Here is a 64,962-nt window from a genome sequence, read left to right on the forward strand (position 1 = left end):
AAAAGTTAGTGGATTTGCTAGCTGCGCATTATTTTAAAAAATTAATCCAAGCTACATTGCTTTGTCACAACATAATTCCTTGACTCTTTTTAAATAAACTATTACTACAGTACTTTTCTCCTTCAATTTCTCAAAGACAAATGGAACATTCCGCTCCGCCCCTCCCTTTATTCGTCGCCATCTTGACGCCTCCTTGCGCAGGAGTCGATGGCACAGTTTGTTCCGCGGTGGAACAAACCACGGAAAAGGAGGCATGGGGGGAAGGTGGGGTGGGGCGATATATTCATAGCAGATGAAACTAATCGAACTATGTTGTAAAGGGGGGGTTAAGGTTAGGCTAAGTTTGGGGAGGGAGGTAGACATTACTATTTGATAATAGACAGGGGGTGGGGCTCGGATCAAACTGATGTGAAAGGCGAGTTATGGTATGGTGCCCGGTTCTCTGAACGGAACTCTTGCTTGTAACGAGGGGAAGGGTGTGTTCATGTGGGTGGTACTGTTGTGATTGGTGCGTGTGCATGTGCACCTGTGTGTATCTCCTATCTATTTAGGTGATTCCGCTGAATTAAGTAGAAAGGAAAAAATAGGAGGAGGACGGGTGGAGCGAAGGTGATACCGTTGTGAACGCTTTTTATGGAGGGAGGGATACGGCTGATTTAATTGCAGTGGGACTGGTCTATGTGGAAAAGGGAGGGCTGGATGGTACCATTTTGGGGAACTTATAGGGAGAATTAAAGAAGTACCTCAGATTCGAATGATATTCAGCCGCGGTTGAGCAGAGAAGAATAGAAGCGGTGCCTTTAACGGCCCACCGTAATCTGAAGGTCGGAAAAAGACAAGAAGCACCACTTCAAATTTAAAAAGGAATGAACCTGTGGTGATATCAATGAGAGGCTGGATCTAGTGGTATCTTGCAAGGAGGTGTCAAATCCAACCAGTCTATGTACCAAGTGGTGCCATTTTGAGCTGGTACAAGTCCTGTCTTCAAAGAATGTGGAGGGAGAGTGGCTGAGTACTGAAGGAGCAGAAGTCTGGGCCTTTCCTTGGAGAGCATTTTGACATGACTGTCTGAGGTGTTGCCCAAGTTGGAGGGGCCTAAGGAGAGGTATGAAAAAACTCTGCTTTTAGGAAGCCAATATTTCTTTAGCAGCCCCAAGGACCCTTTCTCTCCATGGCCTCAAACTGTACTGGAGGCACAGCGGCTGCAAGCGCTGGCTCAGCTATAGGTGCTGCGCTCAGTGCTTCCAAGACCAAGACAAAGAAGAAGCATTTCGTCTGCCAGAAAGTGAAACTGTTTCGAGCCTCTGAACCGCTCCTGAGTGTCCTTATGTGGGGAGTCAACCACACGGTGAGCAAGAACAACACAGTTCACCTCCCATCTCTTTGAACTTAAGACCTCTCAACTAGAGAGGCACATTCTGCCATTGAATATTTGTCTCTTCTTACAACCATTCTGTAGCAACTCTTGTGTTGATTATTAGGTACAGGGCAAATGTCTTTATTTAGGTATTTATAAGAATTCATATCTTGCATGAAAACAAATATTGGAAAATTGTAGAGAAAGGCATACCGGTAATTTTAAAATGGAAAGCAGGTAAAAAAAATAATTACAAAGAGGAAGCAATTCTGTGATTAATAAATTTCAAAGTCTTCCTCATAGAAGATAAGAGGTTCTTTACAATAATCTTTCTTCTCACACACACGAGTAGGAATTTGGTGGGACTGGAACATGTGGGTATATGTATTTTGTTGTTGTTAGTTGCGAAGTCGTGTCCGACCCATCGTGACCCTATGGACAATGTTCCTCCAGGCCTTCCTGTCCTCTACCATCTTCTGGAGTCCATTTAAGCTCATGCCTACTGCTTCAGTGACTCCATCCACCCACCTCATTCTCTGTCGTCCCCTTCTTCTATTGCCCTCAATCTTTCCCAGCATTAGGCTCTTCTCCAGTGAGTCCTTCCTTCTCATTAGGTGGCCAAAGTATTTGAGTTTCAGCTTCAGGATCTGGCCTTCTAAAGAGCAGTCAGGGTTGATCTCTAGGACTGACCGGTTTGATCGCCTTGCAGTCCAAGGGACTCGCAGGAGTCTTCTCCAGCACCATAGTTCAAAGGCCTCAATTCTTTGGCGCTCAGCCTTTCTTATGGTCCAACTTTCACTGCCATACATTGCAACTGGGAAGACCATAGCCTTGACTATACGCACTTTTGTTGACAGGGTGATGTCTCTACTTTTCAGTGTGCTGTCTAGATTTGCCACGGCTTTCCTCCCGAGGAGCAAGCGTCTTTTAATTTTTGGCTACAGTCCCCATCTGCAGTAATCTTGGAGCCCAGGAAAATAAAATCTGTCACTACCTCAATTTCTTCCCCATCTATTTGCCAGGAATTGAGAGGGCCGGATGCCATGATCTTGGTTTTCTTAATGTTTAGTTTCAACCCAAGTTTTGTACTCTCCTTCTTCACCCGCAACATGTGTATTTTACCTATTGACAACTTCTTTAAAAAGCTGTGCTTTTCCTGAACTTGATTTAAGGAGGAACATTTTCTGTTGAATCACCTTTTCCTTCAAAATCAACATTGCTGCACTATTTTAGAATGAACCAGGAGATTGTTTATTTAGATGTGGACTCTTGAGTTTAGGAACAGTGCTCTATATGAGGATTGTAGCTTCAAATTCTCAACAGCAGGTTCTGGTTTTTGTAACCTATGTGTCATCTGGGTTCAGTAAATCCCTCCTGGCATATTCTTTACCAAGGATGAGTAAACATGTACACATGTTGTACTTTGACAATAAAGGTTTATTATTATTATTATTATTATTATTATTATTATTATTATTATTATTATTATTATTATTATTATTATTATTATTATTATTATTATTATTATATTTTATTATTATTATTATTATCTGTATTTTAAATTATTGCTTGCTTCAATAAACAATCTTCATCAAGCAGGAATGCACCTTCTCTAAGTTAAGAAGGGATAACAGATGATAATTTTTTTTCATTATCCAGATAATTAAATATCTATAAATAATATGATAAATCATTTTGTTGGAATCTGTCTGAATATATTTGTGGATTGTTTCAGTTGTACAAAGCAGTAAAAGGCTCTTGCCATTCTAGAGTCCAGGGACAGAACTGTACACATCCTAGAAATGTTAGTGAGCATTGTCAACTAATAGTCCCAGAATATCGGAAAAGTGGCATTTTAGAGGAAGGTTACTGAAAAATAATTCACTAGCACTTCACAAGCTCAAGTTAGTAAGATGGTCCCAAAGAAATTAAGAATGTTTATTTCAAAAGTAGCATCTTGACAAGCCCTGTTGTGTATTATATGCACATATCTGGGAAATTATGGTGTTCATGGACTGCAAATCCCAATATTTTTTATAATCAATCATGCTTTCTGAGTTTACTGAGAATATTAATTCAGCAACATTTGGAAGACCTCACAGGCAGTTTACAATGGTAATTGTAGCCAGAATTTCTGTTGCTAAGGGATGCAGTCATAATGTAACATCACATGATTACATTGCTTAGCACTGGCAAGCCTGGAAATTCCCATTGCTGTCATTAACTGAATTCTACGGGTCACTAGGTGAGGACCCATCCTGATCCAAGCCATTGCCAACATTGTCCCTCCCATCTCCATGCTTTGGTAAGATTAGGGACTGCCTCCACTGTCTCCTCCTAAACTCCCCCCATTTGCCTGTCTTCTCCCCAATCTGTCTGCCTACCCACTAGCTACCCCAACCACCCAGTTCTTATCCCTATACATTGCTATAGTACCAGCCAGGGCCTTCTTCTGCATCTCCTTCTTTCAGGCCAGTGCAACCAAGACTTCTCTCGCACCTCAGCCAGAGTTTCTGTTCACATGCCTGGGCCTCATTCATGTCCCACATGGGGTCTTTCAGGAAAGAAACCTGGCATGTGAACGAAGACTTGGCTAGAAGGATTCTTTTTTGCCAAGGCTTTTTTTCATGCACCAAACATCTTTTGCAGAGGGCTTTGGGTGGGACATGAGAGAAACCTCAGCTACAGTGGTGCAAAAGAAGGCCCTGGCCTATGTAGCAGTTGCTTATGGTGTAGTGGTGGGGATAGTAGTAGCAGATAGAGCCAACTGGCAGCAAGTGGGTAAGTGAGCAATTGTAAATTCAGATGGGCCCAAGTGGGTCCAAATTTTGTTCACATGTCTATGGGAGTGCTGCAACAGGTAGAAGAAAGTCCCTTTGTTCAGCATCATTGTTGGTAAAGAATAGAAGTTAAACAAGATTTATTTGTAGGCACTTAACTGAGAGCAAATATGGTCTAGTGGTTAAGGCAACAGGCTAGAAACCAGGAGTCTATGAGTTCTAATCTTGGTTTAGGCATAAAAGCTGGCTTCTTTTTCAGCCCACAATGAGAGGATCGGGCAGCAAACCAGTCAATCAATTCTTATCAATGGATCAACACTGGCTTGATCTGAAAAAGAGGACCCTGCATTAGGGAAAACAAAGAAGACAAAAACTCTGTAGATGCTTAAATGTGGTTCATGCAATTGCAATAGGTTTAATTATTTAAAGTCACTGGTGAATATTTGCAGCGAATATGAATATTTGTGAATATTTGATGAATATTATTTATATGAACAAAGTGTTTTCTCCAAGTCACTTTATTTAGGTGTTTGTTTTTACATGCTACATTGTGACAAAAACTTTTATTGTTATTGCAATAGCAATAAATATTACTGAATAAAAATGCCTTGACAATTAGAGTTGAATATATTTATCATCTATCATCTTGTTTAGTACTGGTTGATTTCATCCAATGGAAAATTTGTTTTCCTCCTTATGCTAAAATAACCAATATTGGTGCCGGAATTATTTCCATTCTGTGAAGTAACATGGCAATATTACCATGAAGAGACCCTGCAGTGCTCCTTGAAATTGATAACATCTAATTTATTTCCTTAAGTTTATAGAGGTCCAGGCATTTCATCCCTAAAATAAGGTAGCAGACAGAATATCATTTAACATGTTCCTTCAGCATAATACCAAGTTAGTTAGCTATGCCTTTATTTTCTCCAACATGGTTGCCCCTGAAGGATTGGTCTAAAATCAATATAACCACCTAGGAGCATTATGAAGTTTAAAGTTCAAACAGTTACAGAATCTTAGGCGGAAGTCTTCTCATTTCGGATCATAATTTCTGGAAAGTCTAATAGAATTTTAAGCATTTCTGCCAACCTCCCCACCCCGCTTCCCTGTGCTAGAGAGACCTCTAACCTGACCCCCTTCTGAATATTATTTTCTTTCCTTGGGCTTCAAAAATATTTCACACCTTTAGTCATGTAATGGTTTTTACAAATTTCCCTGCAGTTTTTTGACAAGATTTTAAAAATGGTTTACTCTAGCCTTTTTCCTGTGGCTGAGAGAGTGTGACTGACCCAAAGTCCCCCTGTTGATTTCATGGCTAGGATTAACATTTGTGGTATTTAGTCTTTTGTCTTAACCATTATGTACACCAAACTGGCTCCCACATAATACCTTACTTGCCTCAAATAATATTTTCCACATAGACTATATGGTACTTCAGTACTCATGGGTTTGATTTATCATATGTTATGAGCATCTTAGTGTGAAAATTCTTTCAAATGTACATATTGTTTCTTAGCTAACTTTATCTTCAAATTCCCATTGAGAGGTGCTCTTGTTTCATCTACTTCCAATTTTGCAAGAAGGAAAGAAACCAGTGAAAAAGTGCTCATTGGCCAAATACAAATGTGTATGTAGTATAGCATATGAAGTTGAGAAAAAACAAACTAGTAAGAAAAGTAACATTTTAGCAGGTGCTAAACACGTCTTTGCATCAAAATACAATCAGATAATTAACTAAAAGTATGAGTGATTAAGACAGACCTGAAATTATTAATATAGATTTAAATAATTATCTCTCTAAAAATTGAAAAGGAGAAAGAGGAACAGTACACTGTCATATAAATTATACAAAATCATAACCTGGAGATAGCAACTGCTCATGATGATGGTGACACAGATGATGTAGCCTAGAGCACTCAGATACCTATGATTTCTTCTCTCAATAAATATCACCCCTTTAATAGAACATAACTGCTTTCTTGACTATATTCATTTAATGCTGAAACTGCCAGTAAATCTTAATGGGATTTATTGGCTCTACAATTGTACATTCCAACAATTCATATGACTTCCTTTCTTTTTTCCCTCACATCCTGTTTAGATGTTGCATTTCTTTTGCAGATTAATGAGTTGAGTAATGTCCCTGTCCCTGTTATGTTAATGCCAGATGACTTTAAAGCCTACAGCAAGATTAAAGTGGACAATCATCTTTTCAATAAGTGAGTAATAAACATTTTTTATTAAAATATTTCACCTCCCATTCCCCATTTAACTTCAGTATTTGAATAGATGGCTTATATGAATATATAGTGACATGAATCAAAATGTTGCAGAAAACAATGTGACATGAAAGGAAAACAACTAGCATGTATCCCCGAAAATAAGATCCAACCAAAAAAGCCCTAGCCTGATTTTTGGCGTGCACCTAATATAATCCCTACCCCCAAAATAAGCCCCAGTTAAGATCGTCATCAGCCCGGGGGGGCATGGCCAGCACAGGAGGCAGTGAGTGCGCAGGGGCTGACAGTGTCTGGCAGCAGCTGAAGCCCATACAGTGCAGATGAGTCCAAGCTCTGAGACCACTGGGCCGGCCCTCCAAACAGAGACACGCAGGGGGGAGGAGGCAGGTCATCCTGATGCACGGTGGCACCGGCAGCAGACAGAAGCATGGGGGTGCAGGCAATCCCAACGTGCTGTGCTGCTGCCTGTCCCATCGTGGCCGCATGCAAACAGAGCTGGTGGAATGGAGTGGGCAGGCGGACGTGGGAGGCTCGTCCTCACACACCAGCACCGGCCATCTACCCACTTTGTCCCACCATTTCTTGGCTTGCCTGTGACTTATCCAGATCACGTGCCTCCCCCTGTCCTCCTGCTGTTGATGCTGCCGCGCAAGGACGTGGCCTGCTGCTTGGACAGATAATCAACTCCTGTGCTGTGCAGGCTGTGCTGCTCCAGAGTGCACCAGCCAAAGGGGCCAGCAGGCTGCAGCCAGACACTGTCAGCTCCCCTAGCCTTTTGGGCACACGCTAGGGGAAGGGCACCCAGCGGGCTGATCACCCTGTTATCATGTTTCCCCAAAAATAAGCCCTAATTCCTCTTTTGGAGCAAAAAAAAATGAGGCAGGTCTTATTTTCGGGCAAACATCGTATTATAAAAGAGTAACTTGAACTCAGCACAATTCATTTGTCTGAGTGTGCTCTATGTTTAGCCATGATTGGATATGATTGGGGACCACAATTCATTTTCTTATAAAAACAGAATGTAGAGGGTAAAATCCCTTCTGTACCAAATGTGTAGGCTACTCACGTATTACTGTATTTTGATGGACCAGCATATTTAACAAGTTTCTCTCTTTCTTTATGCCTTCCTATTCTTTAGATCTGTTCTATGTATCATGTTTGATACAGTGTAGTAGAAATAAATAAAAAAAATAGGTTACAATGTTTTGCAGAGGGAGAAAGTCATCAATGTTTTCTCCGATGCATCTCTCTGTGTACTTTAGCAGCCATATTAACTATTCATTGTGGCTTTTAAAGCTAGCCGATAATTTGCAGGACTTTTTTTATCTACTGCTGTTTTTATGATGCCTTTTGGAATTTAAATTCTTTTTAGTTGTATATCTATGTCCTAATCCACTTTTTTATTTTAAAATTCTTGTTGGAAAATGAGATTTTACATCTGGACGAACCTTGGGATTTGAATATAGAATAGAAAGCAAACTGACTCCAGTGTTAGAAATGTTAGGTTGAGAGAGCTGAGTTTGGCAGATATTCAATCATGTCCTCGACAGCAGACTTGAATTCAGAGAAGGATTGAAATATACAAACTAGGGGTGAAAGTGGCATCATTGACTCCTCCCTAATAGGCTTTGAAGGAGACTTAATCTCAAGTACAACATGTTAACCTGTAGTGAGATTACAATTGCCAGGCAATCTAGATCAACTTTTAATAATTAGAAGTTTGTTCATTTTTTCCATTAATGCTATTAGTATAATTTGAATAATAATATGTATAGTTGGACATTTTTTTATGGATTAAGAATATTTTGTAGGTATAAAGAGAACTTCTTTTCTTCTTTATTTAGCCTATCATTATTTTAGCCATTGTGTATCCACTACAGGATGAAAGCTTCTTCCACCTGTTTCCGACCAATACACTCCTGAGCTTCCTTTTGTCAATTGGGCCCGCAATACTTGCTAATGTTGTCAATCCATCTTGTTTTAGGACTCTTTCGTGGATGCTTTTTATCAAGTGGGATCCATTCTATGATTACTTTTGTCTGTCTGCCATCAGTTCTTGCTGTGTGACCAGCCCATTTCCATTTCAGTTCTTTTAATTTCTTGATGATATCGTGTACTTTTATTTGTTCTCTAATCCATGTGCAGGTCTTTCTATTTCGTCTTGTAATTCTGAGCATGTATCTTTCCATGGCTTTTTGGATCACTTGTAGTTTTTGTAGCAATAGCGCTTAGACATATAAACTGCTTCACAGTGCTTTACAGTCCTTTCTAACCAGAGTCAGCATGTTGCCCCCAACAATCTGGGGCCTCATTTTACTGACCTCGGAAGGATGGAAGGCTGAGTCAATCTTGAGCTGGTGAGAATCGAACTGCCGAACTGCAGTCAGCCAGCAGTCAGTACAAGTAGCCTGCAGTATGGCATTCTAAACACTGCATAATCACGGCTCATTGTGAGGTTAGTGTCCATATTTCACCAGCATATGTTACAGTAGGTAACACACACTGATCGGAAACTTTTCTCTTCAGGCATAGGGGGATGTTGTTCTTGAAAATTATGCTCAGCTTGACGAATGCCTGCAATCATATTTAATAGAGTTCAATTTCCTTTATTGTATCACCTTCCATTGAGATCCATTGGCCAAGGTATATGTAGTGGTCTACTACATCTAGTTCTTCTCCAGATCTAAAAAAAATATTTCTTTGGTGAATTTATTAAAAAATAACCTGGCTCTTTTTCAGGTTTATTTTTAAACCAAATAGTTCTCCTGCTTTGTCCAGCTCTTGTATGTGTCTTTGTAGCTCTTCTGGGTCTTATGAGAAGTGAATAACGTCATCTGCAAATTTTAAGTGATTTAAATAGGTGTCATTGATTTTTATTCTATCTTTTGCCTAGTCCAGTTTGTGAAATAGTTCTTCAAGGAAGGCTGAGAAAAGGATAGATGTATTGCCTTGTCGTGCACCTCATTCTATGTTGTTTTCCACTTTAAGATCATTAGGGCAAATTGTCACCATTGTTTTTTCATATATTATTGTGGTAGGTTTATGGAAGCAGTGTCTATGCCTTGATTGAGCAATGCATTAATTATTGCTTGCTAAAATACTGAATCAAATACTGCCTTTTTGTAGTCAATGAAAGCAATGCATAGAGGCATGGTGTGCTCATTGTGCCTTTCAATGACTTGCTGAACAATCTGGATGTGATCCATTGTGCTGTATCTACTTCTGAAGCCTTCCTGCTCCTTTGGCTGTGCATCATTTAACGTTTTCAATATTCTTTTTGCTAATATCTTGGTGAAAACCTTGTAGATGACTGAAAGAAGGCTTATTGGGCGATAGTCCTTTAAATCATCTTGGGGCCCTTTCTTGTGTATAAAAATCACTTCAGCATTTTTCCATGCATCAGGTATTTTTTTCTTCTCTGAGGCACTGTGACCACCAGCTTTCAGCATTTCAACCGTAAGCATAGTCATTTCCTGAAGCTTTGCCATTTTTCATTATTTTATGGCATTTTATTTTACTTTTTATATATTTTATTTTATTTTATTTTATTATTTTATACTTATTTTATGCACTTTATGGCACTAACAGCTTATCACTCATTATTTTGTTTTTTCATGACATCTTTATCATTTTCATACTCTCTTTTTGACAGTCTATCTTCATTTTAGCTTGTATGGTCACTTCAAACTTTAAAACAATTGATGACAGTTCAGATGCAGAATATGGCTTTATTACTTGGCATGATGGAGTCAGTTTCATTTGTGTAACCAATGGACTCTTCCATGTCCATTTTCTGCTAGCTTTTTCTCGTAAAATGAGCTCAATATATAGTATAAAGTTTCTGTCCTTCAGCAAAATCTTCTAATCTGTCACCTCTATTATCTCATTTACTTCCATACGAGCCAGTCGCTTTTTCTCCAGGTATTGTTCTTCCTATTCTTGCATTAAAGTCACCCATTATTATTTTGTATCGGCATTTTTCTTTGCCTTGAAGATGGGTCACATCACCATAAAACTCTTTGACCTCGTCATCACTATAGCTTATTGTTGGTCCATAATCCTGGATGATTTGAAACTTGTATGGTTTGTTTAGTTGAATGATGCATTGGGTTACTCTGTCTGATATACTTTCAAATTTTACTATAAAGTCTTTTGGTTTTGGTTGATGAGAAAACCAACTCTGCCACATCATCCATCTTCAGTACCTCTTGTGTAGAGCAAATGTCCAATCCTATCAAGTTCAACTAAATTTTCGCCTTCTCGATGTGTTTCACATAATCCAATGATATCCCAATGCATATCGTTGAGTTCAGTCAGCAGTTCTACTTGAGCTTCCGTTTTCATTGTTTGAATGTTGACTGTTCCTATGTCTAAAATCTAAAGGCAGCTTGATTTAACCCAGTGATTCTTAGCACCCTCTGCCTTCAGGCAGGTCTTCCTGCTGCCATGGGTAGTTGCCCTAGGGTCTCTGGGGAATGAGGGCCATTTTTGAGGTTGTATTGGCATGTGGAAGGAATAGACCACACTGGTCCAATGTGAGTTGGCAGATGTAATTAGTCTGGGGTATCTATCATGGCCTGTTTTCCTTCAGAGACCCTTCTAGACGTATACATGTCCAATGACATAGCCCACAATTTCACTTACTCATACAAGCCCCTTTGCCTTCAAGACCTTGATCAATAGAGGGAGTTTTAGCCTATATTTCCCATTAAATTGCTTGGAATTAAGATTTCAATGTCAAAATCTGTGGAACTACTCAGAATGTGTTTGAGAAGTCTTCCAACCTTTTAATGTAGTTGAGAGGATATATAGTAGTTGAAAGTTAGAAGAAGCACTTTATTTTTTCTTTCAAAATTAGCTGCAATAGTCTTTCTTTCTTGAGCTCTGGACAACAGTTACAAAATCACCAAATTACTTTCTGTAGCTTGTGTCTTTTAAATAGCACTATAGTATTTTAATTTAAAAAAAAACGTTATTGTGGTATTCATTCAGTCCACTAGCCAATCTAGATTTTGGCTCTATCCTTTATGCATAATGCTTTTCATTTAGTTTTTAAGCAAATATATTTATTTGTTTCTTAAATAATCCCACCTTTCCTCTAGGTGTTCAACATGCTGTACATAGTACTTCTGCCAGTTTTCCTCACACACCTTTGTGAAGTAGGTTGTCTGAGAAAAAGAAATTGGTCCAAAATACCCAGTGCACTTCCATGGCTAAAACTAAAGATGATTTGATTCTGGATCTCCCCAGTCTTAGTCTAACATCTTAATTCTACACCATACTAACATGTTGAATGTTCTCCATCCAAGTTCAAAAATTAGATTCAGAGAGTCCAATTAAACACATTAGTTAAAAAAAATTAAATATTGAAAAAAGGCTTCAAATTTTTTATAAACCACTGTTGTAAAGTGCCTCAGTTATGTGAAAAGGGAGAAGTTTGTATCTCATAGTTTCACTCACTAAAATTAAATGGAGGAATTCAGATCCAAGAAGCATAATCACACGGCATAATTTGAAATTTGCTAATAATACTTGTGTTAATGTCAGTGAAACTGTATTAAAAAAACTTAACAAATACCAGAGCATCAGAGGCTACTAATATTTATGGTTATTTATTACCCGCTATATCATTGGCAGTGTGCCTTAAATGGGTTTTTAGGGAATTGACTGTAAAAGGATCTATTGCTTTTCAATCCAAGCTTGTGAGCTTTCCAAATGTATCCAAATGGCTGATCCATCATGATTACCATTAGATTTAGTCTAATCCTTGTACTAGTAGTACCCAGAAGAGATTGTCAAATGTTCATCTTATGAAGGGAAAAATTTAGGGCTGATCATGAAAAGGCAAATGTAATTTGAAAGAAAAACAATCTTAAATTTAAGGTATTATAAAACTATAATTTATTTGTCTTCCTAAAGAAAATGAAATGAAGAGACAAAAACTTATTTTCATGCTACATGAATTACTGAAGGCTTTGAACAATTTTGCCTATATACATTCACTTATAAAATTAGCCATTGGCCATAAATTTTAATTTCTTCCCTAGGTTTTTCAGTCAATATATGAGGTCAGAAATTCTACAACTGCTATTAACCAACTCATTTGCTGTAATTAAACCTGATTAATCATGCTCTAATGCATAGTGGAAGATGTATCATTTTGCTTTTTTTTTTTATTCTGTTAGATTTTTTTTAAAATTCTTAGCCCTGTAGATTGGTGCCTGTACTGGTAACATTTATACAGCATTAGCAGTGTCAGCATTAATAAATATAACTTCATTATAGGGTAAGCAGTCAGCAATCAATCACAGGTTTTGATTAGGCAGCCAATACTCCTATAACCAACCTGATTTTGATCAAATGTGTTTGAACTGCTGTGTTGCATTACAGTTCCAGAATTCCCAGACAACATGATCAGAATTGCAGCATATCTGGGAGAAGATTATGCTAGTGAAGTCTGAATTCATCATCACATAATGTAAATGCACATTTTTTAAAAATAGTTATATACAAAAAGTGTAGAACTAGACATACAGTGTTAAGATCTTAATCATGCCATGTCTCTGAAGATCTGTCTCTGCTGGTTGGCTTGAGGATCAGACTTCCACACTAGAGGTGGCTGCTAGATTGATGGCAAACTCCACTTACCCTCCCCCACTTCCTCTCTGTTCTCTACCCTCTGCTCTCCACTCTCTTTTTAGTTATCATATTGATGTATTATTCTCATTGTGTTCCTTTTCATTATTTATTTTATTATCCGATTATTTTACTTTTGTTCTGTTTATACTTCCATTTTTCTTCCTTTTTATTATTGTAAGCCACCTAAAATAGTCTCATGGTGAGATAGGCAGCAAATAATTTTAACAAATAATAATAATCTACTATGTATATTTAAAATTTACACTTACACCCTAACAACAGTATCAACAGTAGAGTTTCTAGATTCTATTATCTCCAAGGACTTGAAATGGACACCCAACATTAGAACCATCATTAAAAAGGCACAGTAAAGAATGTTCTTCCTGCGTCAAATCAGAAAGCTCAAAGTGCCCAGGGATCTGCTGGTATAGTTTTATAAAGGAATTATTGAGTCTGTCATTTGTACCTCAGAAACTGTCTGGTTTGGCACAGCAACCAAATAGACTTCAATGGATAGTAAGGACTACAGAAAAAATGATCCCAACCAGCCTGCCTTACATTGAGGATCTGTATACTGCACAAACGAGAAAGAGGGCTAAGAAAATATCTACAGATCTCTCACATTCTGGACATAATTTATTTCAGCTTCTCCCCTCAGGACACCACTAAAGAGCATTACATGCCAAAAACAACCATATTTTTTTCCGCATGCCATCACTCTGCTGAACATTTAATTCCCACAGCACTTTCTCATTTCTCATCTTTTTTCATGTTCTCAACTTTCCTAATATCTTCTCCAATTGGTTTCTTATGGTTTATCAATTGTTGTTTATAACCTATGATTAATGATTGTATTTATTATTATAACCTATTACTTGCTGTTTATATGTGAGCTTAATGTACCGGAGACAAATTCCTTGTGTGTCGGATCACACTAGGCTAATAAAGAATTCTACCCTACCCTACCCTATCCTATCCTATCACTGAATCACCAATTCTTTGTGGCTACTTTCAGAGAGAATCTCCCAAGCCGCTTCAAATTTAAGGAGTATTGTCCAATGGTATTCCGAAATCTCCGGGAAAGATTTGGGATTGATGATCAGGACTATCAGGTAGAGAACAAACTTTTTATTGAGATATGTCAATTATATGAATAATTGAGGTGTGAAAGTATTTTTGGTTTTGTGGTAGTTAGAAATTAATCTTGTGCTACAATAACTGGTATTAGTGAATCAGACTAAATTATTTATTATATTGATTGCATTTGTATTTTCTTCCAAACAGTTGTGTATTTGAAATATACCAGGCAGAAAAAAATGGGAGATAGAAAAAAAGATGGGTTTGGGGAAGGGATGATAAAGATAAAAGTATGAGCAAAGAAAGATACAAAAGAGGGTAGCAGAAACTTATACTAAAGATTAGATATCGTATATTCCCCAACCTTTCTGGCTTTGTGGACCAATGGTGAGGAGGGAGAAAGAATGGTTCTGTGTGAGCTGTGAGTGTGTGTATGTGTGTGCACAGCTCCATTTGTGCAAGTGGCAGGCAAGTGCACCTGCCGCTTGCACAAATAGAGCATGTGTGTGTGCTTGGCTGCTACTCGCACAAGTGGGGATATGCACACGCTCACCCACTACTTCCGCAGCCTGGTTCCGAATGGTTCAAGGCCACCAGTAGTGGGCTGCAGCCCAGCGGTTGGGGACCCCTGATGTAAAAAAAAGTTTTTATGCACAGAGCAAACACATTGTGGCACAGAGATTTAGCAGAACCTTTTTGAGTGGGCTGAGTTCAACGTAATTAAAGTCTGGAATATTTTGTTTCGGGTTTCAACCAAAACAAACTAAGGCCTACAGTGTGAATAGAGAGAGGCCTAGAACCTCCCTTTGTTCTCTTTAATTTCCTTCTCCACATCATCTATATACTAGCTAAACCGTCAATCTTCCTAGCACTTTTCTTCACCATATCTCCTCTTAGTTGTCATCTAGTATTAAATTTCTCATTGACATTTAATTATGTGAGATGATACATCAAAGAGGAATAATTTTTGAACCAAATAGGCTAACTTATAGAATGTATCCAAAATCTGGGATTTCCTAGGGAATGACATTTGGGAATGTTGTGGCTGCTTCTATGATCACATGATCTTTATTTCTGATGCTCTATAACAGTTTCCCAAACAGTTTCGCAATCTCTTGTTCCTTTTCCCACTCAGCAGCATTACTTACCGGCCTGCTGGAAATGGAAGGGAAGGGAAGATTTCCAATCGTCCCTGCAAGATTCCCATTAGGAAACTCAATGGGGAAGTCGGCAGAAAGTTGGAAGTCACTCCTACTCCCTCTGTTTTTTGCCCTCTCTTTGTTTTTCTGTGTCTAAACAGATACACAGAAATATGGGCTATGGGTGTCTAATTTCATATAAGTGTGGCATACCCAGTTGGTCTGCTCTTTCTTCCCCATCATTTCCTAGTATGGATTTTGTTCTCTTTATCTCCACACAGAATTCTGTGACCCGGAGTGCTCCAGTATACAATGATAGCCACGGGCGATGTGGAGTTCATTTCCTTACCACCTATGACCGGCGGTTTGTCATCAAGGCAGTGTCAAGTGAAGATGTTGCAGAGATGCACAACATTCTAAAGAAATATCACCAGGTGGGATATGTGTAGGAAGAAAGTATACTGTTTTGATGGACATTTAAGTAGATGCTCATATTTTGGGGGAGCCTTGTACAGAACTTTTCCTATTCTCCCAGCAAGAGAGAAAGAAGAAGCTGAAAAAAAAGATTATTTCTGCCAGTTTATGAGATTATTGTAAGCATAACCTATGAGTTATGCTGTATTATTTTATTTAGAAGAGACATCAAACAGCTGAGCCCAGAGGTTTTTTCCTCAATTTCTTTTTCACTTTCCAGTTATTGGAAACAGCTGCCATAATTAACTTATATTTTGTGATGAAGAAGCAACATTCCAAGAGGAGGAACTGGGATCTCAAAAGAAAACGCTCCATTAAAGCCTTTTACCACCCAAATGTATAGATTTTGTTTTGTATTATGGGGATATTTTTTCTTTATCTTTCACTTTATCCTGAAATTTATTTTATTTGCATTTGTTTTCTCTATTCAGGACATTCTGGCTGCATTATCGAGTTCTAAACCAATAGGCTCTCTTGAACAACTCTGTCTCATACTTAAGTTGAATGGAGGTAGATTGGTCTATTCAGGACAGTGGAAGCTTTAGGTCAATAATCAGAAGATCACCTAATTGCAAGAAATTTCTTTCTAATTGCAGAAAGTTTCTTCATGATAACTGAAGAGATATGACCTTAGAAAAATGTAGCTAGAATAATTATTTTCTTGTCATTATCAAATTTCATTCTGGTGAAAATAAGGCTCAGAAATGTTTTTTATTTCTAAGATTAACCTTTATAGCAAAACAATTATGCTTTACCAATGTCATATTTCTCTTTGTCCTTTTGGTTTCATTTATTAGAAATAATTTAGGATGTCAGGTTATATTATGAAATATTGATACTTTAAAAAGTACCTTTTAAATGCCCTTTTAAATTTTCCTTCGGTAGCAGCTCCAAAAACCTCTTCATTTAAACTACGCTGGCAAATTACGCTAATTGGTTATATATTCTCTCCTTTTTTTCTTTATTCCCTTCAGTTCATTGTGGAATGTCATGGGAATACACTTTTACCCCAGTTTCTAGGCATGTACAGGCTTACAGTAGATGGTGTGGAAACCTACATGGTAGTCACCAGGAATGTGTTTAGTCACCGGTTGACAGTGCATCGAAAATATGATCTCAAGGTGAGCATCTCTGAAGTTCAACATTGTCCTGGCCTCAAAAAAGTGCATCCTTGTAAGTTTAGAATCATAGGTAGACACTTGAGTCTTGAAGTTGTGAAGAAAGTAAGATATCGTTTGAAAAATACTATTTCTGTGTAATTCACATAATACAACTATATGTTTAGTGACCATTTGACATTACAATGCCACCCAAAAAACAGACATGACCATTTTTCACACTTAGGGCCATTGCAACATCACCATGTTCACATTTGAATGGTTGGCAACTAGTTCATATTAATGATAGTTGCAGTGTCACCTTTTGCGACCTTCTGACAAGCAAAGTCAATGGGAAAGCCAGATTCACTTAACGGTGTTACTAAATTAACAACTGCAGTGATTCACTTAACAACCTTGGCAAGAAAGGTCATAAAATGGGGCAAAACTCACTTAACCACTGTCTTGCTTAGCAATAGAAATTTTGGGCTCAATTGTGATCATAAGTCAAAGACTACAGTTGCAAGAAAAAGTATGTGAACCCTTTGGGATTACGTGGAGTTTTGCATGAATTGGCCATAAAATGCGCTGTAAACGTCATGTAAGTCACAATAGAAAAACACTGCTTAAAATAATACTACACAAACATTAGCTGTTGTCATGTTTTAATTGAAGATAAGATGGAAACATTCACAGTGCAGGGTGGAAAAAGTGTGTGAACCTTTGGACTTAACTGGTTGACCCTCCTTTGGCAGCAATAACCTCAACCAAACGTTTCCTGTAGTTGCAGATCAGACCTGCACAACGATCTGGAGTAATTTTGGACCACTCCTCTTCACAAAACTGTTTCAGTGTAGCAATATTCTTGGGATGTCTGGTGTGAATCGCTCTCTTAAGTTCATGCCACAGCATTTCAATCGGGTTGAGGTCAGGACTCTGGGCCACTCCAGAAGGCGTATTCTGTTCTGTTGAAGCCATTGTTTTGTTGAATTACTTGTATGCTTTGGGTCATTGTCCTGTTGCATCACCCATCCTCTGCGGAGCTTCAGTTGGCGGACAGATGGTCGTACGTTTTCCTGCAAAATGTCCTGATAAACTCTGAAATTCATTTTCCCATCAATGACAACAATCCGTCCAGGCCCTGAGGCAGCAAAGCAGCCCCAAACCATGTTGCTCCCTCCGCCATGTTTTATAGTGGGGATGAGGTTTTGATGTTGGTGTGCTGTGCCTTTTTTTCTCCACACATAGTGTTGTGTGTTTTTCCCAAACAACTCAATTTTGGTTTCATCTGTCCACAGTATATTTTGCCAGTAGTGCTGTGGAACATCCAGGTGCTCTTTTGCAAACTTCAAACGTGCTGCAATATTTTTTTTGGACAGCAATGGCTTCCTCCGTGGTGTCCTCCCATGTACTCCATTCTTGTTTAATGTTTTCCTTATTGTAGATGTGTCAACAAAAATGTTAGCACGTGCCAGAGATTTCTGTAGGTCTTTAGCTGACACTCTAGGATTCTTCTTTACCTCATTAAGCATTATGCGCTGTGCTCTTGCAGTCATTTTTACAGGACGACCACGCCTAGGGAGAGTAGCAACAGTGCTAAACTTTCTCCATTTGTAGACAGTCTGTCTTACCGTGGACACATGAACATCAAGGCTTTTGGAGATACTTTTGTAACCCTTTCCAGCTTCATGCAAGTCAACAATTCTTGATCGTAGGTCTTCTGAGAGCTCTTTTCTGCGAGGCATGGTTCACATCAGACAGTGCTTCTTGAGACCAGTAAACCCCAAACAGGTGTGTGTTTTTAAAGGGCAGGACAGCTGTCAGCAACACATCCAATATCATCACACTGGTTGGAGTCAAGGTTGGCTCACTCCTGGCTCCAATTAGCTCTTGGAGAAGTCATTAGGCTAGGGGTTCACATACTTTTTCCACTCTGCACTGTGAATGTTTCCATCTTATCTTCAATTAAAACATGACAACAGCTAATGTTTGTAGTATTATTTTAAGCAGACTGTGTTTTTCTATTGTTGTGACTTACATGACGTTTAGAGCGCATTTTATGGCCAATTCATGCAAAACTCCACGTAATCCCAAAGGGTTCACATACTTTTTCTTGCAACTGTATCTTTATATGATTTGGTTTCCTTGTATAATGTTGGTTTTCTCTGAGGGTCGAGTCCAGTAGACCATGGCTAGACTAAAGCCTTTAGGCCTGGTGCTGATTATGCATTCTGTAGGAGTTTTATGCTGGAAGAGGAAAGCTTCAGCACAGAGTTAAAAGGAAAAAGATTATTTCCAGACTTGCTGTACAGAATGAGATGTTGTGATGTTCACTAGTTGTATCAAGGTATTTTAGTTCCTGTGATTTGCTAGTATAGAAACCAAATTGGTATTCCCCATGTCCCTCCCGAGATTGGAATTGCTAAGAGACATTGGAGGGTAAAGTAAATATTTTGTTTTGAATAATTGTGACTTCTTCAGAAATTTTTAGACTAATCCTTTGGAACTGTTTTGGTTTTATGGAATCTCATGACTGTTTGCAAACTTCTCTTAGCATATATTGCACAAAGTAGCTGACAGAAGTGAAATATTATTGCATATATTCCTGCACTACACATCCAAAAAAATTTCATACAATAATGCATAGATGTGCTTGATTTCCTAGATCAAACACTGATAGTTTTAAGGCAATTAGTTTTTGATTCACTGAGATGAGAGAATCCAGGTTTTTTAATATGTTGTATGAACCTGACTATCCATAGAGCCATAACGTGTTCATTTATTGGACATCTCAGAAATTGCATCAATCTTCACATAAAAAGAAATTACAGTCCAACATACCAAAAAAACCACTACAAGAGACAAACTAGAAACAAAAATTAAAATAAGCAAGAAAATGGAAAGAGAACAACTATCTGACCTTGACGAATATAAATCATCGGGACCCAACAGATTACATCCCAGAGTTTTGAAGGAGCTGGCAGATGTTATCTCAGAACCATTGCACCATATCTTTCATAAATCCTGGAGAACTGGGGAAGCACTTGAGGATTAGAAAAAGGCTGATATGGTTCCCATCTTCAAGAAAGGAAGGAAAAAAACAGACCCAGGAAACAACAGACCCAGGAAACTACAGACCAATCAGTTTAACATCAATACCTGGGAAGATCCTAAAAAAGATAATCAAAAACAGATCTGTGAACAACTAGAAACAAAGTTATAACTAGTAGCCAGTTAAACACAGATCATGCCAAACCAATCTTATTTCATTCTTTGATGAAGTGACTAAACCAGTAGACCAGTAAAATGCTGTTGACATTAGATTTCAGTAAGACATTTGATAAAGTAGACCAGAATCTACTCCTTGGTAAGTGAGAAAAAGATGGAATAGACAACATCACCACCAGATGGATCTGTGGCTGGCTGGCAAATCGTACTCAACTAGTAGTCCTCAATGGCACTTCATCCACATGGAGAGAAGTAAGCAGTGGGGTACCACAAGGTTCCGTCTTAGGCCCAGTAGTCTTCAGTATCTTCATCAATGACTTAGATGAGGGAACTGAAGGGGAAATCATCAAATTTGCAGGTGATACCAAACTGGCAGGAGTAGCCAACACCCCAGAAGACAAACTCAGGATCCAAAAAGATCTTGACAGACTTGAACAATGGGCCCTATCCAACAAAAGTTTCAGTGTGGAGAAAAGAAAAGTTTTACATTTAGGCAGGAAAAATCAAAAGTACAGTTACAGATTAGGCGAGACCTGGTCCAAAAACAGTAACTGTGAGAGGGACCTTGGAGTCCTAGTGCAGGGCTTTTCAACCTTTTCACCCATTGTACTCCTTTTAGGATATGGCAACATCCGAGTACCACCAGTCACCTAGCAAAGTGTCAAAAACTTGATGACCAAAAAAAAATACAGTGTATTGCATCTAACAAGCTTGAGCTAAAATATGCTAACTATCTATAAATACACTTTAAATCCTATCGCACTTTAACTCCCATTAAACATAGCTAAATAATAATACATCTTATTAAATTCTCATATTCATATGCTAAATGAAACTTTTTAGTCCCATATTTATTCTGAATGTAATCAATCCATCTTCTCCATTCCGAAATGTATCTTTGTTGCGATTGATCTTTCAAATATGCTGAAATTTTTGCCATTTCTGCTAGGTTCGAAACTTTTAGAGTCCACTCTTCTGTAGTAGGCAGATCCTCCTTCTTCCAATATTGCGATACCAAAAGTCTTGCTACCGTTATTAAATTCAACATCAATTTAGTTTCTATAACAGTACAATCTGTAATAATACCCAACAGAAATAACCGGAGAAAACCTTATCTTTTTCTTAAATATCTTCTGCACATTCCACCAAATTTTAATCCAAAAAGCTTTAACTTTTTTGCAAGTCCATCATATATGATAGTACGTTGCATCGTCACAACCACACCTCCAACATTTAGGTTGATAATTTGAATACATACAGTCATGGCCGAAATTGTTGGCACCCCAGAAATTTTTCCAGAAAATCAAGTATTTCTCACAGAAAAGTATTGCAGGAACACATGTTTTGCTATACACAGGTTTATTCCCTTTGTGTGTATTGGAACACAACAAAAAAAGGGAGGAAAAAAAGCAAATTGGACATAATGTCAAACAAAACTCCAAAAATGGGCTGGACAAAATTATTGGCACCCTTAACTTAATATTTGGTTGCACACCCTTTGGAAAAAATAACTGAAATCAGTCGCTTCCTATAACCATCAATAAGCTGCTTACACCTCTCACCCGGAATTTTGGATCACTCTTCCTTTGCAAACTGCTCCAGGTCTCTCTTATTGGAAGGACGCCTTTTCCCAACAGCAATTTTAAGATCTCTCCACAGGTGTTCAATGGGATTCAGATCTGGACTCATTGCTGGTCACTTCAGAACTCTCCAGCGCTTTCTTGCCATCCATTTCTGGGTGCTTTTTGACGTATGTTTGGGGTCATTGTCCTGCTGGAAGACCCAAGATCTTGGACGCAAACCCAGCTTTCTGACACTGGGCTCTACAGTGCAACCCAAAATTCTTTGGTAATCCTCAGATTTCATGATGCCTTGCACACATTCAAGGCACCCAGTGCCAGAGGCAGCAAAACAACCCCAAAACATCATTGAACCTCCACCATATTTCACTGTAGGTACTATGTTCTTTTCTTTGTAGGCCTCATTTCGTTTTCGGTAAACAGTAGAATGATGTGCTTTACCCAAAAGCTCTATCTTGGTCTCATCTGTCCACAAGACGTTTTCCCAGAAGGATTTTGGCTTACTCAAGTACATTTTGGCAAACTGTAATCTTGCTTTTTTATTTCTCTGTGTCAGCAGTGGGGTCCTCCTGGGTCTCCTGCCATAGCGTTTCATTTCATTTAAATGTCGACGGATAGTTCGCGCTGACATTGATGCTCCCTGAGCCTGCAGGACAGCTTGCATTCCTTTGGAACTTGTTTGGGGCTGCTTATCCACCATCCGGACTATCCTGCGTTGCAACCTTTCATCAATTTTTTTCTTCCGTCCACGACCAGGGAGGTTAGCTACAGTGCCATGGGTTGCAAACTTCTTGATAATGTTGCACACTGTGGACAAAGGCAAATCTAGATCTCTGGAGATGGACTTGTAACCTTGAGATTGTTGATATTTGTCCACAGTTTTGGTTCTCAAAATCCTCAGACAGTTCTCTTCTCCTCTTTCTGTTGTCCATGCTTTGTGTGGCACACACAGACACACAATGCAAAGACTAAGTGAACTTCTCTCCTTTTTATCTGCTTTCAGGTGTGATTTTTATATTGCCCACACCTGTTACTTGCCCCAGGTGAGTTTAAAGGAGCATCACATGTTTGAAACAATCTTATTTATCCACAGTTTTGAAAGGGTGCCAATAATTTTGTCCAGCCCATTTTTGGAGTTTTGTTTTGACATTATGTCCAATTTGCTTTTTTTCCTCCCTTTTTTTGTTGTGTTCCAATACACACAAAGGGAATAAATCTGTGTATAGCAAAACATGTGTTCCTGCAATACTTTTCTGTGAGAAATACTTGATTTTCTGGAAAAATTTCTGGGGTGCCAACAATTTCGGCCATGACTGTACATGCTAATTTTTTGGGATCTAAATGCCATCTATAAAACATTTTATAAAAGTTCTCTCTTAAATTTTGTCCCTGTGTAAATTTAACATTTCTTACCCAGATTTTTTTCCAAGTATCCATCGTTATTGGCTCCTGAATATTCTGGGCCCATTTTATCATACAGTCTTTAACAAGTTCCGTTTCTGAGTCTATTTCTATCAATGCATTATATATCCTTCTTATATGCGCTTGACTTTGATCTCTAATTTGTTTTACCAAATTTTCATCAGTTGTTGTAATACCAATTTTCCGATCTTCTTTCCATCTAGCTTGTATCTGCCCATACTGAAACCAAGTTTATATTATCTTTTCTTCTTTTAAAATATTAAATGGCTTTAGTTGCCATACATTCCCTTCCAATCTAAGAATTTCTTTATATGAAATCACATCATGTTTAAATCCCAAACTTATATTTTCTATCGCATGTTTAGGTATTGCCCAAATTGGTATTTTATAATTTAACTTACATTGATATTTTTTCCAGACTCGCAATAGGGCATACCTTAATATATGTGTCTTAAAAACATTATCCACCTTCTTATCATACAATAAATATGCATGACAGCCATATAATAAATCACATCCCTCAATATTCAATATTCTTTCTTCTGTTAAATTGAACCAGTTACTAATTGTCGATAAAGCCACAGCATCATAATATAATTTAAAATTGGGCGTTTTAAGACCACCTCTTTCACGTATACAGTATCTTGCATTATCTTAAGTTTTACTCTCAGTCTTTTCCCTGCCCAAATAAATTTATTAATACCTTTCTACCATTCCTCCAAATTTGAATCTTTTTTAAGTATAGGTATCATTTGAAACAAAAATAAAATTTTTGGTAAAACATTCATTTTCACTGCTGCAATTCTACCCAATAAAGACAATTGTAGTTTTCTCCAACTAACTAACTCTTTTTGTGTTTTTAGCCATAGCAATTCATAATTATTTTTATATAATTTCACATTTGAAGCTGTAATATATACCCCCAAATTTTTAATCTTTTTAACTATTTCGAATCCCGTTAGTTTTTCTAGGAATTCTTTTTGTTCTATAGTCATATTTTTAGACAATATTTTGGTTTTTTGCCTATTTATCTTAAATCCCGAAACTTGTCCATATTGCAAAATTATCTCCATTAAATCTATAACCAATTGAGTCGGTTGAGTTAATGTAATAACCAAGTCGTCCGCAAACGCTCTTAATCTATAATCTTGATGTTTTATTTTAATTCCCTTTATTTTATTTGAATCACGTATCTTAGTAATATTTCCAATGTTAAAACAAACAGCAATGGTGACAACGGACATCCCTGTCTTGTACCTTTTTCAATTTTGCAAGCTTCTGTTAAACTACCATTGATTATTATTTGAGCTGTTTGTTTCTGATATATTGCCCTGATAGGTTGTAAAAACTTATCCCCAAACTCCATCTTCTCTAATACTTTTAATAAAAATTGCCAATTCAATTGATCAAATGCCTTTTCGGCGTCCAGAAAAATCAGTGCTGCGGGGACTTGATTATGACAAAAAATGACCCTGGGACACTGTGACCGTCATAAATATGAATCAGTTGCCAAGCATCTGAATGTAAATCACAAGACCCTGGAGATGCTGCAACATTCCAGCTGATCGGCGCTTCTTCTGGGCTCAGAAGCGCCAGGATCAGTGCTGAGCTCCAGTTGGAGACTGGCGCTGATCCTGGCGATAGCCCTGCAGCTCCAGCCATCTCTTGCTCAAGCTTGTGCAGTGCTGCCACCAGTTCAGCTCATTCCCCTCCCCTGCTACCACTTTTCTAGGGTGGTTGCGTACCACCTGCCAGGTGCCAATGTACCACAGGTGGTACCCATACCACTGGTTGAAAAGCCCTGTCCTAGTGGACGATCACTTGACTATGAGCCTGCAGTGTGCAGGCAGCAGCAAAAAAGCTAATACAATCCTGGGTTGTATGAACAGAGGCATAGAATCAAGATCACATGAAGTATTAGTGCTGCTTTATAAAACCCTAGTAAGATCACACCTAGAATACTGCAACCAATTTTGGTCACCATATTACAAAAAAGATGTTGAGAGTTTGGAAAAAAATTCAGAGAAGAGCAACTTAAGATGATCGAAGGCCTGGAGACTAAAACATAGGAAGAACGGCTGCAGGCTTTGGGTTTGGCTAGTCTAAAGAAAAGAAGAAATAGTGGGGACATGATAGCAGTATTCCAGTATTTGAGGGGCTGCTACAAAGAAGAGGGGGTCACATTATTCTTCAAAGCACCAGAGGGCAGGACAAGAAATAATGGTTGGAAACTGATCAAAGAGAGAAGCAACCTGGAATTAAGGAGAAACTTCCTGACAGTGAGGATAATTAACCAGTGGAATTGCTTGCCTTCAGAAATCATGAATGCTCCATCACTGCAGATTTTTAAGAAGAGACTAGTGAGTCCCTTGTCTGAGATGGTATAGGTTCTCCTGCTTGAGCAGGGGGCTGGACTAGAAAACGTCCAAGGTCCCTTCCAGATTCTATTCTATTCTATTCTATTCTATTCTATTCTATTCTATTCTATTCTATTCTATTCTATTCTGTAGCAGTTCTATTTTATTATTCTGGATAAGATTTAGCATGTTCTTTGAATCCTGCGACCTGTCTATAAGCATTCTGCCTTCAGACGTGGAGAGTACATGCCTTCTTGGGGGAGAGGATAATGTGATCCTTATGGGGCTTTGTGATCGATGATCATCACATTAAGAAAATGAGAAGAAGACTGTTGGTCTTCAATAAGTTGTTTCTAAATCATAGAATCATAGAGTTGGAAAGAATCTCAGAGGTCATAGATCCTCATTTTCTGTGCACCATCAGTTAAAGCTAACATAGTAAATCTGACTTAATATATTCAATTCTGGGGAGTGAAATATTTTCCCAGATACAATCTTTTTATGGTTTAAATGTTTAGAAAATGAAAGTAAATAAGACAAAAAAATGCACTAACTTTGCCCCCAATTGATAAATGCATAATCAGGATTTTTTTAAAAAAAAAAAAGTTTGGCTTTAAATAGATAATCACTTCTTATTTTTTACTTTCTCCTCCAGGGATCAACAGTAGCAAGAGAAGCCAGCGACAAAGAAAAGGTAATAGTCAAAGTTGGAGAAAGATTTAAAATAAAAATCTTTGTGTTTTGAATATAAACCTATAAAATTATTATCATTATTATTGTTGTTGTTGTTGTTGTTGTTGTTGTTGTTATTATTATTATTATTATTATTATTATTATTATTATTATTATTATTATTTGACTTCTATACCGCCCTATTCTCGTAGGACTCAGGGCGGTTTACAGGGCAATTAAAATTATACAATACAAAAGTTAAAATAAATTTAAAACAAGTAATTAATTAATTAAAATGTTACTTTTGTATCAGTACTTCTAGCAGGATTAGGTGAAAGGAACTTAGTTCTATGTAATACAAGTCCCCAACCCATATCCTCCCAGAGAGCATTATGGGAATTGTAGACCAACGAAGTTTTTGAAAGTGATAGTTTAGGAAGCGTTGGCCTGGATTATATAATAGAGGAAAATGCATATTGAGGGGCTGGGAAGATGCATTAAACTGCATTTGGTTAGCTACCTTGCAACATATTATGGGGTAGAAATAGGAAAGGGCATGCAATGTGTTCTTATCCTTCATATGATGACTTTGCATTTTTTTTTTCAATTAAGTTTTTATTGTTTGGTTTTAAAAAGAAACTGCATTTTTAAAAAGGCTGTATTTGATAATCATATATAAAAATATCAAAATTTAATAGAATCTGGCAGTAATACATAACAGCAGCTTGATATAATATTAAAATAAGTGTCAATTAGTTTTTAAAACAATACTTATCAAAATAAACATGTTTTTATTCTGTATGGCTTAAGCTCTTGTTTGGGAGTAGAATATTTGTTCTAATCCAGGGTGGGATATCCTTTTAGCGTTTGAGAGTTGATATCCTCTCTCCTTCCATTTCTCCCCTATACATAAGCATGTATGCCCAGGCATACATTTAAACATGCAAGCATTGATTATGGTTCCTCAACTATAAAGAAAAAACTGCCAGCGGGTCTGCTTCTGAGACTCCTCAAAATACATTTATTCAGAGATTCCTCTTGTTGGGATTGGGAGCAATACAGACATAGTAAGCATGAACCAAAGGCAGTTTAAACAGCATTTTTCCCTTTTCACCTTTTCATGTAGTCTTCAACTTATTATTGTTCATTTAATGTTGGTTTGAATTAGCATTGGCCATGGAAAGGATGCTGTCCTAACCATCTCAGTACATTATACCACTTCCTTACATGCAAGTGTCTCTGCTCAAGGGCTGAAAGTACTGCTTGGATTTTAGCAGGGAGAATTTTCAATTTTGGAGCTGAGAGACACTCACATGTGGCCTGCACTGGAACTCCTAGCATAGGAATTCTGGGAGTTGAAGTCCATGAGTCATAAAAGAGCCGAGGTTGCCTACCCCTGTCCTAGGTCTTTTCTCATGCCCATGAGGCAATCTTACCTGGGACTCTGTCCACTTAATGACCTGTGAGATAGCTTAATGATCACATCCAGGAGTACTGAAGGTGCGGTCTTTGAGTGAAGCAGTGAAATGACCTCTTGCTTAACAGCCACTTTGCTCAAGATTCCAGATGCAGTTGGTCATAAGTCAAGGACTATCTGTAGTATAAATTATATGGGCACTCAAAATTGTTTGCATTTCACTTCTTACATCACCATGAATATAGTGTCAAAACAGCTCTAGAAGTCACTGTGAACTCTCTAGTTCAGGGGTGTCAAACTCAATTTCATTGAGGGTCGCATCAGCATTGCGGTTGCCCTCAGGGGGCCGGGTGGGTATGGCCAGGGTGGGCGGGGCCTACTGGGTGGGCGGGGCTAGAGTGCGTATGGCCTACTGGGTGGGCATGGCCAGCTCTACATCGTTTGCATCAAGGGTGCCTATGGGGGGGCCCGGGCAGGAGTGGGACAGATCTGAGGGTCTCTGGCAGAAGGAGGGTCTCTGGGCCAGGGCCAAGGCAGTGGGGGTCGTTCCCTCACTGTTTCCAGGATGGCTTCGCGGGCCACATGAAACCACTTCACGGGCCGGATCCGGCCCCCAGGCCTTGTGTTTGACATGTCTGCTCTAGTTGAGACAGATCGTGCAAAAGCAGATACTAGCAGTGAATGATAGCACAGTTGGAAGGACTAAAGTAGAAAATGGCAGAATTGGAGGGGAGATCTGGGGTGCACCTTGAGGGAACCATTGAAGATCTTATGTCGGCTGAATGCCACCTATAAGCATTCATGTTTGTAAATGTCAAGAGACAAAACAGTATTTATCCCTTCTCTTGCTGTTTGAGCTTCTAATTATGTTACTATTGCCTCCATATCATTTAATGAATTATTTGAATTAGATTGATTACTAGATGTATCCATGCTCTGCCCTATTCTCTCTTGCCCCAGTTAATATTAGTGTGATCCCATAGCATATAGACCCTTAACTGACCCAGTTCTTTGCTTCATGAACCCAACCTTTTTTTTTTTAATAAAGAAAGCGCTTCAATTATTATTGTTTTATTTCTTTATTACAACATCATTCTGAAGTGGGGCAACAAGGCTTCCGAACATTAAAGAATAAAAAAATTGAAATACTATTGCACTGTTTGACATAAGCAATCTAGGCAGCCAATAAGGTAGGATAAAGATGTTATACGTCATAGAAAGCTGAACCTGAAGTTAATGTTATAAGCAGAGAATGAGCCTTTTCAAGAGCAATAAATGTGTTTCCTAATCACCTAATTGGTGAAAGAGAGCCAGTTTAATGTAGCGTATAAGGCACCAGTTAGAAAACATGAGACTAAATTCCAGTTCTGTCTTAAGCACAAAGCCAGCTGAATGACCGTGAGCCAATCATTCTCTCTTGGCCCTAGGAAGAAAGCAATGGCAAACCACTTCTAAAAACTCTTGTTAATAAAACTGCAGGAACTTGTCCAACAATAACAACAAAAACTGCTGAAAACAGGGACAAGACTGACTGTTGTCCTGAGCTAGGAGTTTTACAACCCTTCTGGCTATGGGAAACTATCGTGTTTCCCCGAAAATAGGACCTACCCTGAAAATAAGTCCTAGCCTGATTTTCACACCTGTGCCAATTATAAGCCTACCCCGAAGTAAGCCCTACTTAAGAGCCTGTGCAGCCAACCGCCTGGCCACTGTCTGCTTGCTGCTGACATGAGGTGGGGGGGTCCCACGGCCACGAAGCAAGGAGCTGGGGAGGGTTGAGGACAAAGTGAGGTAGGGGTGCAGCGCTGCCCCATGCATTCTGGATGGGCTGATGGGGCCTTACAGCCAGGCCATCAACATGCCGACAACTGCCTGGCCTCGCAGCGGTGGTTCCAGCAACCCTATGCAGGATTGCCAGTCCACTTCTCCTCCTTACTCTCCACTGTAACGAAGCAGGAGGCTGAGTTATGCACTGGTGCCACAGCTACTAAGTGAGGTGGTGGTGGGGTGTGGAAGACGAAGCCCCAACAGTATTCTTGGCCGCCCAGCCTCCAGAGCCCTGATGCTGGCGGAGTGAGGCAGTGGTGGCCAGAGCAGCCCCTTCCCCATCTCCCCTCACTTCCCCAAAGAATACCTTCACTAACCTGCTTTCCAGCTTGTTCTCTGCCATTGCATGCCAGGCAACAAAAGAAGCCTGTGGGACTACTGGTAAAAAAAAGTTCTATTAGACCTTCCAACTTTGCAAGATTTTTTTTGTCAGAAGTTGGAAGGTCTGATTGATCTTTTTTTTTGGTCCCACAAACTTCTTTTGTTGCACTACACACGCAGAATGGAGCTGGGAAGGAGGTTAGTGAAGGAATGTGGTTGCCCTGGGGTGAGGTGGGGGTTGGAATTTGATTTTGTGGATGCCTTGGGGTGAGGTGGGAGTAAGGATTTGGCCATATCCTTACCCCCACCCCACCCCAGGGCATCCACAATGCCAAATCCTAACCCCCACCCTCCACCCCGGCTGGGTGGCCAAGGATACTGTTGGGGCTTTGTCCTCCACACTCCCCCACGACCTCTCTTAATGACTGCAGTACCGATGGATCGTTCAGCCTCCTGCTTTGTGGCAGTGACAAGTAAGGAGGAAAAGAAGCTTTGCCCTCCACTCCACCATTGCCTCACTTAATAGCTGTGGCACTGGTGCATCACTCAGCCTCCTGCTTCGTTGCGGCGGTGAGTAAGGAGAAGAAGTGGGCCGGCGATCCTGCATGGGGCTACTGGAGCCACCACCATGTGGCCAGGTAGTTGTCAGCACATTGATGGCCTGACTGCAGGGCTCTCTTGTCAGCCCATGTGGGGCGCATGGGACAGCTCGCTTCATCCTCTGCCTCCCCACTGACTTGCTTCGTCGTCCATCCCACCCACCCCTGCCTCACCTTCTGCTCCATTGTGACCGCAAAAAAAGAGACCCTGAAAATAAGCCCTGGTGCTTATTTTGGCAACCAAAAAAATATAAGACCAGGCCTTATTTTCAGGGAAACACATTATGTGTGTGTGTGTGTGTGTGTGTGTGTGTGTGTGTGTGTGTGTGTGTGTTCAGATAGATCAGAGAACATAGGTCAGGAAGATGAGGAATTGTTAAAGACAGTCCACCATAGCTAATTTAGGATAGGTGTGGTAGGAATTGCCCTTAAAAGTTTATTGTTTTCATCATGGATATACCTTCCTGAAATCTATGTGGCTTTGGTTCCTGTGTGAGGCTTGACAACAAAATGGAAAGACCAATTCCTAGGAGGAGTCTCTTTTTGAAATGCTATCTTCATCTGGGTTGTGTTGTTTTTCTGTCCTAACTTGCAGTCCTACTCTACTTCCTTCCCACAATTTCTTACAAACTTTTACTTTTAGCCCAGCAGTTTACCATCAATATTTTCATGTTTTTTTAATTATTTCCTCAAAGTTGATGGAATTGCCTTTGCCCCAACTTCAGCAAGCAGTATATTGAGCTGCTTTGGATTGTATAATATAGAAGCAATGTTTTGCACTTACTTGAGTTCAATCCTTCTCTCTAGGCTAAGGATCTACCAACCTTTAAAGACAACGATTTTCTAAATGAAGGCCAAAAACTCCATGTTGGAGAGGAATGTAAAAAAAATTTCCTGGAGAAATTGAAGCGAGATGTTGAGGTAGGGTAGCTAAGCTGTTGATTTTTTTGGAATCGTGCATAACTAAGTGTGATCAACAGAATCTCCTCTGTTACAATAATTTTCAAGCTTTTTAAAAAGCTAGATAAAGTAGAGATATCTGATTGATTCTGTCTCAGACTCTAAAATGAATTTAAATTAATTTGAAAAGCTATTAGAAAAACCAGACAGAGGAGTTTATTTTCCTGCTACTGTCTCTTGCATTCACTTGGGGATTTCCTCCTCTTCGAGGATGACAGAGTTTTCCATAACTTAGGATCAACAGAAATGAGTGTTACTCCTACCAATTGGAGAAGGAATCTATGGTGCCTTCTCTGATTAACAAGCTTTATTGGATTGTTTAATCAATTTAAATTTAAACAGAATGCAGACCTCAAAGTGCAACAGATCTTAAAATGACCATTTTGGAAAAAGTGAGAGATTGTTGAAGTCATAGATACCAAAAAGTTTTAGGCAATATTTCTACAAATATAGTGGTTTCTTTAGCATATTACAGTTGTTAAGTGATTAGGTACTTGCAGTCTAATATGTAACCTGCACTTTTGTAACTAACTAATCTTCCCTTCCACCTCATCCCATTTTAAATCCTATATCAATCTAGCGATTATATGCAAAGTTGCAAAGTCACAAAAATTTATTAAAACTTTTAGTAAAATATGTTAGAAAATGTGCTACCAGTCTCCTAATTAGTTTGCCACCATCAACTAAAAATATTCCTTCTTTAACTGTAACCCCAAGAATTCCCAGTAATCATGTAAAAATGCTTTGAGATTTATGGCACTTAATATTTGGACCTGGTGCCAAGTTAATGAAAGATAGTTTAACTCAAATCCCAGAGGTGATAAAGAGATATTGAAAATGAGAAGGAATATTTTCTGTTGGCTTCCAGTTTCTTGCACAACTGAAGATCATGGATTACAGTTTGCTAGTAGGGATTCATGATGTTGATCGAGCTGAGCAAGAGGAGATAGAAGTTGAGAACCGGGCAGAAGACGAAGAATGTGAGAATGATGGCATAGGTGGGAATACAATTGGTTCCTATGGTACGCCACCTGACAGTCCTGGTAACCTTCTCAACTTCCCACGTTTCTTTGGGCCTGGGGAGTTTGATCCATCTGTGGATGTCTATGCTATGAAAAGCCATGAAAGTAAGTACTGGGATCTGGATGTTGATAGTGGGAGTGGAAAATAAATGTAAAATTGTCTGTGAAAGCCAAGAGTGATTGTAAGCATTTATTGATACATGGTGGTTGAACCAACATTATTTTCTCCACTTTCTTAGAAATCTTAAGACTGACTCCCTGAACTACAGCAATGTATCCAATAAAGGTGTCTTAATTGCAGACATCCATTTTAATTTTCCCCATAGTGTGCAGCCACTATAAGAGTGGCTATAAAGATAAGTGTCTATTTGAGAGCAAGGTCAGAGATCAGACAGGGCTCATCTATATCCTGAAGAAATTTAAAGCAGGATCAAGTATAATTTGCAACACAGAAGGGTTCTGTGATAGAGAAGATAACTTGGATGTCTTCTGTAATATACAAATGTCAAGAAGATCTTCATGCCCTTTAGCTTTGTCCATTTTTTACTATGCCTACAGGTAGTCCTTGATTTACGACCATTCATTCAGCAACCATTTGAAATTATAACTGCTGAATTAAATGATTTACAATCTGTGCCCAAAGTTATGTCCATTGCGGCTCCTCTGTGGTTATGTGAACAAAATTTGGCAGCCCGTTCACAAATATGACTCCAAGGGGCGGGTATAGCTCCCTTCTTACATATATCTATTTCCCCCAATCTCTATAGCCTGCCAGCAGATGAAAACCTTCCACAGCCCTGGAGGCCTTGATTGGCTACAGGGCCCACCAGCATGCAAAAATCTGGTGGCTACCTAGTCCATCAGCACATACAAAGAAGCCCATTTACCTTCCCAATTTTGTCAACTGCTGACAAGCACTTGCAGTCTAAGGTGCAGCCTTCCTCTTAAGGACACCTTGCACTATTCTCCAAATGGGCTTCGTTCTTTGGAATCTTCCTCCAAGTTGCCCAGTTTGGAGAAGGAGGCTTCCAAAGGATTGTGAAAATAGAACTGGTTCTCATGGTGCTTTAAAAGCATCCATAAAAATGTGAATTTGGTGTGCCCTATAGCTTGTAAAGATCCCCCCCCAAGGTACCCCCACAATCCTTATCCTGGGCTCCCTCTGCTGAACAATAAGATCGCTTAACAACCATCAGTCGGAGTCCTGATATTGTGGTCATTGAACAAAGCAGTCATATGATGTCTTGTTTAATGATTGCTTTTCTTAACTGAGGTTCCAGTCTCAATTGTGATCACAAGTCGAGGAGTATTTATATTTATTTTGAATAGCCCTATAGATGAATAGCCAACTTAACAGTACAATGGGGACTGGAATCTTGTTGAATGGAATAGTTGTTAAGCAAGATGACCATGTGCCTGCTTCCCTCAACAACTATAATCCCAGCTCTCCCAGTTGTAGTTGTGAAGCAGACAGAACAAAAAAAGCTACCTGCTGAAAGAAGACAGCTAGCACCCCTCTGTGTGTGTGTAAGTGAACTCGTGTGCTGGGCTGGAGAAATGAGGCATGGATCACAAAGGTCCTTTCTTTGCACAAATACTTCTCCCCTCTATATATAGAAAGGAACTCATGTTGGGCGGGAAAGATGAGATGGGGATTGTCAATATTCTGCTTCATCTCTCCAGCTCAGCGCACAACTGAGTGGAAGGGAAATCATGTGCTGGACTGGAAAGATCATGCAGGGATGGCAAAGACCTGAGCTTCTGTTCTGCAGCCTAAGGATTTGCACAACAATTCTTACCTTATACAGAGGGAAGTGTAAATCCTTCCGCAAGTGGCAGTAACTTCTAGCCTTCCATGCTAACTTCCCCATTAACTTTCTGAGGAAGCCAGCAGAGAAGATTGTAATGGCAACTGCATGATCATGGGACACTCCACACTCAGTTGTAAATGTGAGCAAGTTGACCAGCACCAGCACAATTATGTGACTGTGATGTGTGTGTGTGTGGGGGGGTAAGTTTTATGATGGCTGGAAATGCTTTAAGGGCCATAAAGTACCCTTTTGGAGCTTGAATGACCAATGGTGTAATGAGGATTACCTATATTCCAAAGTTTTTTAAAAAGAATTCTTACTCTCAAGTATACTATCGTTCAAGAGAAAACTGCTCTGCATATCCTAAAATTATCCACATACTTCACCTTGTTTCTCAGTTAATATTTTCACTGTTTTAGGTGCTGCCTGAAGCATCTACTAAGTAAAAATCTACTTCTTGGATCATTTATCAGGCCTAAAAAATTCTGGAGTGCTTAGTTATGCTTGCAGTTCAATAAGAATAGCAAACCCTAAAAACAGTTTTGATAAATTTCCCTCTCCTGTTTTAAACAGGTGCCCCTAAGAAGGAAGTATATTTCATGGCCATTATAGATATCCTTACACCTTATGACACAAAGAAAAAAGCAGCGCATGCTGCCAAAACTGTGAAACATGGGGTAAGAAAGAACTATTTCTTTGCATTGATCTCATTGTGCCTAGACAAGCATTACCACATTTTATAATATATTTCAGAACTGAAGCCACAGTTGGTTGAGCAGTGATCCAAAATTGTGAAAGGGAGGCAGGGGTGCAACTACTTAATATATAAAACCATGGGGTTTTTATTTTATTTTTTTCAGTATATTATACTTGTTTGAGATTATACTATGCTTTTTATCACTCATACGTCACTCAAAATGATAGCAATTTTTCAGGAATTCTGGCTGTGAAGGGCTTTAGAATTTGCAAATAATAATGAAATGCTGTAATAGAAATTTTGTTACATAAAAGCCACATACAGTCAGAGAAGATTGGTTTGTCCACCTCTAAAACAGATATTACGTTCCAGTGATTCAAATGTAATTGGATTACCATTCTGATTATCATTTAAGTAAGCTACATCACAGTTTTCACCTTTTAATCATTTTCATTGTTGTTTTCTAGCCATTCTGCAGCTTCCAAATAAATACATCAGGAATATTTTAATGTGACCACGCCAAAGATACATTTTTATATGATTTTTCTGTTGCTCTTGTTCTGTCTTTTGTTTCTGTCTATTCTTTAGTCCTTTACACACACACACTTGCAAGATATGTCCTTTCAATGAATCTCTACATGACTCACTTCTTAAATAACCTTGTCTAGTTCAGCTCCACCCATCAGGACCTCATCATCCAAAGCCATAGGTTACAATGAGGGCCAGTATGAAATTAATGCAGAAAATCTTTGCAACACTCAGAAGCTACAGCTGAGCCTGTTAGGATAACAATGTCTCCTTCTTCCAGTCCAATATACCTGTCAAATGGGCATGATCCAGTGCCTTTCTGCCTAGTTTTTCTTTTTTTTTTTCAGTTGCCTTAGCAATATTTTTAAGAGGACTCTTGGTTTCCTGATAATTTATTCCCAATAATACGCTAATTCCAGTTTTTTTCCTGGGCTGTCTTCTAGCTTCAGCCCTTCATTCTGATTGAATATTGTAACAATATACTTTTGTGCAGATGATGAAGTCACTATTGGGGAGGCAATCTTACTCTTTCAATAATCCTAAGGTAGGCTGCATCATCTTTCAGGCAAGTGTCTTTGTTCCTCTGCCTGCACAAAAAGCTTGAGAAAGAGGATGTTAACCACATTTTTTGGTGGCTATATAAGTGCCTGTTCAAGCTGTTCTGCCTGTCTGCTGCAGGTGATTATTTAGCTGTCTCTAAACTGAGCAAGTAGAAAAATAGGGACCACTACGGTGGGAAGGTAACAGCGTTCTGTGCGCCTTTGGCTTCTAGTCATGCCGGCCACATGACCACGGAGACGTCCTCGGACAAGCGCTGGCTCTTCGGCTTTGAAATGGAGATGAGCACCGGCCCCTAGAGTTGGAAACGACTAGCACACATGTGCGGGGGAACCTTTACCTTTACCTTTTAAACTGAGCGGAAACACAGGAAGATAGCTTTGCCCCTTGGAACATTCAAACAGCACTGGGTCTGGAGAGCTAGTATAGTCAGAAGATGTTTGAAACATCATCAGCTGAACAATTTTTCTTCATAAATGTCCTTGAATAATATGTAGTTTGTAAGACATTTTCTACTAAAGATTCTGAAGAGGGTGAATCAATATAGTGCCATTTGCTACCTCTTTGAGTTTTAAAAACTTGGGGCAACCTCTTTAAAGGAATGACTGATGCCACTTTTTATGCTTAAATGAAATTATATGTGCTTTAAGTTCTTTATTTTTTTTTCCAGGCTGGAGCAGAAATTTCCACTGTCAATCCTGAGCAGTATTCAAAACGCTTCAATGAATTTATGTCCAATATCCTGACATAGTTATCTTCCCATTATTGGCAGAAAAGGAGGGAGAAGAATAGTAGAGGGTGAGGGGTAGTATTTCCAGTGCTACAGGAATGCAGTCTGCTGGGCATGATATTCTGTGAGTGTGTGATGACAGCCTGACCTAGCAGAAAACTAACCTCTAGATATGGGCTTTCAAACCTGGTGGAAAAATGAAATTATTACTCTCTTCTATTTTGGTTGCTACAATAAATATCCAAACATAAACCTGAGGAATAAAGTAGTGTTAAGATTTGCACTTTTCTTTGAAAAGCATCAGTCTCCAAATGGTCAATGTTAATATGAACACATAACAGAAGATATAAATGATGGCTTCCTTCAATTGAACTATGGCTGTTCACTCAGAACAAATTCTCTGTGTTGCTTTCTCTAAGGATTGGACAAGAAATGACCTATCATTTCAAGGACAAGAACTATTACAAAGATTAAGAAAGCCATTTTCAGTTAGTTGAACAAAGACTTTTTACTTCTGGTTTTTTGATATCCCACTTTCTTTTCTGCATTGTTATTTCAAAAAAAGGTGAGATATGAGGGAATTAGATGGCTGCTTAAAGTTTTATGCAGTCAAAGGAGGGGAAAAAACAGTTTCAGAAGAATCCACATTTCTAATGAGATAGGATACAATTTCTTGGTGGAGATGATGAAGAGATGAGATAACTTCATGAAAATAATATCTTGATGAGCTGCAGATATATTTGTACTGAGTTGGATTACAACTTGGATTAAGTTACCTCTAATATAATGATCTACCAGAGTTAAATTATTCAGATTCAATCTTTTATACTTTGATCTGGTTGTAAATGCTGTAAAATGATACTTTCCTGTTTAAAAAAAGGTACCACTTCTTTGTAACATCTTATGCTGTGAACCATTATATTAGAAATATTAGCTTTTGATCATTCCATTTGGGAAGAATCCACTCTCAATATGAGGAAAATGTAATAAATTGCTGAGGGTGACTCCTCTTAACCACTAGAACAGTTTGTCCTGCTAATCCAGATTTTTTAAGTTGCACTAGCTGTTTTCTTTTAAAAATCCAAATTGTTCTTGCCTCATTTGAATTACAACTTTTTCTTGTAATCTACAGACTGATATTGGATTTGACAGCTGCACTTGTCAAAACTGAAGATTTTGAATTCACTGATTCCATTTTTTCAATATTCTTGTGAGGATGGGTTGTTTATAGTTTTTGTTTTGTTTTTTGTTTTTAAAGAGGGATTTGGCAAGTTATGAACCATCAACTTGCAATCAAGACACTTTGCTTACTTTTTCTGAATGTGTTTCTTCCACATGCCTTTTTTGTATGTGATTGTTGGGGTGTTAATGTCCTGTGCCTTCTGCTTTGTGGATTCTGTCATTTTGGGAGTAAGGTGTTTTTTTTTCTTTCTTTGTTGCCCTCAAGTATGTGTATTCTTTCAGTTAGGATTTTTCACATTTATAAACAAAAAATTCCACAACTCACACCATGATTCCAAAGTCATAAAATGGTTTGCAAGACTTAAAAATCATGGAATATATTGTACATACCGTAAGGTTTTGTTAAGGCATAAATGAAACTGTAAATTAAAGATTTGAAGGTTTTTTTCCACCTAGATTTCAAAGCAGATTTCTTTTACAGTTGCAAGAAAAAGTATGTGAACCCTTTGGGATTATGTGGTTTTTTGCATGAATTGGCCATAAAATGCGCTCTAAACGTCATGTAAGTCACAACAATAGAAAAATACAGTCTGCTTAAAATAATACTACACAAACATTAGCTGTTGTCATGTTTTAATTGAAGATAAGATGGAAACATTCACAGTGCAGGGTGGAAAAACTATGTGAACCTTTGGACTTAATAACTGGTTGACCCTCCTTTGGCAGCAATAACCTCAACCAAATGTTTCCTGTAGTTGCAGATCAGACCTGCACAACGATCTGGAGTAATTTTGGACCACTCCTCTGCACAAAACTGTTTCAGTGTAGCAATATTCTTGGGATGTCTGGTGTGAATCACTCTCTTAAGGTCATGCCACAGCATTTCAATCGGGTTGAGGTCAGGACTCTGACTGGGCCACTCCAGAAGGTGTATTCTGTTCTGTTGAAGCCATTGTTTTGTTGAATTACTTGTATGCTTTGGGTCATTGTCCTGTTGCATCACCCATCCTCTGCGGAGCTTCAGTTGGCGGACAGATGGTCGTACGTGTTCCTGCAAAACGTCCTGATAAACTCTGGAATTCATTTTCCCATCAATGACAGCAATCCGTCCAGGCCTTGAGGCAGCAAAGCAGCCCCAAACCATGATGCTCCCTCCACCATGTTTTACAGTGGGGATGAGGTTTTGATGTTGGTGTGCTGTGCCATTTTTTCTCCACACATAGTGTTGTGTGTTTTTCTCAAACAACTCAATTTTGGTTTCATCTGTCCACAGTATATTTTGCCAGTAGTGCTGTGGAACATCCGGGTGCTCTTTTGCAAACTTCAAATGTGGAAAGATGAAACCAAAATTGAGTTGTTTGGGAAAAACAACACTATGTGTGGAGAAAAAATGGCACAGCACACCAACATCAAAACCTCATCCCCACTGTAAAACGGTGGAGGGAGCATCATGGTTTGGGGCTGCTTTGCCGCCTCAGGGCCTGGACGGATTGCTGTCATTGATGGGAAAATGAATTCCAGTGTTTATCAGGACATTTTGCAGGAAAACGTACGACCATCTGTCTGCCAACTGAAGCTCCGCAGAGGATGGGTGATGCAACAGGACAATGACCCAAAGCATACAAGTAATTCAACAAAACAATGGCTTCAACAGAACAGAATACGCCTTCTGGAGTGGCCCAGTCAGAGTCCTGACCTCAACCCGATTGAAATGCTGTGGTATGAACTTAAGAGAGCGATTCACACCAGACATCCCAAGAATATTGCTAAACTGAAACAGTTTTGTGAAGAGGAGTGGTCCAAAATTACTCCAGATCATTGTGCAGGTCTGATCTGCAACTACAGGAAACGTTTGGTTGAGGTTATTGCTGCCAAAGGAGGGTCAACCAGTTATTAAGTCCAAAGGTTCACATAGTTTTTCCACCCTGCACTGTGAATGTTTCCATCTTATCTTCAATTAAAACATGACAACAGCTAATGTTTGTGTAGTGTTATTTTAAGCAGACTGTGTTTTTCCATTGTTGTGACTTACATGACGTTTAGAGCGCATTTTATGGCCAATTCATGCAAAAAACCACATAATCCCAAAGGGTTCACATACTTTTTCTTGCAACTGTATTAGAAGCCACAGTGTTTAGCTTGACTATATCATAAAATTTATGTGAATTTAGAAACTTATTTCAAAAGGCAAGCATGAATGAGGGTATGTTGATAGGTTGTAAAACATTTTGAAAGTCAGAGGAAATGGTGCACTCAGAAGTCCAATGTGAAATAAAATACAGGAATTTCATTTTCAGCTTTTGTTTAAATTTTATGAAGTAAATTTTGATCAAATTGAGAAGCATTAGTCCAAAATGATCTGTTTTTAACATTTTTATAAATATTCGCTAATCTTAATCTCTTTAGGACTTAGTACACAGTTTAAAAAACCATGGAAAGATGTTTCTTGGTTGATTCATTTATAAAAGACAATTGAAATAACCATAATGGGCACTCAGACAGACAGAGTAAACTCCATCTTTGCCTACCCTTATTTTCTCTTCTCAGTTTTCTCTGAGCTTTACCTCTCATCTGTATCCGCTCTCTCCAGTTCCTCAATCCACTTCCATCAGAAGTTTTTCACTTTAACACGTTTAACATCTTGTTCGTCTTCAGCTGCCTTCTTGGCCTGACAAAAGCCACCAAACCCACTAAGTTGCTACTGGTTCTGTTCTGTGCTCATTGTTTAAAGTCCTCCTCTTTGATGTGCATACTTTGCTTAGATGTTGAATTTGACTTTTACTCAGCTATCTCTCAAGATGATTCAGAATATACTTCCTGTTTGATTTTTGGTTTCTGTCATACATGCTATTGTTTAGTCCTTACTGCTAAAATTTTGCCATTGTTTATAACATATCCTCTTTGCCATCTCCCACTCCCATATTTGTGCCTTTTGTTATGCTGCCCTCTGTCAGAAACCTTTAATCCTTTCATATGAACCTATCTTAAAAGTTCTATATCAGCAAAAGTATAACTGGCTTTTGCCTCTAGTCCTATTTCATCCTTTCTCTGTCCTATTGACTTAATATTCAGACCTGTGCCCTCAGGTGGTGCTCAGATCCATATGACATTTGGATCTACTAACAGTTGTGTTTTTTCCACCTTGATTATTTGCTTAATTGTTTAATTTGAAATCTTCAAGAGATACAGAAAAAGCCCAGTGAGGAGGTCAAGAGGGATGTCAGCAGCCTTTTTACTTCAAGTTTCCCCAAACCAAATATTCTTGAGATGCTTTAGTTTACAACTCCACCAAACATGGGATTTGTAGACATTATACATCTGGAAGATATCTGTTGGGGAAACTGTAGTTACTTACACCTACATATAGACACTTAAAATTTACTCACTGGGAATTTCTACATTAACATTCCTGTTTCTTGCCATTCACATCCACAATTTTAAATAGAAAATGGAATTGCATGGAAATCTTGTTTCCAGAACACAGCGTTAGGATTTTCCCCTTCTTATGAATATTAAATTAATCTGGCAGTGCAGTGAGAATGATGTACACAGTAAATTCTGATCAAGGCGTTGCCTGTAATGCTACATGAGACGGGAGGAAAGGAACACACTCCATCTCTTCAGAGTATTGTTAGTTTTGACAGAAGAACTGTGATTAGACCTAGAGCTAATCAGTCTTTTGCTCTTCCTTGTTCCTATCCCCAGCCTATATTGGTGATCCCGCCCTCCCCTGGTGTCCTTAAATACATCACTCTAAATATAGCTAGTACTTTTTCCCCCTGTAACTGCAAGGATGACACTGGCAATGCAATTTTATTTCCAATTCAGTATCCAAGAGTCCTTTTAAAGCTCATTGATTTGCTTTTCTACTCCAAATTTCATTCCTATAAAGGGCATGCTTTTTGGCACAATTTATTCATCAGCCTAGTCTGAAAATTGTTCCTATGCATTGTTGTGTTGCAGAAGAGCCCATGTTGGATCAGAAGCAGATGAATATTTGGAGATTTAGCAGTACTGTATAGTCTTCTAGGTCAAGGACTTTGGAAATCAAACAGATTTCTTGTTCATCAGTTCATGCAAGGGAATGTCAATAGCCATTCTTTTTCTTCCCAGCATGCATCTTGTTACAGTTGCAATGACCCTAAGGTATAGCTAAGACATTACAGAAAGGAAGTACTTTTTCATTACATCTGATTTATCTTTTTAAAATATATATGTGGAGCAGATTTATAACTTATGAAAGTTAGTGACCTATTTGGAGAATTTTGGGGCTTATGTGTTAGTCTTGTTCCTAAATATAGACTTAACACATGTACATTCTCAGTTGGATTGTCTAGCCAAAGAATGTGTATTGTTGATGGTAGTCTTAGCTTTCTTCCATACTGTTTTGTGGAATATACTTCCCCAACCCAGTGTCCTCCAGCTATATTGTAGCATACTTCCTGGCATTAATTAGCATGCCTATTCTAGAGTGAGATGGAAATCATATTCTAGAAGTTTTTATTGTCATCTAAAAATATTATCTTCAGGGGGAATATACTGTATACTAATATTTTCAGCTTCGGCTATCATGTTTGAGGAAGACTCAACTTTGTTCAATGTATAGTAACTTTCACTGAACTCATTGATGTATCCCAACAGTCTATATTGTTAGGTGGTTACCTCCAGGCAGTTAAGCTGGAATTTCCTGTACTGGAAAAAATGTTGAATGTGGGATTTTTAAGGGCTACACTGCAGTAGATGGTGACAATCATCTTTAATCATGTCTATTATGTTCATGTGTAGAGGAAGGGCTGGGGAGGGTATCATTAGAAAGCACTTGAGTGAAAATAGACTCTTATTAACACACATAAATATTGATGGCTAGCTATAAGACACATGGTCAGATAAAGTTTGCACTTCTTCATTATTTAAGTCTATGGTAAAAAGCCTAATATGAGTGTGCAATGCCATCCCAGGCAATCTTTCAAAATTGTATTAATCAGCTATTATCAATCTCTTCCTAGTTGTTTGCTTGAATACCATATGAATATATTCAACATTAATATATAATCATATGGGATTTAAATGTATTATAAAAGTTCAAGCTGTTGCATAATGGCAAGCAGGCAATTAAATTTGAATCTCCAACTAATAAAAAAATAGGTTTTTCATACCTTTTCTAAAATAAAAATTTAAAGTCAATGTGCTTATAAAGTATGAGACACTGTTTTGAAATGCATGTATGTTAACAAGGTGTGAAGTCTCTCAGGTGGGTTGGACAAAATAAAAATGAAATTTTTGTGTAAAACTGCTTTCAGGGTTTTCTTTTTCCTCCCCAAAATAAAGTTACAAAAATGAAAAAGCTGTTTAGGCTAAAAGACTTGGTTCTTAGATTTAGAATAATAACTGCATATGTCTGCGTCAACATACTGAAAATATATAAAGATATTTTTATATAGATTTCAAGAATCGCCATTTTGGAAACAGACCCACAATTTTTGTGCAAGATGTACATTTTGTACATCTGCCTGGTGCGCCAATTGCGCCCCTATCTGGACCGAGATGCTTTACGTACGGTCACTCATGCACTCGTTACCTCCCGTATAGATTACTGCAATGCTCTCTACATGGGGCTGCCCTTGAAGACCACCCGGAGGCTTCAGCTGGTGCAGAATGCAGCTGCGTGGGTTGTGATGGGAGCATCCCCATGCTCCCATATTACACCCCTCCTGTGTGGACTGCATTGATTGCCGGTTGCCCTCTAGGTGAGGTTCAAGGTGCTGGTTCTTACCTTTAAAGCCCTACATGGCTTAGGCCCGGGATATTTACCAGACCGTCTGCTGCCAGGAACGACTTCCCATCGCCCTGTGCTCTCACACAGAGAGGGTCTCCTCAGGATGCCATCAGCCAATGTCGGCTGGCGACCCCCAGGGGGAGGGCCTTCTCTGTTGGGGTGCCTGCCCTCTGGAATCAGCTCCCCCGAGAACTTCGGATGGCCCCAGATCTCTGGTCCTTTCATCGCGACCTAAAGACATACCTTTTCGAACAAGCCAACCTGGACTCAAGATGGGGGTTTTAATTGTTTTAATTTTTTTATTGGTTTTAGTGGGGTTTTGTTAAATTTAATCTTTTTTAATATTTTTATTAACTGTTTTTGTTGTTTTATTGTTGTTAGCCGCCCTGAGTCCTTCAGGAGATAGGGCGGCATACAAGTCCCATAATTAAATTAAATTAAATTAAAGCTAAAGCTCTAGGCAGCAATTTTGTAAATTTATAGGAGCTCCCAAGCCATTGGATTCCTGTGTTGAGACTTCTACCATCTTTTGGTAGCCGGTTTTTTTGAGGATCAGGAAATTCTCACCTCTAGAATCTCCAATGTGACCCAGCAAGGGCAGGAACAGGGCAAGAACCTAGCCCCCCCCCCCCCCCCCCCCGTCAAAGGATCTCTATAGTTCCCTCTAATTTGCTGAAAATGTAAATCAGTATTAACCATATACAGGCAGTCTGTGGTTAACTATGGTAATGGAGACCAGGAAAACGTATTGCCTACAGTGCAATATCATGATTGCACTGACTTAAAACAGCAGTTTCAGCGGTGCCATTTGGATTGTTAGGTGTAATATCACACGATCACCATTTGCAATTTTCTAGTTTCCCCATTTACCTTCATGCCAGATGCTGGCAGCAAAGGTTGAAAATGGCAATCTTGTGAGCAGAGCAGCAGTGACTCATAATTGCAAGCTGGTTGTCAAACACCTAAATTACAATTATGTGACCGTGGGGACACTACAATGGCCACTACTTTAAGCATAGTTAACAATCACTGAAGAAATGGCCATTAATGGAGGATTAGCTGTATATTCCCAGGGAAGCTAAGAATACATCACAACATTACTTGCAAATGGGCTTACCCATGCATATATAAGGTCCATTGATCCAGTCCTGTTCATTTTCCCTAGTAATAAGACTTTCCTCTAAATGCTGGCCTGCTTTAAAACAAGTTAAGAAAAAGACTTGCCCCACCACCTGGAAGCTACAGCTATTTACTTTCAAAAGAACTTCAACAGCAAACAAATCAACAACTTAATCTACAAAGAAGTTCCACTGAAAAGACTTAAGATGTTTAAGGATACCACCTATCTCTGCTTATTTTATGATGGAGCATTTGGGTTTTTTTAAAGCTATATATTGTCAAGTGTCCTTAGAATATGAGATTTTCCATTTAACTAGGGAGTGGGTTTGGAAAACTAAATATGAGCTATACAAGAGATATACAAAATGCCTTTAACTAGAGTTTTAAATATGTATTGAAATGTGAAAGCAAATAAATAGACCCTAGGCATATCAGATTTTTTTTCAGTTATGAACTTTTGAAATTAAGGTCTTTTGTGAGCTCAGCTCAACAAGCATCACCTTGACCTTATCACCATCTCTTTTTGGATGTACATTAACTATGCAGCCTATAGATGCGTAGTATTTGGGCCAAAATCAGGATCCACCACTACCCATAGGCAGTTTCTTGGTGACTGCTTTGCCACTATCTGAAATCAAAGGTATATTTTCCTCAGCATATTTTCCTTTGCTCACTTTAGATCTGATCTCACACTATCTCTACTGCAATCCTATTCAAGTCCATGCAATAGGACATACTGAATTCAGCACTTTTCTCAGATTGTATCAATAGTAGTAAAAAGGTAAAGGTTCCCCCACACACGCGTGCTAGTCGTTTCCAACTCTAGGGGCTGGTGCTCATCTCCGTTTCAAAGCCGAAGAGCCAGCGCTTGTCCGAGGATGTCTCCGTGGTCATGTGGCCGGCATGACTAGACGCCAAAGGCGCACGGAACGCTGTTACCTTCCCACCGGAGTGGTCCCTATTTTTCTACTTGCATTTTTACGTGCTTTCGAACTGCTAGGTTGGCAGAAGCTGGGACGAGTAACAGGCGCTCACTCTGTTACGCGGCACTCGGGATTCGACCCGCCAAACTGCCATCTGATCGACAAGCTCAGCGTCCTAACCCACTGAGCCACCACGTCCCTATCAATAGTAGTACTTGGCATTAAAAAAATTAGATCTGCCAATTTTGGTGAATGCCATTTTTAAAAAAATTATCATTTACATATCAATTAGGTATGACAGGTTACATTATTACTTCACTGCTTGAAAATTATCTTCAGAGCAACCCTCTATCTTTGATTTTAAGCAAATCAGAATATTTCCAGCATCTACATAAAAATGAAAAAGCTGTGCTTTTAAAAAAAAGTTTATTCCATTAACAGTACATTATTTCCTATCTTGAGAGAATCAGTTTTCTTAGTAGGAATTTAACTTAATCCATGCGAGCTTTCAGTGTCCGGGTAGTTATTTTGTCTTTCTCACTGGTTGAAAAGAGAAAAGGGAGATGAAAATTATATTAATTAATCTTCTACTTACAACTAGTAATTTAATGACCATTCAGTTTATAACAGCCTCAGAAAGAGTTCTTTATATATGCAATACATTTCCAACCATCTGTCTTTGGAGATTCTCAGTCATTCAGGTCAGGATTGTCCCAAAGATGCTTTTTCACAAGACAACTGGATTTTCTTTTTTCTCTTTAAAGACGTTTCGCTTCTCATCCAAGAGAAAGAGCTGAAAAAGCTTTTTGGATGAGAAGCGAAACATCTTCAAAGAGGAAAAAAGAAAGTCCAGTCGCCTCATAAAAAAGCACCTTTGGGATTTTCAGCCATCATGAAATGTCATGAGACACTCCCCTGTGGTCACATGACTGCATTTCAGGCATTTGGCTATTGGTTTACAACTGGCTGCAGCTTCCTGCCATCATATTTGTAGTGTTTGTTTGCTGGTTTTGTCAAAAACTGCAACTGCTTAATGACTCCCATAAACAGTTGTAAAATTAGCCTGTCATGTGTTTCAACTTATGACCATCATGACTTACAATCAATATTCCAGTCCCAAATGCAGTCAAGAACTATCTGTATAGCCTTACCCAACAGGTAAAAACGATATGTACAACCACAACTGGTTTCCCAAGGGCTGCCCATAATAACAGCACTACACCCAGAGGGAAGGACACATTAATTGTGCAAATAATTTCACTGGCTCAATCTTGCTTGCTGCCAATTACAGCTATTGTCCTTCCAGACAACCCCTGGAAATTAACCAGAGATACTGTCCCACATAATTTTTTATAACTGATCTATACTCATTCATGTTCTACTTACATCACATGCACTATGACTCCCATACCAGACACAGCATCTCTGTCCACAGCATTGAGCATAGATTGTCCTATGGTTTCAAAGAGGTGATCAGGTTCCTGCATTCAAAAAAAGTTAACTTTAATTATAAAGTTATTTTTAAGCATCTTTCAAACGTAAGTGAATATTGAATTTAAAAAGAATATAGATTGAAACAATATAGCCATATTGTCTCTTTGAAAGACCCTAAAGAACAACAGTTTGATGAGGATGGAGAGGAATTACATATCCTATCTCTATTAAGATATTTACAGAGAATGCATGAATACAGCTATGAAGTTTCTCATGTAAGTTCTCTCTAAGCCATATCAATATATTCATACATTTAGCATGTAGGGATAAAGCAGAATTCTAAGCAAAATATCATATGAAAAGCTATTTCAAACTGAAACAGAATTTTTGTGCTGAAGACAGGTTTTTATAGAAGCGAAGAATGCTGGGAAGAACTTATGCATATACCCTAAAGCTCTATTCACATCTACTCTTTGAAGGCCAAAGGCTGGCTTTTATTAAAAGTGTTCTAATCTACTAAAGTAGTTAACCCTACTATATTTCTTATGACCAGCTCTGTATTTTTCTTACCATGTCTGGCTCCCAAAGAGACTCACACATGCCATACATTTGCTCTGTACAGGTCCCACTGACCACAAAATCATCTGTTATCATCGGACAACCAATCAAGTCCAAGGAGCAGATAAAGGGTTCATAAGTGACTGGGTTTAATCCAGCAATCACTGGTTCTGTATAATAAGGTCCAAACCTGAAACAGCAAGAAAATATAGGTAGCAATAAAATTCATTTTTCCCAAAAAATAAAATGCATATCATTACAATTAACTACATTTTAAAGTTATAAATTTTCCTTCGCATGACTACATAGGCAGATTTAAAGTATGTACACAATTTGTTTATCTCCAATACTAAAAAGCTGGGGGAAAATCATCAGTTCTGAAAGTTACATACTATCATCTCAAGCAAAGATATAAGCCTATTTAATTGCAACTCCCATCTTCTCTCAATATTAACCATGCCAGGATAGGAAGTACTGTAGAGTTTGATAATGAGTAGTAGTAGTAGTAGTAGTAGTAGTAGTAGTAGTAGTAGTAGGCGCCTTGGGTGCAATCCCAAAACAACTGGAGCACTACTTGAACACCATTGGCATTGACAAATTCGCCATTAGTCAATTGCAAAAGGCAGCCTTACTAGGAACTGCTTCCATCCTGCGATGATATCTGTAATATCATCAAACATCCATATCTGCCTATCCCAGGTCCTTGGTAAGGACTTGATATGTAGACAAAAATGCCAAATCAACTCTGAACATCTGGCTGACTGTGTGATGATTAATAATAATAATGATGATGATGATGGAAGGAACCTTGGAGGTCATCTAGTCCAACCCCCTGCTCAGGCAGCAAACCCTATACCATTTCAGACAAATGGCTGGCCAGTCTCTTCTTAAAAACTTCCAGTGTTGGAGCATTCACCGCTTCTGGAGGCAGGTTGTTCCACTGGTTAATTGTTCTGTCAGGAAGTTTCTCCTTAGTTCTACGTTGCTTCTCTCCTTGATTAGTTTCAATCCGTTGCTTCTTGTCTTGCCTTCAGACGCTTTGGAGAATAGCTTGACTCCCTCTTCTTTCTGGCAGCCCCTGAGATATTGGAACACCGCTATCCCCCCACTCATCCTTCTCTTCATTAAGCTAGACATACCCAATTCCAACAACCGTTCCTTTTATGTTTTAGTCTCCAGTCCCCTAATCATCTTTGTTGCTCTTCTCTGTACTCTTTCTAGAGTCTCAACAACTTTTTTATATCGTGATGACCAAAACTGGATGCAATATTCCAAGTGTGGTCTTACCAAGGCATTGTAATACTTCATGGTATTAATACTTCATGTGATTTTGATTCTATCCCTCTGTTAATGCAGCCTAGCACCGTGTTGGCTTTTTCGGCAGCTGCAGCACACTGCTGGCTCATATTTAAGTGATTGTCCACTAGGACTCCGAGATCCCTCTCACAGTTACTACTATTGAGCAAGGTACCCCTTATACTATACTTGTACGTTTGGTTTTTCTTGCCTAAATGTAGAACCTTACTTTTTCCACCATTGAATTTCATTTTGTTAGCTAGCGCCCAGTGTTCAAGTCTGTCCAGATCCTCCTGTATCTTAAGCTTGTCTTCTGGACTGTCCAGTTCTGTATCAATTAACTCAGTCCCTGTTTAGTTTAAATATTCCTCCAGAAAATCTGTGAATTTATTGCCAAGTAACTCAGTCCCTTTCTTTGATGGATGCAAACATCTCTTTTGTACATTTTTTCACTGGACCAGCTACAGACATTGTGACTAAATCTGAAGGAGCAAAAACTGCCTGCTAATGTAGCAATAATCATGTGCTGTAGCAGACCAATTATTCAAGAGGTAAATCCTGGGGTGGAAAATATTAAAAGTCTCATAAAATAATTAATGAATTTACCCGTATATACTTGAGTATAAGCCGACTCGAGTATAAGCCGAGACCCCTAATTTTACCCAAAAAAACTGGAAAAAGTTATTGACTCGAGTATAAGCCGAGTATAAGTATAAGCTTGGCCCCTTCTTAGCAACATATCTATATTCTGTGCCACGACGAGCCGCTCGTTGACTCTGGCAGCATCCCGGAGCTGGCTCAGGCCGCGGTTCGCAGGGTCCGCTCATCAGGCTGCCAGGCTTCCTGGCAGCACATCCCGGTGGGAAGGTCTGCTAGGGAGGCGGCAGTCAAGCGTTGTTTCCCTCCTCGTGCGTGTGTGTGTGTGTGTGTGTGTGTGTGAGACCTGCGGGAACGGCTGGTAGAGGTGGCGGCAGTCCGGCGTTTCCCCCCCTCATGCATGCGTGCGTGTGTCAGACCCGCGGGAATGGCTGGTAAGGAAGCGGCGTCCCCCCCCCTCCTGTGTGTCGGGCCCACGGGGCTTGACACACAGAGAAACGCAAATGCCGGACTGCCGCCACCTTTACTAGCCATTCCTGCGGGTCTGACACACACACACACACACACACACACACACACACACACTCACACGCACGAGGGGGAGAAACAACGCTGGACTGCCGCCACCTCTGCCAGCCCTGCAAGCCTCTGCCGCCCCTTCTCTCCGCTGCCTGTTCCGAACGAAGGGGCGCCCCTTCGTTCGGAACAGGCAGCGGAGAGAAGGGGCGGCAGAGGCTGGATCCCCCGAAAGAAGTCTTCGCCGAGAAAATAGGTGGCAAGCTTCCACCGCCCCATTCTCTCAGCGGAGGCTTGCAGAGGTGGCGGCGGAGCTGCGCTCGCAGCTCTCCAAACCGCCGCTGCCCGTTTGGAGAGCTGCTGCCTTCGTCCATGTTTGACGAAAGCAGCAGCTCTCCAAACTGGGGGGTGGAAGTTCTTTTTTTTTGTTCATTGGAGTATAAGCCGAAGTGGATTTTTTTCAGCCCAAAAAGTGGGCTGAAAAATTCGGCTTATACTCAAGTATATACGGTATATGCTCCACACAGCCATGATTAAAGCCAATGATTTTGTTAGTTAGTGCTAGGCAAGAAATACACCAATTCTTTTAATATTTATGCATTAATCTATGTATCACAGGAGTTCTTAAACTTTGTAATAATACAACTACCTATTAAATGTTGTGCAAACTGAGGAGCAAAGCTTAGAATAAGTTCTGACACTTTGTCTATATGAGCCTGGTTAGTTTTAAAAATTAGTGCCCATCCAAGTAAGTTGCTCCTGACTCCTTCCTAAGGCTTCCTGATCCTCAGTTCAAAAAAAATTGTCTTATCAAATCTATTAGCTTAAATTTAATTTTAAATAACACGAACTATATCATCATGAATGCTCTTTACCGTCTTTCATATAGGAGATTGGACACCATACTCATTAGGGTCTGCGGCTTAATTTGCCTCCCTTCCTTCAGTTCATAGAGATTTAGTCGAAATTTGAGCCTTTGAGCACTATAAAGAAGAAAAATAAACCAATTTTAAATCCATTTTAAGGCAAAATGACCATTCTCTTTTATTTACAATCCAACTGGCACAGATGCATAGTTTAAAACCTACTAGTTGTGCCTGCAAGTTATTATAAAATAGAAATCTGAGGAAGACAAATTGCTTCAAATTTGTTATTTCCCAATAATTAACTCATAAACACATTACTACATGCCTAGCATCCTTTACTATGATCAAGGCAAAAAATCTTAAACCAATAGTAAACCATAGTTTGTTATTCTGGGGTATCAGGGGAATTTAACTTAGTACATTTCTGTTTTGGTAAGCAATCTATATGGTGCACCTCACTGTTCACTGTAGAATTTGAAATTCATGTAAGCAATCTAGAGATGACTGCTTGGAGGCTTTTAAAATAACAACTACCATTTAAATTGTTCTAAAGGCAAGCAACCATAGTTTAATTCTGAAAGGATATTGAAATTTAGAAAATTAAACCCACATTGCTGAATAGTTTGCATTCTATCTCATACTACATGCAGGAATCATCAGGGTGAACACTCTCTCTTTTTTAAAACTTTATTAAATGTACATTTAAAAACAAAAGTGGACATGATTCAACTTCCCTAGCTACAACACTACTATTAGTATTACCTTATGTTACAGAAAGAAATAACAAAAAGTTAAAATACATTCTATGACAGGACAGAGTATAACAAACTGTACATATAACATCTGTAAATTTTTTAGTAAACTGTCTCAGTCGTCAGCGTTATATTTACATACCTTTCAGTTGTGTCCTGATATAGGTGCTAATAAGAAATCCTTACATTATCAACTAATCAAACAATAGTCATCTCAGCGATCCTCCTTATCTCTAACCAATTGTACAAATTCTGCCAAATTTCATATTACTCTGTTTCAGTCTTATTTTTGATCTTTAGGGTTAACCTGTCCATTTCGGCGCAGGATAAAATTTTATCTATTATTTCTTCTTCAGTGGGTGTTTCCTTTCTTTTCCATTTTTGGGCATATGCCAATCTTGCTGCAGTTAAAATATGCACTAATAAGTAGAAAGATGCTTTGCTGAGTTTATCATTAATAATCCCTAATAAGAAGGTTTCTGGTTTTAAATCAATTTTTGTAGTAATATTTTTTCCAACTAATCTTTTATCCGCTGCCAAAAATTTTGCACTTCTGAGCATTCCCACCACATATGATAATAAGTCCCTGGAAGCCTTCTGCATTTCCAGCACGTTGGTGAGATTTTTTTATCTATTTTTGCTAACCTTGTAGGGGGAAAGTGCCATCTATAAAACATCTTGTGCAGATTCTCTTTATAGGAGGTGGCTAGCGTTAACCTATTTCTATCCCATAGTAATTGCCAATTATCCAGGTCAATACTGTAACCAAAATTTTTACTCCAGGTTAACATTGTTTCTTTTACCTGTTCTTCTAACAAATCCTGTTCTAATAGATATTGATATATCTTTTTTATCATTTGGTCTTCTGTTCCTAGAAGAATTTTATCTAATTGTGTATGCTCTAATTTTATCCCTGGTTCATTTTTGTCTATTCTGTATCGTGACTGTATTTGTAAGTATGCCCACCATTCCAATTCTATACCATCTTCTAATAGTCTTTTTCTTGTTTTCAGGTCTCCATTTTCGTCTAAGAGATCCTTATATGTAATTACACTTCCTAAATTTATGAATTTGGGGTGCATGAAAATCTCTAATAGCCAATTGGGGATTTCTATATAATTAATTTTTTAAATTTTTATCCACGTCAAATAGTGCCCATCTAATATGATGATTCTGAAAGTACTGATGAGCCTTATATTTTCCATCCCACATTATAGCATGCCACCCAATTTGCATGTCATGACCTTCTAATGCTAGTAGTCTTCTGTTCCTTAAGTGTATCCAATCCTTTATCCATACCGCTATTGCTGCTTGATAATATTTTTCCCAATTTGGGAGGCCGAGCCACCCTCTTTCCTTTGCATCCTGTAATAATTTTAACTTGATTCTCGGTTTTCTACCTTGCCAGATAAATTTGGATGTAATCCTGTTTAAATTTTCCAAAAAATCCTTACCCAATTTAATTGGTACACATTTGAATAAAAAGAGTAGTTTGGGAAGTATATTTATCTTGATTGTCACTATTCTTCCCATAAAAGAGAGCTGCAAGTTTTTCAATCTATCTAGGTCTGCTGTAATTTGGTCCATTAACTTGTCATAATTTTCTCTTTTGAGTATAAAACATCTTGCCGACAGTTGGATCCCCAAGTACCTTACTCTTTTGGACGTCTGGAAATTAATTTTTTCTACTAGCTCAGTTTCTTGTAAATTGGACATATTTTTAATTAACATTTTAGTTTTTTCCTTATTAATTTTCAATCCCGCAACATCTCCATAATTTTCCAGCACCTGTAACAATCTTGTTCCAGATTCTAAGGGGTCTTCCAGAATGAAAACTAAATTGTCTGCATAAGCCTGTAATTTAAATGTCTCTTTTCTGATTTCTAATCCTTTAATCAGCTTATCTTTTCGGATTATTCTTGTGAGTGCTTCTAAAGAAAGAATGAATAATAAAGGAGATAGTGGACAGCCTTGTCTTGTACCTTTTTGTATTTGAATGCTATTTGTTAATTCTCCATTTATGATTACTTTTGCCTCTTGTTTGGAATAGATTGCTTTAAACATATTTATAAATTTCCCCCCGAATTCCATGTGTTTGAGTTGAGTCAACATAAAATTCTATTTGACATTATCAAACGCTTTCTCAGCATCAACAAAAATTAATGCCACTTGTTTTTCGCTGTGTAATTCATAATATTCTAAGATGTTTAGTATGATCCTGACATTATGTCTAATTTGTCTTTAAGACAAAAAGCCATTTTTGGTCAGTATGGATAAATTCAGCTAAATATTTTTTTTAATCTTTCTGCCATTATAGTTGTGAAAATCTTGTAATCCGTGTTCAGTAAAGAAATGGCTTCCATAATTTCCTGGACTGTTATATCTTTATTTAGTATATTTTGAAATTCTTCCGAAACCTTCGGTAAATCTGCTTTCATAAGATATTGTGATATTCTTTCCTCAGTGATCATTTCATCCTCTTTATAAAGATTTTTATAGAATTCATACGTCACCCATTTTTTCCCCTTCATTTTGATGTACTATCTCTCCTGCTTGATTACATAATTTACTAATCCATCTATTATCTTTTTGTTTTTTCAATCTATAGGCCAGCCATCTCCCGGGTTTATTTGCGTGTTCAAATTTTTTTTGTCTAATGCTTATTTTTTGTGCCATTTCTCCCTTTTCAATAATATTCAATTTATGCTTATTTAAATCTAGCTGTTGTTTTAGATCTCTACATTGTGGTTTTTTTTGTAGTTCTAATTCTAATTTTTTGTGTTCTTCCTCTAAACTTTTTCGATATTGCCTTTTCTTTTTATATTCATTGGCCATGTATGCAATTGCAGTTCCTCTCATAACTGCCTTGGACATATCCCATAAATTTTGAGTGCTAGTCTCCTCTTTCTTATTTGTCTGGAAGAATGTCCGCATTTGTTCCTCCATCTTATGCTTAAATTCTGTTTGGTTTAGGATTGCCTTTTTTAGAGTCCACCTCCTTGTTGTTGTCTTCTGTTCTTTCCATTTAATTACAATGGGATTATGGTCTGCCCAAGTATTTATGTCTATTATTATATCAATACCTGAATTCTTTTGTTGTCCAGATCATATCAATTCTGGACCACGATTGATGCTGCCCTGAATAGCATGTAAATTGCTTTTCATTCAAATTTCTCTCCCTCCAACTATCTTGAATATTTAATTCTTCCATTTTAAAAAAAGTACCGGGTAATATTCTCCTGGTTTGTTTCCTTACTTCCTCACTCTTATAATCTAATTCTCTGTCTATAATTGCATTAAAATCACCAATTATACAAATGTTCTCATATTCCATATCAGCAATAACCTTATGCAGTTTCTTATAAAACTGTCTTTGTTTTTCATTGGGGGCGTAAATTCCTACCAGGGCGACCTTTTTTTTAATTCAAGGAAATTTCAATAATGAGTATTCTACCTTCCTCATCTCGATAGATTTGTCTTGCTGGGATTCTTTCTTTAACGTATATCACAATTCCTCCTTTCTTCTGCTGTGAAAGCGATACAAATTTGATTCCTAACTTAGAGTAGTTTAATAAATCCTGATCTTGAGTCTTTATATGTGTTTCTTGTAGAATTGTTATATCTAAGTTTTTCTTACTGAGCTTATTCAAAATTATATTTATCTTAGCTGGGGAGTTTAGTCCATTCCCATTTAATGATAACACTGTTAATATTTCTACATTACTGCCTCTGTTTTGATCTTGTTTCCCTTGTCGGTCTATCTTTCTTGAGTTCTTTGTGTCTATTCTCATCATCACAGTTCATTCTCATTTTTTCTCCTCTCCGTTTCCTGTTCTTTGCCTTGTGATTCCTGTGTCTTTCTATTATATATCTCTGTTTTGTTCTCTTCTCTTAACTCTCTTTCTTCTAGTTCATCTTCATTGCCTAGATGCTGTTGGAAAAACTCTTCTGCTTTATCAATCGACTCTAACCTTTATCTTTTTTCTTGCCAGGTCACCACAATCTGTTCCGGCATCAGCCACCTAAAATTAATGTTTTGTCTTATTAATTTTGATGTAATATGTTGGTAGGGCCTTCTCAAGTCTCTTACCCTCCTAGGGACTTGTTTGAGGACTGTTGGGTTGTTTACCTCTGTATTCTATTGGGTCGTCCCTTGTTCTGTGCAAAATCTCATCCCTAATTGACTTCTTCACAAATCTGATATGTACCTCCTTGGGTAAGTTGTTTCTTCTCGCGTAATTTGTGTGGATTCTATATATCTCATCAATCTCATTTGCCATCTCTTCTTTCCCTGTCCCTAGGTCCCTTGCTAGCAAGTCATCATTTCTGGGAGGTCCTCCCTCTTCTCTTCTTTCACGTTTTGGAAACGTAGATAATGGTCTGCTTTCTCAGTTTCAAGCAGTATGATGGTTTTTTCTAGCTCTTTATTTGCTTGCAAGAGTTTTTCATTCATTTCATCTACTCTTCTTTCCTCATTCATTCTATCCTCCATTTCTAATAATTTCTGTTCATTTTTCAATATTTGCTGTTGGAAACATTCAAATTTTCCGTCCATTGCTCCCATCTTTTCTTTAAGTTCTCCAGTATCATTATCATTATTTCACCTATTTCTTTTTTTAAAATCCTCATGATTTCTCAGCATAACCTCTTGCATGGATTGTAATATTGCTTGTATGTCTTTAAGTGAGCTTGCTCTCTCCCGCGGCATCATCTCCTCTATAGATCTTTGCCCTGCTGGGCTTAATTCTGCTGATGAGGCTTGGGTCATCTGCCTTCTTCCAACTCGAGTTGTGAGATTTGGGATGCTTGTCATCTTTCTAAATGACGTCAGCCAACCCTCCCACTTATACACAATCTTTGTGTTTCCCTCCACCACACCTGGGGAATTTATCGTTCTTCCAAGGTTATAATCACTAGTGCCTTGCTATATTTTGTTGCTAACACAATATCAAGCCTATTACACCTATTACGCTAACACTTCTAAAACACAATAATCAATATTAATCAATTTCAAGTATTTATATTCCATACAGTCCCAATTTCTCTATATAGAAACATGTAACAATAATATAACCATTAAATTACCTCAATATTGTAACCAATATTCAGTTCTTTAACAATAAAGACCAGGTTTCACAGTCAATTCAGTTATAAATATTATTATATTCAACAAGGAGACAAATAAATTTTCTCACCCTCCTTGAGCATTCAACTTTTTATTCCTAGTTAGTCTCCTCCAATTCAATCATACAATAGGTTATGTTCAGTTAATTCTTATTGGTCTAAATCAGACATGTCAAACACAAGGCCCGGGGGCCAGATCCGGCCCGCAAAGTGGTTTCATGTGGCCCGCGAAGCCATCCTGGAAACAGTCAGGGAACGGCCCCCACTGCCTTGGCCCTGGCCCAGAGACCCTCCTTCTGCCAGAGACCCTCAGATCTCTCCCACTCCTGCCCAGGCCCCCATAGGCACCCTTGATGCGAACGATGTAGAGCTGGCCACGTCCACCCAGTAGGCCATACGCACTCTAGCCCCGCCCACCCAGTAGGCCCCGCCCACCCAGGCCATACCCACCCGGCCCCTTGAGGGCAACCGCAATGCTGATGCGGCCCTCAATGAAATTGAGTTTGACACCCCTGGTCTAAATTCTCAAGACAATTACCATTTATCCCTTTTGTTTTAGAAACGTTTTGAAACAAATAGTTCACTTCTTAAGTTATGAGTGTCACTCTCCCCTCATTTAATGCTAATTGGTTGTTAGTTCTTATTCCAGTTGTCTGCACTCTCAGCTCAGTCTGCACTGTCACTCTTCAAGTTTATTTTGTTCTTTGTTAAAACTTCTTCTTGGCTTTACTGAAAGAGCCAGAAAGAGAAAACACCCTGGGTCACCAGTCCTTACAGCCTGCGAGTCTGTTGCTTTAAGGTCAGATCTCTTTTTCCCCATCTCCTTTTCGCCTCTATCTGACAGGGGAGGTGATATCCCCTATTGCTCTGGGTCTCCTCTTTTCTTCTCTTCTTTGAAATTCTCTGGAGAGATTTCGCAATCTGGAACACTTACAAGAGTTCACTGAGTGTTTCCTCCGCCAAGTTAGTTGAATTGCTGTCCCGCTGACTCACCACTATTTCTGACAGCTGTCATTTCTTCACAGCCACCATAATGGGCCGTTTCCTTCACCCGGCTCTCTCCTAGGCTTTCCTGCTTTCTGCAGCTTGAACCACCGTCCTGAACTGCTCAGCTGGGCGTCTCCGCTTCTGATCTCCCTCCGAGAGATCTGGGGCTTTTAAAAAACCCACCAGGAACAGAGAAAAGGCTATGAGATCGGCACGCTCATTCGGAGCAGCATCTCAACACAGCCATTCCGTTTGACAGCTGGCCAGGGTGAACACTCTACAGATGTTTTCATTTAAAGTATGTCCCTGAGTATACACTGAGACTGCAAATTCATTATGAATATCAGAGGAATGAGCTTGTAGCTTATTTCACATAAATATTTATTCCTAGCTGCTGCCAGATATTCTTCATTTTAGCTACTTACAGGTAGACCTTGACTTACAGCCCCACAATTTTGGTAGCTAAGCATATTATTATTAAACAAGTCATACCATGATTGGGGCTGATTTTATGATCATTTTTGCTGTGGTTGTTAAGCAAATCCAATTTCCCCAATTGACTTCATTTATTGGAAGCTGATGGGAAAGTTGCAAAACATGATCACATGACTAAAAGATGCTGCAACTGTTGTAAATGTGACTTGGTTGCCAAGCCCCTGAATTGCAATCATATGACTGCAAGCACTTATAACTTTGACAACAGATGGCAAATCATTTTTTCCAAGGCTGTAGCAACTGTGAACTATTGTTAAAGAAGCAGTCGTGTCGATAACTATCTGTTCTTTAGGAGAAAAAAGTAATTATATTGCTAATACTTTAAAACATTGTATTGGAAGTTAGCCTGTTTCTACAAACTCCCAATATTTAGAAGCTGTCTTCTAAGAGCCATTTTAGCCACATGATTGATCCCAGTGATTCAAGAACCATCGTCTAATTTACCTCTCCACATACCACTATAGGACTTAGCTTCAACTTTTCTGTAAGTTGGTCAATCATGACACATTCTTCATTCCCAATGTTGGAATAAGAATAAAAATAAATAAGAATAAAGAAACTAGCTACAAATTAGTTACAACTCTCTATGTATATTCTAGTTTTCCTGGTTATATCTACTTAATGCGAAATACTTACACTGTCTGCACATCTGTGGCAAGACCAGCCAAACCGATGAATAATCTGTCTCCCATTGGAAAAATTTTCTGGAAGTCTGTGGCCACCATCTGAGCTTGAATACCGAATCGGCGATCGGCTGCAATAGCCACACAGTTTTTCCCTTTCATGGCCATAACAGCCCCTCCATTGTAGGACATAATAGACTAGAAAAGAAAAAACGTTTAATTGAAATAATATGTCAAATGCAGCACTTTCTTACTAGAAGCTATTAAGGTGCATATATCAAGGTTTATTCTTATGAATATGAAGAACATTAGAATAAGCACATTTGAGTCACAGTGCAGAATATTCCAAAATTTAACCCACATACTGGACACAGATAGAATGGGCTAAAATAAATGTTCTATTTTGGTTCACAGACTAAGGGTTTTTTCCTCGCTTCATTGTAATCACAATACAAACAAGCTCTGATAAGCACTTTTTTTCCTAGCGTTCCCATGATGTTGCCTTCATCCAATTCCCAATCCATGGTCCAGACAGCATTAAGCTGTCCTTAGCTTTCCCATTTTAAAAATGCAGCCAATACATTGCAGCCATTTTATTATGAATGTAATCCTACAAATTCCAATAATTACTTTGTTGGTGATACTGTAAAATCACCTCATGAAAGTGAGATCAGCCTGTTGTCTATTGGCCAGTATAAGCTCGTGTGGGCACACTTCTCACCTCCAGTCCTTGAACATCATTCTCCAGAAACAGGGAGAGAGGGGGAGGAACAGGGGTATGGGGGGTTGCTGTTCAACCTCCACCCTATCAGTAAAATTGTTGCTTGGGTTGTTGGCAATTTGGGCTAATCTGAGTGTCTAAACCAGGGATAATTTTGGAAACCTGGTGAATAATAAACCATTATACTTGCCACTTTTCCTAGCTCAAGCAGCCAATACCCAGGCTGGGAAAGATAGCAGGTGAAGCCAGGGCAAGTTCTAATAAATGGCTAATAATGTGGGTGTAGCCATTTGTCAAAAGTTTACAAATTATCTGACAGAATCTAACTGCATAATTTTGAAAAACAAGTAGCAAAATTCCAATAATAAAGGGATGGGCAAATATATTCAATCCAACTGGTAACATTAAGAAAGTGAGGAAGTGCCAAGATTTCCTTGCAGAGCAAATGGAAGCATCATCCTCTGGCTGCAGGACAGATCAAAGGAAATTTGGATTGGCAATATAATTGTTATCAAAAGTATTCTGGACTTGATAATAGTGATTTGGATAATAGTGTTTCACTGTAGTGAATTTATATCAGGAGATTTAAATCAGGGACTGCTTGATCAATAACTTATAGCTTAGCCTTACAGCATTCAGAATGCTTTTCTTCCACTTCTGAGTCAGCAGAAAACTAAATTGGCATAGGAATCTACAGTGAACCACTATTATCCAAATTACTATTATCAAGTCCAGAATTATATTTTCCAAGCAGAGTTCTCCAAAATGGTTAATGTTAATCCCAAGGGACTATCCATTATATTTACTATTTGTAATACTATTAAAGTAGTATTTATTAAATTATTTTCATACAATAGATGTCTGGAGCTCGATGAATAATCTGAAACTTCATAAAGGAATACATGTACTGATGAGTTTGACGGGCCTCTGCTTTAAAGCATGGTGATAAATTCTGGCTCTTGCACCAACCCTAACACAGATTTAAAAAGGCAAGTCCCAGGGACGCAATTATCACTCAAGGCACTGCATACAAACTGCTTTTACTATCGCCTTCATAGAAATTCAGGCCGGAAAGTAAAAAGCTCCCTTAACTTGTAATCAGCTTCTACAATAGGCATCGCTGAGAAGCTTATAAGCAAGAGTTGGGGCCACAGACCCGACCCGGTGATTTTTTTCCTCCTAAGCACATCCTCTCTGATCCTGAAAAATCGCACACAGCCATCAAGGATAGTAGCCAGTGATCCCTCCCCGAATTTTAGCTATTTCTCCTTTAACCTCTATCCCGCGGCCCTCTTTCCAATATCAAGACTCACCATGATGAAGCCTCGAAAAAGCCGTTCCTCACGCACAACTCCTCCGCAAGACCAGCTTCCTTCCGCCGCTGTTACTAGGCCCCGCCTCTACCAGGACGTATACTTCAACATAAACTCCTGCGATTGGACATCTTTCCCCTGACGATCTAGGACCGGAGATGGGCTCTCGGTACAGGAAGTGAAGAGTCATGCCTGTTGGTCATAGAGATAAAATATAAGAGTAGTTCGTTGCACTCTATAAACACGGGATTTGTAGCTTGAATTTTAAACGGCATTTTTAGATAATCCCTACTTTTCCAATTAGAAATTAGAGTTGACCTTAAATGAAAAATCGAACTCCAATACACACGTATTTTTTCTTGAAAAAAAATAAACTACAAAATATGCCCCACGAAAATAAAAGATAAAATAAAAATAGAAAATGATGTATTAGGTTATTGTATTATTGAAAGTCTCATTTTCTGATTCTTTGGAAATATAGAAATTATCAATGTTCTGTACAAAGTAACCAGTCTACATAGTTAATCAGCCTGGGAGTGGTCATTCCTACCGGCGGGAATTCCTGGACACTGGGTTGGGTGTTGGAGGTAAGGCGGGAGATTCCTGCCAGGGGGTTGGCTAGCGTCCAGTGGCTGCTGGGCATATAAAGCTACCCTGGACTGGCCAGTCCCAGTGCTCTCCATGTGCAGTTCAATAAACAATGTAACCACAATCTGTCTCCCTGTTAATGTCCCCAATCCGGACACAACAGTGGCGACGAGGGTGGGATTGCGGCAGAACAGCGGAGAAAAGGCGCGGAAGCGAAGAGCGCGCGGAGCGGGAAATTTGAATTGCCGTCAGCCGCATAGCGAATCTTAAGCCCAGCGGCACGGAAAGCAAGCATGGCTCAAGTCGGCTCAGTGAAGGAATTTGACCCCAGACACCTGGAGGACTGGGACGAGTACGTCGGCCAGGTTGAGGGGTACATGCTGGTGAATGGCATAACCGATGACCGGAAGAAGGCTGCAGCACTCCTATCAGCGGCACACCAGTCTACTGGGTCACCGTGGGGTTGTGACAACCTGCCGCCGTTGCCAGCGTATCGTACACGGATCTCTTAGCCAAACTCAAGGAGCATTTCACCCCCAAGAGGTCAGAGCTTTTTTGGAGAAGGATCTTTGAAAAAAGGAACCAGAAGCCGGGTGAATCTATAACCGAATTTGTAGCCGCCATAAGGGAAGCTGCACTCCGTTGTAAATACGACAACCTGGAAGTGCGAATCAGGGACAGAGTGGTCCTAGGGCTTCGCGATGAACAGTTACAAAACAGAATCATCGCAAAGCCCACTGGAAACTTACAAGAAGTTCTGGATGAGCTGCTAACGTATGAATCCACAGGGAAACGCGACCCCCCCACAACAGCAATGGCGCAGCGGGTGAAATCAACCAAAAAAGCCATGTGGATGGTGGGGAGGAGGACTACCCGTGGGAAACGGACATCGACGAGGTCACCCGGAGAGTCGGAAAAATTCCAGCGAGGACCGTTTGGAAGGCACCGACCACCCCAGAAGACAACCACCACCGCAACCGCTCAGACCACCGAGGGAAGGTCAGAACCGACATAGAGACCCCGAAGCTAAGTGCGGAAGCTGTGGAGGTAACCACCCCCGGGCGACCTGCAGGTTCCGCAATGCAAAATGCCGGAACTGTGGGAAAACCGGCCACATCCAAATAATTTGCAGAGGCAGACCACGAGACAATCAACTCCATGACATCGACGCCTGGGCCACAGGTAAGGTAACCCCCCACAAAAGTGGCAAAGAGACCCACAGGCCACAGGCACAGAGCTGTAGCCGGGGAAAGGGGGTGGTCATTAACCAGTTGTTAAGCCCTAAATTAAAAATCGAGGTCCGACTGCAAGGCATTCCCTGCAGAATGGAAGTCGATTCCGGGGCATCAGTATCCATTATTTCGGGGGACACACTGGCACACATAGAAGCCAGAAGCAGGCAGCGAGTTCCCATTAAACAAACACAAATCCAGTTAGCTGATTTCCAGAGGACACCCATAAGAGTAAAGGGGAAGGTCACCATCAACGTTTGTTATAGGGGATTTAAGGGGCCATTAGACCTCCTGGTCACCGAGGGTCAGAAAACCAGTTTAGTCGGCCTCAACTGGTTCAGTCCCCTAGGCATATGGGTCAGGGGAATTAACACGGTACAACACCGAACCCTCAAATCCATCTGCGATAGTTTCGCAGATGTATTTGATGGTTCCTTAGGGAAGTACAGGGGACCCCCCATTAACTTTAACCTGGATCCAGCAGTGAACCCTATCAGGCTTAAGGCCAGAAGGGTACCCTTTGCACTCAAACAAAAAATTGAGGCAGAGCTAGACAAACTAGTAGGCCAGGGAGTGCTGGAACTGGTAGATGGGGGCCCCTGGGAGACTCCCATCGTCACCCCCCTTAAACCTAATGGGGACGTGAGGATTTGTGCCGACTATAAAGCGACACTGAACCGAGCAATGAAACAGCATGCTTACCCGGTCCCAACAGTGAAGCAGGACCTCGCAACGATCTAGGACGGCGCCATCTTTGCTAAGCTCGATTTGGCGCAGGCGTATTTGCAACTCACTGTTTCCCGGGAAGCTGCAGATGGTCAGACGATAGTTACCCACAAGGGGGCATTCCAAGTCCACCGTTTGCAATTCGGCATCGCTGCAGCTCCTGGCATCTTCCAAGAAGTGATGGAGAGGACCTTAAAGGGCATACCTGGAGTATGCCCTTACTTTGACGATGTATTGATTGCAGGAAAAACCGAGGAGGTCCTAGCAGACAGACTGGAAAAGGTACTGGGAAAATTTAGAGCTGCAGGGCTTAAATTAAAAAAAGAAAAATGCTCCATTGGGGTAAAATCCACTGAATTTTTAGGATACAGGATTGATGCTCAAGGCATACATCCTACTGAAGGGAAAATTAAGGTAATCAAATTAGCCCCAGAACCAAAAAATAAAGCAGAACTCCAAGCATTTTTAGGTCTCATAAATTTCTACCATACCTTCTTACCACACAAAGCGGCCTTAGCGGAACCACTACACAGGCTACTTGACAAGAAAACAACATGGCAGTGGCAGGAACAACACAAACGGAGTTTCCAAACACTGAAGGACATACTGTCCAGCAGATCCACTGTCACCCACTTCATTGAGGGCGAACCAATATACTTAGCATGCGATGCATCACCATACGGGGTGGGGGCAGTGATCAGCCACATAGATAGCAATGGGGAGCAAAGGCCTATAGCATACTATTCTAGAACCCTGTCCAAGGCGGAGAGGAATTATGCACAAATTGACAAAGAAGCATTGGCAATTGTGGCAGGGGTAAAGAAGTTCCACGATTACCTTTATGGCAGGCACTTCACAATATTCACAGACCACAAACCCCTCTTAGGTCTGTTCACAACCGACAAACAGACTCCCCAAATTATGTCACCCAGAATGCTGAGATGGTCAATCTTCTTATCAGCATATACATTTTCCATCAAACACAGACCTGGGAAGGAAATGGGCCATGCAGACGCCTTAAGCAGGCTACCCCTACCAGTCACAGACACAGACCCAGCTCCAGTGGGTCAGATCTTCACACTTCAAGAACTCCCAGAATGCCCTCTGATGGCCAGGGACATCGCCACTGCCACCAGCAAGGACCCAATACTTAGCAGAGTAGCAGCATGGGTCCAAGGGGGATGGTCAAAGGAAAACCCAGACCCAAAATTCGCGCCATACTTCAGAAGAAAGGATGAAATGTCATCACACTTAGGGTGTCTACTATGGGGAAACAGGGTAGTAGTGCCAGAGAAGCACAGGGACAAAGTCATCCAAGAACTACATGAGGGACACCCGGGGATTGTTCGCATGAAAGCATTAGCCAGGAGTCATCTGTGGTGGCCGGGATTAGACAAGGCAATCGAGGACAGGGTAGCAGGGTGTTACCAGTGCCAGAAGTCAAGACCAGAACAAGCACACACACCAGTACACAGGTGGGAGGCAACACACAACCCCTGGTCCCGTATACATATAGACTTTGCGGGGCCCGTCCAGGGCCAGACCTTCTTAGTAGTGGTAGACAGCTATTCCCGGTGGTTAGAAGTAGTGCCTGTTAAA

General features: G+C 39.4%; 2 protein-coding genes across 6 annotated transcripts; one reads left to right on the top strand and one right to left on the bottom strand.

The window, feature by feature from the left end:
• Positions 1-219: 219 nt before the first annotated feature.
• On the top strand, positions 220-38,430 carry PIP4K2B (phosphatidylinositol-5-phosphate 4-kinase type 2 beta). 5 transcript variants are annotated; one of them, XM_081344047.1, is made up of 11 exons: positions 220-264; positions 1,148-1,348; positions 6,262-6,359; positions 14,035-14,131; positions 15,517-15,669; positions 16,684-16,830; positions 26,049-26,087; positions 31,037-31,150; positions 32,058-32,316; positions 34,596-34,699; positions 36,476-38,430. In XM_081344047.1, exons 2-11 carry the CDS (start codon positions 1,172-1,174, stop codon positions 36,554-36,556), a joined length of 1,269 nt encoding a protein of 422 aa, XP_081200173.1. In that variant the 5' UTR covers positions 220-264; positions 1,148-1,171; the 3' UTR covers positions 36,557-38,430. The 5 variants fall into 5 exon arrangements, with proteins under 5 accessions (XP_081200173.1, XP_081200176.1, XP_081200175.1 ...); XM_081344050.1 differs by lacking the exons at positions 220-264; positions 36,476-38,430 and adding an exon at positions 32,451-32,497 and having other exon boundaries at positions 399-1,348; positions 34,596-34,633; XM_081344049.1 differs by lacking the exons at positions 220-264; positions 34,596-34,699 and having other exon boundaries at positions 399-1,348.
• A 7,514-nt stretch (positions 38,431-45,944) lies between these two features.
• Positions 45,945-61,004, bottom strand: PSMB3 (proteasome 20S subunit beta 3). The gene is made up of 6 exons (XM_081344615.1): positions 60,818-61,004; positions 58,797-58,981; positions 50,812-50,919; positions 47,540-47,717; positions 46,922-47,016; positions 45,945-46,075 (listed from the first exon to the last, which is right to left on the bottom strand). Exons 1-6 carry the CDS (start codon positions 60,818-60,820, stop codon positions 46,027-46,029), a joined length of 618 nt encoding a protein of 205 aa, XP_081200741.1. The 5' UTR covers positions 60,821-61,004; the 3' UTR covers positions 45,945-46,026.
• Between the last annotated feature and the right edge of the window lie 3,958 nt (positions 61,005-64,962).

This window comes from Vipera berus (genome assembly GCF_964194415.1).
Source record: "Vipera berus genome assembly, chromosome: Z".
Lineage (NCBI taxonomy): Eukaryota > Metazoa > Chordata > Lepidosauria > Squamata > Viperidae > Vipera > Vipera berus.

Coding starts and splice junctions, on each gene's coding strand:
- PIP4K2B (XM_081344047.1), top strand. CDS start 1,172: ATGGCCTCAAACTGTACTGGAGGCACAGCGGCTGCAAGCGCTGGCTCA. Junction 1,349..6,261: donor TGTGGGGAGTCAACCACACG/GTGAGCAAGAAC, acceptor TTTCTTTTGCAG/ATTAATGAGTTGAGTAATGT. Junction 14,132..15,516: donor TTGATGATCAGGACTATCAG/GTAGAGAACAAA, acceptor ATCTCCACACAG/AATTCTGTGACCCGGAGTGC.
- PSMB3 (XM_081344615.1), bottom strand. Junction 50,920..58,796: donor GCCACAGATGTGCAGACAGT/GTAAGTATTTCG, acceptor TCTTCTTTATAG/TGCTCAAAGGCTCAAATTTC. Junction 47,017..47,539: donor CTCTTTGGGAGCCAGACATG/GTAAGAAAAATA, acceptor TTTTGAATGCAG/GAACCTGATCACCTCTTTGA.